The sequence below is a fragment of the Scleropages formosus genome, chromosome 17 (genome assembly GCF_900964775.1).
Source record: "Scleropages formosus chromosome 17, fSclFor1.1, whole genome shotgun sequence".
In the NCBI taxonomy this organism is placed as follows: Eukaryota; Metazoa; Chordata; class Actinopteri; order Osteoglossiformes; family Osteoglossidae; genus Scleropages; species Scleropages formosus.
Window position 1 is genome coordinate 24,350,530 of NC_041822.1, and position 69,980 is coordinate 24,420,509.

The following is a 69,980-nucleotide window of genomic DNA, read 5'->3' on the forward strand; positions in this document are numbered from 1 at the left end:
AAGAAATTAATGAAAAAAACTTACATAAAGCAGTGTATGTCCTCTTTGTTTTGTTGTCCTTCAGCTGAGGTACAGTTTGTGTGTTTAGTTCTCTCAATTTATGGTCAGTGAGCTGTGCCAAATGAACAGAGACTTCAGTTCTCTCAGTTCTGGTATGATGGCAGAGTAGCAGGGGTACAATGTCACCTCTACACACCAGATCCTGTATAAAAGCAGGAGGGTAGTGTATCACACACCTCAAGGCAATGCGTGAAGGTTAGGTTGAGAATGGTCTGTGATCAGACATCTGCAGACCTTTGTGCATGGGTCAGCGGTGATTAATGTCAATGTTACCGCAAACAAACAGCCGGTGGGGTCAGTGTGAGTAAGTCTGTTTTGGTGTCTGCAACATAAGGAATTGTGGGACTGGCCAAACAGTTCAGTATTTAACTTTTAACGGGTCATACTGCAATTCATCATTCACAGTGTACAAAGTTTGTTAATTTGTGCATATTTCTGTGTTCCTCTAATAGATAAATAGATTTTCCCTATTCCCAAAACAAAATACCCAGTCCCTGGTGATGAAAAGCATCCCCACAGCATGATGCTGCCACCACCATACTTCTCTGTCAGTTTTATGTATGGGAGAGCGGCACAAAAGAAGCCATATTTCAAAAAGAACCACCTTCAGGCATGTCTGGAGCCTGCATAAATCATGAGAGGGACTGACTTGCGATGTGGGAAAAGGGTTTGTGGTCAGAGGGGACAAAGACTGAGTTTTTTAGCTAAAGTTCACACCGCTGTCGAACAATCTAACACTGCCCATGCCTGAAGTGACATCAGTATTTGGAAATAAAGTATCACAGAGAACAAGATTTCAGTGCACCATTTGTGATTTAGTGAAATGAGAGAATTGGGCATTGGGGTGAATAGTTTTGCAAGGCATTGCATATATCAACAACTTCAGGTGAAAATGGTTTTAAACCTTGCTGAGGAATTTAAAATACATGGCAGCATGTCAGAACTTTCAGAAAGCACGAAACAAAATAAAAGAAAAATCTACATATGGGCAATAAAAGTGAGGCAGACCGCTGTTTTCAGTTCTTAGTATAAATGTTTCAAGACTCTGGAGATGCAGATATACAGGGATTTTAGAGCAGAACTTGTACTCTGCTCTTAAACTAGCTTGAATGCCCAAATGATGGGAGGGCATGTGAGGCACTGAAGCGAGAGTGCTCCAGGTCTTCTCTATGCTTGAACACAGACATCTGTTTCTACATCTCCTGCAGGACAGAGACAGCTCATCTCGCTTGCTTGCCCACGTCATACCCCGCCCCCCCCCCCAACTCCCTCCAAGTGGCAGTCATTGGCTCTTCGTCCCTACCCATTCAGTACCCCTTCTAAAACCTGCATTCAGAGCTCCCTGCCTGGGGGTACCAACTTATCATCACCTCATCTTCCTCAGTCAGTCATTCGTTCCCTCAGCACTTCCCCACCTCCCACCTGGACTCCCATTCACATGCACGCCAGCCTTCCATTCCCGCACATCCCTCTCCATCTCCCTGGAGCACTGGAGTAATAATTCATGTTAAACAGACCTCCCTTGCATCCCTCCCCCACCCCCTCCGAATTGCTTGCTTCGTTGAGCGCTGGAATTCAGCACAGGACGTCTCGGCTCCAGGGTAAAAGCTGTCCCATTTATTTGCCAGAAAATAAATAAAAAAAACAAGAACAACAACCTGAAATATTACATGTATGCATAATAAAGAGCAAAAAAGGGCATGCAATCCTCCTTGACATGAAGAGGGAAGGCAGGCCCACCAGTTACCCCCCACCCCCATCTCCCTCTCCCCTGGTGTGTGCAGATTATGTCGCGAGCGCTTTTCATTTTATGGACATTCGCTTCATGCTGTCGGTCCGCCCACCCACATACCCTTTGGCATCTGTGAGCCAAAATAGACTATAAAACACATTATGTTATTCTGTAGCTATTTATAATGGCAACTTGCGTAAAATTGTATTCTGTAATTTAAAACAATTCTTGGTTTGTCTCCCCAGCTGGAAAAGTGGAATTGACAATGGATGAACGAACCCATGGATGGATAGATAAATATTTTGTATACGAGGTATTATTTAGGAAAGCAATTTTTTGACTAACAGTCTTTGAGAGATTACCGAACAGGTTTATGTTCTCAGGTCCACAAAAATACATTTTGTCATTCCTGAAAAAATTTTGTGTGCTGGGGTGAGGATGGGATGGGGGGGGGCAAATGTCGTGAGACATATTATTAACGTACAGTATGTACAGCGGGTGTTACGCATTTTTTCCTTCTTATCCAAAATTGTTTCTGTTCCGAAAGTGATGGTTTGAGTTACGACACAAAAATGAACAACACAACCACATTTCAAAATTGAATATGCCACATGTTCATACTAAAGGGATAAAAATAATATTGCTCTAAGTCCAACTTTGACAGCTGCAAAAATTTATTAGAACATCAGGGCAGCAAAACATTTTGTTCAAATGGAAACAGCAGTTTTTCACTTTCAAGCCTTTGCTGAAGACTGAGATTCACTGAAAGAGAACTGTTATGGCCGAGGTGAGAAAGATCCAGGACGGCCAAGGAATATGTCTGCAGCCTCCGTGGGCAGCTTGGGTCCACATTGTCCTGGACGTAGACTCTGCCTCTATTCCCCATCAGGAAAATTATGGCCATTTCAGGAACATCGTTGGGTTTCTATAACTCTCAGCATCAGTGTCTGGGTGGTTTCATACAAAACTCCCACTCCAACTAACTTGAAGCCAGTGCTTTCGTGTTGAGTGAAATTTGTGCAGCAAGAGTTGAAATTGAAAAGAACCAACAAGACTGCATCGCCAAGAGGGCATCAACAAGACAGCATCAGCACGATGCCATCGACAAGCTGCATCACCCAGACAACATCAACAAGAGGGTGTCAACAAAAGAGTATCAGCATGAAGGCATCAGAAAAAGGGCGGCAACATGTGGGCATCAGCAAACTAAATGACCAAGACAGCATCAACAAGAGATTGTCAACAAGAGGTCATTGATAAAACAGCATCAGAATGACAGCATCACCGAAAGGGCATCAGTAAGAGGGCATCAACATGACAGTATCAGCAGAAGAGCATCAGTATGAGGGCTCTGAGAAACTGCTGCAGCAAGACAGCACCAACGAGAAATTGTCAACAAGAGGGCATCAACAAGACAGGATCATCATGATGGCATCAACAAGAAGGCATCAACAAAATGGAATCAACAAGATGTCATGTTGGGGAGCAGCTGGGGTAGTTATCCAGGCAAACATAAAAAGAGGGCTTTCATTCTGTGGTCTCCATCATTCTTCAGTGAGGAAGGGATTTTGGCTGCTGTACACAGTATCAAGGGAGGGGGAATGTAGAATATTTTCATTTTACACTCCAAAGTCCAAACCATAGTGCGTAAATGGGACTGTGGTACGATACAGGGTTGTGCTCTTCTGTGATTTGGAACATGTTCTAATGAGCAGACCTTCCCAGTGGACCCATCGCACATGACATTCATGTATTCATGGGGATGGATGACACAGCAAGGAAAACGTGGTCTGTAGAGGCACGGAGGTACTAAAAGTGAAGGGTGCATCATGGGAAACCATGGATGGAGCTGAAACAAACAAAAGTCTGGATGCTGAGGTGAGAACACTGTGTTTCTTGGGCAGTTTGTTGTCATAGCAGCAAAGATGATGGAATAACAACCATGTGAGCTGGTGAATTCATAGCAAGAGAAATGCAGACCAAAGTGAAACTACGCCACGAGAGCAGCAGGTGGCGTAGCGGTTAGAGCTCGAATCACCCAGGTTGAAATCCCACATCCTGGGTTAGTACCCCTGAGCGTGGTACTTACTCTGAACTAACACAGTAAAAATGATCCAGCCCCAGCTGTATTAATGGGTGAATAACTAGAAGCAGCTGTGTGTACTAAGGCAATGTTCTGAGCCACTTTGGAGAAAGACTGGGCTGAATAAACGCTGGTAATGATAACTAAGGAATGGAAACGACACTTTAATTTCTGTCAATTAATCAATATATGTTTCAGCTTCTTGCTTGCAAACCTGCCGGTGGTGGGAATCCAGCTGAAATCTCTTACTTGTAATGTGATTTTCTGGATTTTCCTGTCTAACTCATTGTGTTCCCACCACCATGCTGTTCTGATCGCTTTGTACCTGTCTCTGTGCCGCACAATTCGTGAACCTCTACCTCTACGTCTGACTCACAGCAGCAAGTTAGGAAAAGTATTACGGTCGTTGTTTCTAAATGTGACCGTTCATGTGTCGGGCGACACAGCACCTGGGTGGTGCGAGAAGATGTGGGTTCGATCCCCGCTCGGTCTGCTTGGAGTTTGCATGTTCTTGCCGTGTCTGTGTGGGTATCCTTGGGTGCTCTGGTTTCCTCCCACAGTCCAAAGACATGCTGTTCAGGTCCCCCATAGTGTGTGAGTGATAGAGACAGTGTGTTCCACTGATGTATGGATGAGTGACCCAGTGTAAGTAGTGTATCTAGCAGTGTGAGTCACCGTGGTGAATAAGGTATGTGGGCTCATAACACTACATAGAGTTCAATGGAAGTCGATTCGAAGAAAAGCGTCTCATAAATAAATGTAACATAAATGTGTCCCTGAGAGAAAGATGTCCTGTCAAGACTGCCTGGTTGACACACGGTGTCTTGGCTGAGTAGAAGCTGGGCTTTTATTTAAGTGTAAGGACACTGGCTGCTCATGTTAAAAATGGCTGAGTTGCACATTTTGAAAATGTGAACATCACACACACACATTGTCTGAAACCGCTTGTCCCAAGTGGGGTTGTGGCAAGCCGGAGCCTAACCCAGAAAAACAGGGCACAGGGCTGGAGGGGACACACCCAGGACGGGACACCAGGCCATCGCAAGGCACCCCAAGCAGGACTCGAACCCCAGACCCACCGTAGAGCAGGACCCGGCCAAACCCGCTGCACCACCACACCCCCCAGATGTGAACGTTTCCCAGTTTATTTATTTTCAACTGGATTTTCTTTGCTTGTCTGTTGTGTTAAAATTCTGCCCATAGCGAAGTGAACGCAACATGTGTTTACCCATCCATCCACCCAGGCAGAACAGGAGCGTGGTACCGCCGCAGTTCAACTCACTTCCACAGTATTTACAGCTGGTGTCTGGGATTGGTGAGCGGTAACTAGATCTGGAGCTTTGCAGATGTTCATGAGAAAAATCGCTCCATAAACAGGACTGAGCAGGAGTTTGTTGAGAGAACATAATTTTATTTTAATGACTTTAAATTCTATAGTTTTAATTTTCAAAGTTAAGAAAAAGTTTAAATGTAATTTTATTAGGGGGCGCGGGGGCGCGGGGGCGCAGTGGGTTGGACCGGGTCCTGCTCTTCAGTGGGTCTGCGGTTCGAGTCCCGCTCAGGGTGCCTTGCGACGGACTGGCGTCCCGTCCTGGGTGTGTCCCCTCTCCCTCCGGCCTTACGCCCTGTGTTACCGGCTAGGCTCCGTGACCCCGTATGGGACAAGCGGTTCTGAAAATGTGTGTGTGTAATTTTATTATAGCTATAGCTAGTGTTTTTTACAGAGCTTAAAAATGTTTGTTTTCAAATACACTGAGGGATGTTAAGCTATTAATATTTTTTTTTCCAGAAGCTCAAAGTGAAATTTAATGTGATTTTCTTGAAGTTCAGAGTTATTATTCATAGGTATTATTATATACAAGGTTTTTATTAACCTTTTATTGATTGTGACTTAGTCCTAAAATCAGCTTTGGGTCACAAACAAAGATTTGGTCTTTATATATATATTTATGTGACTCCTGTCTCAGCCACTTCATCGTCGGTCAACATTGTTCAGCGTGCGTTCTTAAGGTCCGTCATCTCCTCTCGCCCCCTGCGGGCCGCGAACCCTGGCTTCGTTTCCCACACATGGGCGTTACACACGTCTTTTGCCGTACGCACCCCAAAACCCCGCGTCCGGGCCCTTTCGGAGCCTCCCTTTCCGACGCTCCTCTCGACTGAGTCAGCAAGGTGAGCGTTCGTCGCTGTTGATCTTCCGCCTTCGCTTCCCGTCTCCGCGCATCGCCCCGTGCGCGTTTGTTTACTCACGCAAGCCGCTACACGAGAAGCTGCGGAGAAAATAACCGAGGCCTCCGTCATCAGGCCAGCTAAAGACGTCGTGCTCGGAAAAGGGGGGTTCGATCCAGAGGGAGCTTCGACACCGAACCGGCGGTGGAAAATGGTAAAGGGGGGGAGGCAGCGACAAGGTGACGCAAAGGGGGCACAATAAATCGCTGCTATTTATAGACACAAAGACCTTTGTCTGTGACTCCTTCCTCATTCACCTCCCTCCGGTTCACCTCTCTGCCGCACCGGTGATCAAGCAAAATCGTCATTGCCGCAAGGCCCCTGCCCCCCGCTGTCCCCCACCGCTGTCAAATCTCAGCAGAGTACATCAAGATAGGGCCGTTGGGGTGGAGGCCAAGCAGAGGGGTGAAAAGGGTCGAGCTTGACTTCGACCCCCGTGAAAAGCACCTCTCGATCTCTGCGACCTCGCGTGACCGGGTGGACGCGTGTCCGACCCTCCGGGAATCGAGGTGCTCGCACCTCTCCTCACGTCGGCCCCCCGTCGATAGGCTCTGCTGTCGGTGATGTCAACGCCGTTCCCTCCGAGCCTTCAAATCCCAAGAGATTTTTTTTAGCGTTTCTTAGCACGTAATCCATTTTCCTCATAATTACTTTGAAGAGAACTTTAAATGATGTGATTTCGTCTCCCCTTGTCATTCATCGCACTCGCCAAGTACAGCCTTTCACGTTACATTACATTACATTTATTTATTTAGCAGACACTTTTCTCCAAAGCGACTTTCAACAAACTCTATGTAGTGTCATGTGCCCACACACCTTATTCACCGCGGTGAATTACACTGCTAGATACACTACTTACACTGTGTCACTCATCCATACATCAGTGGAACACACTCTCTCCGACATTGCCTTACCTTGCTGTGGTGTACAACCAGGCGGCTGTAAAAATACCTGTCCCATAGGATGTTGGCCAGGAAGTGCATTTAGCGAACAGCAGCAGAGAAGAGCGGAAAAAACGAAACGGTGTAAAACGGTGTAAAATCAATTTAAAAAAATTAACATTTTGGACAAACGGGTTGTGTCGTGGTGCTGCTGGGATTCGAAAGTATTCTACTGAGAAATGACCATCTGAGCTTTACCTGTGTGACAGGTAGCAGATCTGCATGGAGGAGCGATGGCTGTTTGGCCGAGAGGAAGATGGGTTTCAACGGTCCCTCTCACGCCGGAATGGTTTCACGTGGAGATTCGGACGGGTCTTTCCATGGGATCAGAAGTATACTGGAGGTACACAGAAGAAACACGCTCGGCACGTGGCCTTCGAAGAATCTGTGTGATGCCTCACACTGACTGCTTGGAGAGGGGTTCGAAGAGGCTTCTTCAAAGGTCTAGAAGCATCGGTATGTAAAACTCGTTTAGACCTACAAGTCCATGAAAGCAAGAATTAATTCTGGAACAGTGGATCTGAGGGTTAGAGCCACTGGTCTGTAACTCTGTGGTTTAGAAACACTAATCTGCGGACCTGAGGTTTAGAACCAATCTGAGGTTTGGAACCAATGATTAATGGAGCTGAGGCTTAGATTCGCTGGTCTGTGGCTCGTCATCCTTCCGAATCCACGCTATGGTCTATCTACCCTTCCGAACCAGAGAAAAGGCACCGCTCTCCCGTCCCAGCAGGAAAGAAGTGCTGCATCATGGGATACGTGCTGGCCAGAGAAGTTCTGATTTCAACTGCTTGGGGTTCAGGAGCAGATGTGTTTCCCCCAGAGTCGGTCCGGCGGGTTCGAATCCCCCTCCTGCTGTAGTACCCTTGATCGAGACACATACCCGGCATCGGTACAGTAAAAACGAACGAGCCATGTAAGTGAGAAATCAGCGTACTCTATGCGGAGCGCCGATGTGAGTGAAGATGCAGTACTTCCGCAGCGCGGCACAGATCGTGGCGTACGCACGTGCGGCGCACGCCGTCATTAGCCGTAATGCCTTAATTACACAGAGATCTTAATGAGGAGCTAATTGCCCCCGTGCTCCTGCCACCACTGTCACAGGCTGCCAAAAGGGCTCTGTGACGCACAGCACCCCCCCACCCCCCCCCCCGGGCTGGTACGTCACGATCATTGTTCTGGGGAGACGATTCCAACACGCCATCATTCTGCCCTGTTCCTCATCATACCTAGCAGGCATGACACACTGTCTCGGTGTCGCCTTGGCGGAACCTCAGAGCTCCTCCGTCGTCGGGGGGAGGGGGGGACTCAGCCACAGCGTCTGTGAAACATCTGACAAGAACAAGCTCTGGACATATATTCCAGAACATATGTCTCAGTAGTGGAAACCAGATTTCGTTTAGCTCCATGGAATTTTGAGATAAACCCTCCATCCATCCATCCGTCTGTCCTTCCTGATAGTATCTGAAAGTTGTATAAAGTGCTTTCAGATAAAAGCCACAATACCTGACTGTACATTTTACTCTCTAGCCCCCTGTTTTTACACCACCATCTGACAGGTTAAGTCCTTAATTTTATTATATCAGGAGTGTCGGGTTTGACAGTTTTTTTTTCCAAATATCTTTTTCCACTTAATATCTGCTCACACACGAAGCTGTACCTCTGGCTCACTTTCCAGGGATTCTCTTTTAAAGCAGCCTTTATGGTGTGGATATTAAACGGGACACGTGGTAAAGGGCCCACAGCGAACACACTTAAATGCTGATGGCTAAATGCTCTTAAGGATAAAACCGATATTTTCTCGTTAAGCAACATCCAGTTATTGTTATCCAGCCTGGAGGTCGAAGCCTTTCTGGACTCAATATCTCCTTTCCTGAATGTTCACAGACCGACTGGCATGTAGACCTTTTTCGTTTGAGATCCTTTTATGTATGTGAACTGATGTCCATTATTCAGAATATTTAGAGCACGTCACATTATTCTGTGTCTGAGCTCTTTGTGTGTAACACAGAGGTTCCCCTGAACGGCAGCCCAACGAGTCCGTCGGTGCTGTGGCGTGACATGACCCTGCCCCCTGTTGACCGCAGGTTGCCATTACACGCTCACTTCTCACTTCTCCGCTGTGGCGAGTGATCCGGGGTCATGATCCCCTCTGGAGCCACCCCACTCCGAAGGGTTCTTTAGACACCGGCCTGAGAGCAGCCGACGTGCACGTTTCTCTACCGAGCTTCCGTTTATTCAGTGAGCTACAAAAAGCTACTTGCTGTGTTGTTACAATGATTTACTCATTCATAAAGCCTGGTCATTTTTACTACGCCAACCCAGGGTAAGCACCTTAGTCTAGGGTACTACAACAGGAGGTGGGACTCAGACCTGGGTCTTTCAAGTGGCAAGCAGCAGCATAACCATTGCGCCCCCTGCTGGCCCTGCAGTTACATCTTCCCACTTGACTGCAATTATACACACACACACACACACACACTTTCAGAACCACTTGTCCCTTACGGGGTCACGGGGAACCGGAGCCTACCCGGCAACACAGGGCGTAAGGCCAGAGGGGGAAGGGGACACACCCAGGACGGGACGCCAGTCCACCGTAAGGCACCCCAAGCAGGACTTGAACCCCAGACCCAGGGGAGAGCAGGACTGCGGTCCAACCCACTGCACCACTGCACCCCCTATACTCAAACAGACAATAACAAAAGGAGCAAAAGGCAAGAAAAATAGAGCGAGTTTGTTTTCGCTGGAACACGGTGTCTCACTGAGGCCTTTCATCAGCTTGTTACCTTGGAAAATGCAAGTAATTCATGCCCCGTATTGACCTGTCCATTCCTGTTGGACAAAGGCGTCAGATAGATACACAGACAGATATATATTTATTGAATATTACCATTAATAACGACAATAACAATAATAAAAATATTATTATTAATAATAGGAATACTAATCCCTATCTCAAGCTCTATGCTTGCAGACTGGCTCTTGACCACAATGACCCTGCACTGGACAAGCAGCTATTGGTTATCAAGGAATAGATGAGTGACACACACACACACACACACACACACACACATTTTCTGAACCGCTTGTCCCATACGGGGTCGCGGGGAACCGGAGCCTAACCCGGCAACACAGGGCGTAAGGCTGGAGGGGGAGGGGACACACCCAGGACGGGACACCAGTCCGCTGCAAGGCACCCCCAGCAGGACTCGAACCCCAGACCCACTGGAGAGCAGGACCCGGTCAAACCCACTGCGCCACCGCACCCCCCATAGATGAGTGACACAACGCAACAAAATTTTTCAAAGTTCTTAGTTATATTGATTTTTGCATCAATCATTATTAAAGTTTACTGATTACACAGATACTCTTAGTTCAGATACTTAGCTCGGTACTTCACAGCCACTGGAATATTCTAGAAAGCATAACGTCTTAAAAGGTACTGGAATATTAGGTGCTTGAAATTAGCAAATGTTGGCGAATTTTGGCACCGGGTTGTCAAATATTATTCCAGAAACTCACAAATAGTATGAACTAACACTTCAAACAAGTAAATTTGAAAGAAAAATGTAAAAAAAATGTGCATAATAAAATTTCAGTTACATTGTGTAATAATGATAATAATAATAATAATAATAATAATAATAATAATAATAGTGTCTGTGACTCAACAGCAGAGTTAGGGAAGTGACCACCGAGCCGGCTGGAAACACACGACTGTCACGCTGCAATTTCGGCGCGGGGACAAGAGGCGGCGGAAAGGCCTGTTTCACCGCTGCATTCTGGGTGTGAGCGGTGACCTGAAGCCGGAAGAACGCGCGTCGTTGGACAGTGCGGGATGAGCCCTCGGGCTCAAAGTTCTGAACGGACGGATAGACGGACGGACGGACAAACGAAAACTCGAAAGCTCACATAATAAAGGGAACAAACAAGGTCCACTGCAGCCATTAGTGTAACAGGTCAACTGTTACGCAAGAACCCCTCACAACGTGAACATTTACTCCAAAATATAATGAATAATGCATTGCCGTGGTAAAAAAGGAAATAATATACGTATGTAAATATTTTATATATATTTTGTTTAATAAATACATATTTTATTTAATAATTTTATACATGTACATTTATATATATATATGAGGGGGACGCAGTGGGTTGGACCGTGTCCTGCTCTCCAGTGGGTCTGGGGTTTGAGTCCTGCTGGGGGTGCCTTGTGGTGGACTGGTGTCCCGTCCTGGGTGTGCTCCCTCCCCCTCCAGCCCTACGCCCTGTGTTTCCAGGTTAGGCTCCAGCTCCCCGTGACCCTGTATTGGACAAGTGGTTCAGACAATGTATGTGAGACATTTTATATATGTATATACATTTTGTTTTTTTTAATGCAGGCCAAAAACTAGTGTGATGTAACCCTTTCTTTCATGTAACTCCATAAATGTTTATGATCCTACAAAAAGGCAGGGCAACGAAGACCCAGCCACTGCATTACTGGCTGCCAGCTGCTGCTGTTTACTCTATATCTCTGAGATTAAAACGCATCATAATTCCTTATTTTAGATTCTGCTCAACCATCTCATTGATATCCCTCAACAAAAATATTTCCTTAAGTGCCTGTGACCCCCAGCACTTGACAAGAGCACTGGATTTTCGGTACTGACTCCCATTGCAAAGGCTCACTTAGTTCAGCAGTGTGACGCATACTGTACTTCTTTACTGCACATAATGTTGTTTGTATTTTCGGAGCTCAATTGTCGTTCTCATCCAAGAAAGCGTTCGGTTTCCTTGCCAGTGTTGGAAGCTATGATGAGGAACGCTTTTACTCAAAGATTCAAATTGCAGCAGGCGAATGTCCGCAACCCACCGCATACAGTATTTATACTTACGTTCATTTAAACGTTGTCAGATGCTGTCCTCCAAACGCTGCTTACAGTCAATTACTCCTTCATGGAGCAGGGTCATTTTTACTCGATGGATTGAGGGTAAGTACCTTAATCAAGGGTACAACAGCAGGAGGTGGGATTCACAGCCGCGCTCTTACAGTCCAAAGGCAGCAACTCTTAACTCGGGCTCAAGTCGCTGGAAGCGGTTCAGCTCTTGGCTCTTTCAGCGCACTGCTCGAGGTTTGGGGATTGTGTGATGACCTCGGCTATGGAAGTGGTGACAGGAGCTGGGACTGGACTGGGACAATTTTGGGAACCACTGCAGTCATGCTCACAAAAGGGGCTCATCTACCCCCAGTGTTTACATTTATTGATTTATCAGACACTTTTCTCCAAAGCGACTTCCAATGAACTCTATGTAGTGTTATGAGCCCACAGACCTTATTCACCGCAGTGACTTACACTGGGTCACTCATCCATACACCAGTGGAACGAACACACACACAATGGGTGAACCTGAACGTGTCTTTGGACTGTGGGAGGAAACCAGAGCACCCGGAGGAAACCCACGCAGACATGGGGAGAACATGCAAACTCCACACAGACAGGGCAGAGACCAAACCCATATGCTCCAATACCACCCAGGTGCTGTGAGACAGCAGCGCTACTTGCTGTGCCACCCTGCCGCCCAAAATGTTGACAGCTGGTTACCCATGAGGCCCGTGCAGTCCTCAAGGAGGTACCTTCTTGGTGGGGCTTCCACAGTGATACAGTCTAGCCCCCCACCCTAAATCCATAATTGGGGTCTTGAAAGTTGACAACAGGCTTATTGCCCAGTTCATCCCTCCATCATCAAGAACTTCTTGGCCAGTGCAGGGTCCTGGTGGTCCAGAGCCTATCCTGGAAACATGGTGATAGGCAGGATACACCATGGATGGGGGTTTCACTCCTTCACAGGGCTGTCACACAAATTACACACTGCAGTCTATTTAGGGTCATCAATTCACCTGAAACACATTTGGACTGTGACAGGAAACCAGAGCACCCAGAGGACCCACAGAAAACACAGGGAGAACATGCAAACTCTACACTGACAGAGCTGGAGGGTGAAGGAAGAAAAAAAAAAAAAAAAAAAAAAAAAAAGAATCTTGTCCCAAGAAAAGAGAAGAATTTAACATCGCAAAGCCGGAAGAAAGTTTAAACAGTTAAAGGAAACGTCCCCGACAAGCTGTAATTTTCACGCAAGCTATTAATAAGACTTCCTCTGCATTACTTATTAACTCATGTTCAAAGGGCCCGTCGGGAAACGCAGTTACGTAAGTGTTTCCACTCAGCGAAGTCGTGCAGATTTTAAAAAATGAACACAGATGACCGCGGACAGGGCCGCAAAGCAGCAAAGGACGGAAGGCGTCCCGGTTTTCCCTGGATGCCAAACCTCTCGTTAACACTTGGGTTATTGTTCGGATAACTTCAGCCACGGCTGTTCAGACACCGATTTATGCTGCATGTGGCATGGAGAAGTTTTTGGAAGTCATCATGGAAACGATAAAATCTGGTCATGAGAACATTTATGAACTATGTAAAAATTGAAATAAATCTGCAGGATCGAGCTGAACAATAATTGAAAAGGCAAAACCATGACAGTTAACGGAAGCTTTAATCTGTTTGATTAACATAAACCAGGATGCATTTGTGCTTCAAACAAAACCGAGCGGATGAGCGCGGCCACCGGAAGCTTAGCTGACGGTGTTTTTTAAACTCTCGTCCACTCATTACCCCCTTAAGACCACAGAAAGGGTTGTGTGTCTGGAAAACACACTGTACAAATCCACGGGGGAGTCTGTGCTCAGTAGCGCCACCCGGTGGTCCGGTCCACTCTCAGCGCCACTTGAACTTCCGTCGCGCTCCATCCTGCGCCGAGTGCAATAGGGAGGCCGGCCGTGACCTTCGCGTTGCCGACGGCGACATCGGCGAAGCGCCACCTGCATCGACGCCGAGTCCTTGGCCACACAGCCTTTTCGACCGCTTTGCTGTCCAGTGCAAGAAGCTAGAACCTTGGAAAGAGGAATGTCACGCCGAAACTGGAATGAGGCCGAAAGTATCACATAACAACCGGAACACTGCTTGAAACTGCAAATTTTTTTTTTTTTTTTTTTTTTAAACAAAACGTGTAAATACACCAAGGTGTGTACATCCACGAATCGATAGCCAGAACGTCATCTAGAAAGAAGGACGAACACACAGAACAGGAAGGAGAGAGCCGGGAAAATCGCCGCCGCCGAAAGCAGCCTGTACAAAAGCGTTGTGTATTAAACTACAAACAGTAAGAAACCGGTTCCTGATGTGTCCCCCCCCCCCAGCTACCCAGCGTTACACTTGTACCAACAAGCTGGACCTTATTGAAACCACCTCTTCTGCTCACGCCCTTTACTCTTCCCTGGTAAATCGAGGACTAGAAAGGTAAAAAGAGGACTTCTGTGCTCCTTCAGAGGTGCAGCCGTGTGCGTGTAAAAAGGTCGCTCTGAGTTTGGGCTCTGGGGAGGAGGAGGGTGTCGCTGGCATGTCTGTGCTTTCTGCGGCTCCGGGTGCGAGCGCAGGGGGTGGATGCTGAGGAGCGGGTGCTGAGCGAGGTGGTGCGGCCTGTAAACATTAAAACTGCATGTCGGACACAGTCTGTCTGGACAAACTGGGTCCCACAGCGCAGACGTTACTGGGACTGGAGATATACAGTATGTACAGGGGGTGGTGCTGGAAATTACAAAAAAGTGAAACTTTCATTTTTTCAAATCTCCCTCTCCCTCTCTCCCTCCTTCTCTCCCTCTCCCTCTTCCTCAGCGCCCGGGCGTGAAGATGTAATCGAGGGCTTGTCTTTCGGCCGCCGCCACATTCGGATGCCAGAGGTCCACCATGAAGACCACCCGAGGGCCATCCTCCACGCTGCCTGAAAAGAAAGACACCGTGGGGTCAGAGAGACATCGCGTCTCTTTCTCCTGCAGCTGCGATAGCGAAGACACACAGGGCTTCGCAGAAGTACAGTCATGCGCCGCTCATAAATCTCATGTTTACCATGTCTCTTGACTGCATCGAGGCTATACCATCTAGGTTTGCATAAGTACACTCTGTGATCGAGGCTATACCATCTAGGTTTGTATAAGTACACTGTATGATGTTCGCACAACGAGGAAATTGCCTAATGACGGATTTCTCAGAATGTATCCGTCGTTAAGAGATACATGTCTGTATTCAGTGCTTCCTAAAGTGTTCTAATGCGGCCGGATTGCAGATGAAACGGTCTTTGCAATGGATTCGATTGAAAGAGAAATTGTTCAGCCAAAATCATTTATGTCAGTTAATGCAAATAAAAGTACTGAGTCGCTGTGCACTGCTGGTTCAGAGAGGACAGGTGAGGGACGTTTCTCTTAGGAGCAAAAGTGGATGATCAATAATTATCAATAATCAATTAATTATAATCAATCATATGGAATTACCCTCGCTGTCACTCACTGTTGATCACCCTTTGTCCAGTTCAGGGATGATGTGGAGCGGAGCCTATCCCAGAAGGGTGGGGTGGTCCATTAGGCACGGTAAATCGGGATGAGATTCCACTCACTGACAGGGAAGCCACACACGCAGTCTGAAACCGCTGGTCCCAAGCGGGGTCGCGGCAAACCAGAGCCTAACCTGGCAACATAGGGCGCAGGGCTGGAGGGAGGGGTCTGCCGCAAGGCATCCCAAGCAGGACTCGAACCACTGACCTGCCACAAAGTGGGACCTGGCCAAACCCGCTGTGCCACTGCGCCCCATGCATTAATTTGATATAATAAAAAAAAAAAAAAAAAAAAAAAATTACAACCCACTTTGTTTTTTATACAATTCAAGCCTCATTACATGAAAAACAGTATTAAATTTAAACTGACGTTCGTTCTGCGGAGTTCACTTCCCGTCCATGAATGAACGAGGTTGTCAGTCAAGACAGTGTGAAACTCAGCACTAAACTCAAACTGCTTTCACTGCAGCTCAACTGGAGGTACTGATAATAGCTCGTACTAAAAACGATTCGATTCAACAATAACGTAGGTGCAAAACAATACTGAAGTGTGCCAATTTCCCAGTAAGCACTGCTTGCTCAATAATCAAGGAATGAAGTGCATCAAACCACCCCAACCCTACTGAGACACCAGGAGTGTGAAAGAACTGCAGAGTTCAGTGACAGAGAGCAGAGCAAAGACACATCGGGGATCTGTACCAGGGCCTCGGAATAATGTTGAAGAAGCCCTTAGTTGGGAATCGTCCCAAAGCCAGTCTGGATTATTCCAGAGAGTGGCAAAGTGACCCAACTAAGATGTGGAAAAAGGGACCGACACTTGAGAATATTGGCAATAATGTAAAGTGTTTTTGCAGTGCAAAAGTGACGCTGCCCACGTCTCAAAAGACACCACACATTCAATGGAGTTGGGGCAGCTGATAGCGTAGCGGTTACAACTGCTGCTTTTGGACCCAAAGGTCGCAGGGTCAAATCCCACCTCCAAGCTGTTGTGCCCTTGAGCAAGGTACCTGCCCTAAATTACTCCAGTAAAACTACCCAGTTGTATAAATGGGTAAAACACTGAAATTCACTTTGGAGAAGAGCAATAGGTAAATGAATCAATATGTATAAATCTAAATATGGTGGTGGCAGCATCAAGCTGTGGGGCTGATTCTCATCACCAGGGACTGGTGATTGTATGAGAATTGAAGGAATGATGGATAGCACAAAGTAGTGGGAAATACTACAAGGGGACTTTCTTCAGTCTGCAAAAAGCATAATGTTTGGCACAAAATCAATCGCTCAGCAAGACAATGATCACAAGCTCAGAGTCAAAGTAACCTTGGAGTGCCTTGGAAATAAAAAGATGAAATTCCTACAGTGCCCTCAGTCGAGGTCTTGACCTCAAACCCACTGAGAATCTGTGGAATGCTTTCAAAACTGCAGTCTGCAAGTGCTGTCGGAGGAACTCAGCTGAACCGGAGCGGATCTGTCAAGAGCAGAGGGCAGACATCACTTCTAACCAGTGTGACACCTGCACAAAAAGACCAAAAGCTGTTACTGTGGTAAAAGGTGGCTCCACCAAACATTAATTCGTCAGCTCTGAATATTTATGCAAACAGCATATTTCAAGTTTGCCTTTGTTGTCCTTCTTGTCTGCAAATAAATAAATAAATAAACAAATAGGCTTTACATATTTACTGTTTGCGGACGTGACTTTGCAGTTAAAATAGTCGCTCCGCAACTTACAAAGACAATGGGGACACAAAGTCTGCTACTTGTTTATTCATAAACCAGTAAGCGGCCGTCAATAAGTGCTTCATAGTACAGATGTCCCTGAATTTATTTACATTCTCTAAAAATCTTAACGCTGCCATAACAAATACATTATTAAAATGAAGGCCCGAGTGTTGATATTACAGCCGACCCTTGAACGACGCGGGGGTTAAGGGCGCCTACCTCCAGGGCAGTCAAAAATCTGCGTATAAATTCTGGGGGGGTGAAAAGTTAACTACCAATAGCCTACTGTTGACCGAAAGCCTTACCGATAACACAAACAGTCGATTAACACATATTTTGTATATGTATTATATACTGTACTCTTACAATAAAGTAAGCTAAAGAAAAGAAACTGTTACGAAATCATAAGGAAGAGACAATACATTGACAGTACTGTACTGTATTTATCGATACTGCAAGTTTACGTTGTCTGTTTACAAGATGAATCGTCTGCCTCTCAGTACCTATATCAATAGTCTTATATGATACAAACACTGTAGATGTTATACGTATTACGTGTATATTTTATGGTAGTAAATGATAAAATAGTATCTATGTGTATTTCATGCATTCATGACATGCCTAACTTTTCATTTTTTCGATATTTCTAGGCTACCCGGTTCGTCTGTGAGTTTTTCCAAATTGTCGCAAATCCCCCAAAAAATTTTCCGATATATTTATTGAAAAAATCCACGTATAAGTGGGCCCGTGCAGTTCAAACCCGTTAAACTACAAAATTTAAAAATAAAAATGTCTCCACAAACTATCACTCAGTCCTGATCGTTGGACGATTTGTCCCACAAATACGTGCAATGCTCCTCTTGTTGTTATGTATCAATAACCCTCAGGAACACCAGTCCTGAGCTCTGAACATCATGGAAGTGAATTAAGGTGGTGCCCCAGTCCTACCCTGGTTGGATGCTCTTTACTGCCATCTATTGTACTGGAGGATAAAGACGGCGACACAGACGCGCATTTCAGATGACACACCGAGTTAGGAAAACAGAGCTGAGAATAAAGAAACTGGAAAACGTTCCTCCTTTTAAAAATCTGTAACTGGACCTTCGTAAAAAGAGAGGTCAGCGTGGATCGAAAAGCTGTGGTTGCAGCATTTGCAACCCAGCAACAGCTCAAAACATCTGCAGGGTCTGAATACTTTTGCAATGCACGATTAATAGAAAACCCACTGTTGCTCCACCCTGATTTTTCTTCTCCCAACGCTTGATCGCTGTGTGAGCCAAAATTTTGTGCCTAAAGCAGAGCTCCACAAACGTACATAACGAACTTCAACGCTCGCCTCCAAATATCACAGCAAAGGTATACACCCCCCCATACCATTCCATTCCATTCCCATGCCTGCTTAGCCCCATTCCTCTTCCTACGTACCCCAAACTTTTCACACCCCCTGGAACCCCCAACCCGTCAGATTCTCCCTCACCCTCATGGAGGGCGGTGTGCAGGAAGGAGTCGTCGAACAGGAGGCAGCTGCCCTCGGACCAGCACTGCGGCTCCCCGCCGACAACGAGCTCACAGCCAGGGGGCACTCTCAGACCTGCAGGGGGGCGGCAGTGAGAGAGGGAGTTACCAAGAAGCCCGCAACCAGAGGACCGTTACCATACTTGGAGTATCTTAGCCGTGGTGTCGGATGAAAGAGACTCGGACTCCTGCCACGAAACGCACGGGACAACAAAAACGGAGGGGGAAAAAAGCGCAACTAAGTTCCCACTGCGGCGCAAAGGAGGGAAAATTAACATGCACATGATCACACACGCTGTCAAACAGCAGCACACAAGCGCACATACACACACTCTCGCAGACTAATGCTCCTCTTCTCTCACGCTCCCGTAGCCACTGCATTGCAGTGCCGAGCCTTCCTCCGGAATCAATATTTGAAAAAGAACCACGTTTCAACGAGCAAGGTCACTCCGAGGTCATGCAGGTACGACTCCCCCCTTGGTACACGCCTTCCTTCGTGTCCCCTTCAGCCAAGAAGATAAAAGGGGCAAAAGCTACATGATTTCACCTTGTTATGAATTCTCTGGGTGTGCACATATTTATCAAAAAAATTTTTTTTTTTTTTTTTTTTTTTTTAAAAAAAAGGAGGGACTGGTGGAGGTTCTGCTATGTGGTTACCATAGCAACGGAACGGCTGGCCTTTATACCACAAGGTTGCAGGTTCCAAGCACAGGCCAGACCCAGCTGCAGTACTGCAGGGGAGGAATTTCAACTGGTCTGTTACCATGCGGCGTTATATAAACGTACGAACGCTTAGCTGCAGAGGCATCCGTGGGCTCGGGATCCGCGGTAACGTGACGGGACTGTCCCTGAAAGCGCAAACGCGTCCCTGACAGCGCATGGAGACGAACCGGCGGGCGCCCGCCTCACCCAGGTGGCAGCGCAGCCTGACGTTCGTGGGTCCGTAGTGCTCGGCGACCATCGCCCCAGGACTCAGCACGGAGAAGCAGGCGTTGCCGAACACGTTGTTGGCGATGAAGGTGCGCAGCTGGCCCAGCACCCTCCAGGCCCGCGGGCACCTCCTGGCATTGAGGGCCAGCGCCGTGCCCTGGTTCACCAGGTAGAAGGTCCACCACTGGCCGTGGGGCGTGCCGTTGGCCTTCCAGCCAGGCGGCAGCGGCGAGCCGGCGCGGGCGGGCGGCTGGTGGTACACGCTCTCGAACTCAGCCAGCAGCGCCGGGAAGCTGCGCTCCAGCAGCTCCACGTCGTGCTTCTGCGCCTCGCGCGAGAAGAACGGCGCCGAGGGCAGGTCGGGCAGGAAGAATACCTCGGGCTTCTGGATCGAGGGCCGACTGGACAGGTAGCGGCCCTGGTCGCGCACGCCCTTGTGCACGCGGCCCATGCCGGCCCAGGTGTAGCGTTTGGCGTAGTCCTGGAGGCTGTGATACAGCCGCTGGTTGAGGCCCTCGCCCCCGTGGCCACATCGGAAGCACTCGGGGGACTGGCAGTAGGCAAAGCCGTTCTGCTCCTCCGCCCCGGCTGCCGGTCTTCCCTTGGACGCGCCCCTCATCTGGGGGCCGCTCAGCGCTGCCCGGGTGCCGGCGCCGCGCCCCGCCTCGGCGCCGTAGGCTCCGCGCAGCGCCGGGGGGGTGCTGTGCTCGCGGCCCACGCGGTAGCAGTACCAGACGAAGAGCAGCAGGAGGCAGAGGCCTGTGCCGAGCGCGCTGGATTCGCACTCCCGCATCGACTGCATGCCACCCGCCACCAACTCCCGCACGCCCTCCAGGGACCACTCCATGGCTCGCTCCCGCAGCCTCTCGGAGACGCCTCGTCGAATTTACCACCGGATTCGCCTGGCACCTGAAAGAGATGCAAGCATGTGTGAGCGAACACGCGCGTCCCCTGCCCGCCGCGTCCATCCGGACTCTCCTGACCATATGCTGCGGGGGCGTGGTGGACTGACCCCGTTTAAGTTGTCATGATAGCCAGCACTCGGAGAGAAAGCACGGCGCCGGACGCAGCCTGGATGTGCGGTGTCTGATCTGATCGGTCCCCGTGGTCTTTGATGAGACGTAAGCAGACGGAGGAGCCTGGGCCACCTGGTTCCTGCTCTGGAGAAAGAGGAGAGGGAGAGGATGAGAGAAAGGGCATCACAGGCGTGTGCACAGTGGGGGTGGGGGTGTGAGAGAGAGAGAGAGAGACAGAGAGAGGGAACGAGAGCGTAAGAGACAGACAGAGGGGGACTGAGAAAGTGAGAGAGAGAGAGACATGGAGATGGAGAGAGAGAGCATAAGAGACAGAGGGGGAGACTGAAAAAGTGAGAGAGAGAAAGAGAGAGACATGGAGATGGAGAGCATAAGAGACAGACAGAGGGGGAGACTGAGAGAGAGAGAGAGAGAGAGAGAGAGAGAGAGAGAGAGAGAGAGAGAGAGAGAGAGAGACATGGTGGAGAGAGATGGAGAGAGGGAGAGAAGGCCGGACGCCATTGTCTGAGTGATAATATGCATGATACACAACTTATCCACATATCAACTGTTTCACTCTGGAGGAATAATTTCATAGACCCCCCACCCCACTCTGCCCACTCCCGCCAACACCCCCACACACACACACCCAGCGGCACAATCTGCACCACAGATACACACACACACACACACACCACTTCAAATTCGGTTCAGCACACACCTCCGCAGCGCAACGCACAAAGACATGAGTCATGCCTACAGCGCACGCGAACACACACACACAGCAACACACACCTAGACACGTACACACACATTCTGGTCCAACAAACAATGATGATGATGCTGAGGAGGAGGAGGACGAGTAGCGACACAACGAAGCACAAGTATATTTAAAAATCTCTCGCCCGTGCTCGTCTTCCAGACGCATGTACTCGTTCTCCATAATATACGCAAACGCAGAGAGACCGGGCGGGAGATGCGAACCCACATCCTCGTGATCACTGATGTGTCAAACAGGTTTTTCCCGCATAAATCCACGCGGCAGAGTAAGAAGAAGAGCAGCAACAACAACAGAGCGGGGAAATGACGGACGGACGGATGGACGGACTCCCCCACCGCACCCCTTCCCCAGCCCCGATCAGCCACAGCGGGAGCCCCGATCAGCCACAGCGGGAGCCCCCACCACCCCCACCGCTCGCCTCGCACCGTCCGCCGACCCCCCGGGACCTTCTCCTTCGACTAATGAGGGATGTCGAGGGAAGCGCGGACCCCGTGGCTCCTCTTCCTCCGCATCCCGCTCGGCCGCGCTCCCGCTCCAGCTCCCACTCACTCACTCACTCTCACACACACACACACACACACACACACACACACCGTTCAGCACAGCATGCGCGATGTGGCTCCTGCCGTCGAAAAATGGTTACAGTGAGTAACGGCAACGAAAGTGCAACAAGGTAACAATAAATGTAACACTGTACGACAGCTCGTATTCTTACGATCATCTGTACACCAACACCACCACCGCACCCCCCGCCGTGCGCGCGGCGGCGGCGGCGGCGGCGGCACACACACACACACTTACCGAGTGGAATCGCGTCGCAGTGAACGCATCCGCGAGACGTTAGGCCGGCTGCCTCTCGCGCACCCGGCGCCGCTCGCGCTGCATCACTCACAGCTGTCAGTCAGAGGCCGCCTACCTGCGCGCGCGCGCCCGCGCCCGCGCCCGCCCGCGACAACACACAGCGCGAGCTGTTGGTACGTGCGTGAGCGCGCCACCCCGCAAAGTGAAACGCGCTTTACTGAGAGCGCAGAGCTGCTGCTCAATCATCCATATGCTGTACTTAAGTACAGTACAGTTATTAATTCAGAAGGGTACTACTGCTGGTCTGGAGACGGAATGACACACAGAGACGATATCATAAATTTCGTCGTTGCAAAGACTTCCACAGGCGGATACTGAGAATATTTCAAAATCGCTTCCTCGCGGATTGAGCAAAACGGCGACCTGCCACGCACGTACACTTTAAACGAAGTAACAGGTGACTCGAAACCTTAAACTCGTCGTTCTTGAAGGATGAACTACCATTCCCAGAATGCATATGGTAACGTCCGATGTAGACATTTCCGGCCTTCTTGCGCAAAGCATTGTGGTAGAAGGTGCGCCCGGTGTGCGCGTGGCGCCCTTACAGGCCCGCGTCCGTTGAAATGAAGCTGCAAGGCTAGTGGTGCCTTGTCGTTGTACTCAGAGACCTTTTTTATTGTTTTTATTTATTTTTTTTTAAAACTTTGTTTACTCCCCGTTAATAATAAAATCATCAACAAGTGTTGTGCAATGTTTGGTTGAATCTTTTGCTTGGCCTTAAAAACTCTTAGCAGAAGATTCCTAAGTGTCAATGGAAAATGAAACGTACAGTTACTTTAGTACTTAGATACTAACTTACTATCGTCACTTTGCTAATAATACGTTTTTCTTTAACTCGCGAGTGTCTGGAATATCCTTGATTTTTCCTAGAAATTACTAAATTGGTCTGCTAAAGCCTTAAGACTGAAGTAGATGTCACCCCACTCAAACTCAGAAGGCTGAAGAGACAGAACGGAAACACAATGTGAGACATGAGACAGGATGTGAGACGCAAAACATGGCTGGAGACAGAACGGAGACACGATGTGAGACACAACACTTGGCTGGAGACAGAACAGAGACACAACCTGAGACAGGATGTGAGACACAAAACACATGGCTGGAGACAGAACGGAGACACAATGTGAGACACAACACTTGGCTGGAGACAGAACAGAAACACAATATGAGACATGAGACAGGATGTGAGACCCAAAACATGGCTGGAGACAGAACGGAGACACGATGTGAGACACAACACTTGGCTGGAGACAGAACAGAGACACAACATGAGACAACACTTGGCTGGAGACAGAACGGAGACACGATGTGAGACACAACACTTGGCTGGAGACAGAACGGAGACACGATGTGAGACACAACACTTGGCTGGAGACAGAACGGAGACACAATGTGAGACGCAAGACACGATGTGAGACACTTGGCTGGAGACAGAACGGAGACACAACACTTGGCTGGAGACACAATGGAGACACAATGTGAGACAACACTTGGCTGGAGACAGAACGGAGACACGATGTGAGACAGAACACTTGGCTGGAGACAGAACGGAGGCGTGATGTGAGACGCAAGATACGATGTGAGACACTTGGCTGGAGACAGAACGGAGACACGATGTGAGACGCAAGACACGATGTGAGACACTTGGCTGGAGACAGAACGGAGACACGATGTGAGACACAGCACTTGGCTGGAGACAGAATGGAGACACGATGTGAGACGCAAGACACGATGTGAGACACTTGGCTGGAGACAGAACGGAGACACGATGTGAGACACTTGGCTGGAGACAGAACGGAGACATGATGTGAGACACAGCACTTGGCTGGAGACAGAACGGAGACACGATGTGAGACACAACACTTGGCTGGAGACAGAACGGAGACACGATGTGAGACGCAAGACACGATGTGAGACACTTGGCTGGAGACAGAACGGAGACATGATGTGAGACACAGCACTTGGCTGGAGACAGAACGGAGCTCTCTGTTTTAGAGCCTTAACATCTAACGAGATGTTTGCTCTCAGAAGAGCCCGCAGAAGATGTTCTGCAGACATCATGTGCTTCACCCTAATCCGTCGGTTGTGTCCAGGCATGAGCTCGATTCTGGACCAAAAAAGGTAATAGAACCAAAAATGCTCCTGGGTCTCTCCAGACCTCCAGCTACAGAAGTGGTCACAACCTTGTGTTTATAGCGCACAGTTTTTTTTTTGGAAAAGAACACTTCTTGGGTTCTTCCAAAATGAGTTTGCACATTCTTTCATTCATTTTTTACATTGCCCTCCATTGGTTGTGGACATTACGGTTACATTCCCAGATGGTGCGCAAAGTATATAGTATGTTTACACAGACAAACGCTGCATGATGTCAGACAGCAGTGAGCTCTGCAGCGTTAGGATGTGTGTGAAGAGGCTGTCTTAGAAGGAAACACATTCTTGCACTGCTGTGCCGTGTAAACATTAGCCAGGCTTGGGGGGTGACGCCGCAGGCAGGACCGCACTTCCAAAGAAATGCAGGATCCATATAGACCGGATGCCAAGTTGGACCGAGCCAAATATCTCACCAGTGGTCATGAAGAACAACCTGCAAACAAGAACAAACAGCAAGATGTTCATGGTTTATGGAACTGAAAACAACAGCTGCCTGCCTTCTGTTTTACTTCCAGTTTCTGTAGGTTTTATTTTATTGGCTGGCAGTCTTGTCTGAATTGTATTGTCGGACCGGTTCAGCAACCTGTGTGAGTGACAGAGAGAGTGTGTGTGTGTGTGTTGCTGTGATGTATGGATGAGTGACCCATTGTAAGTAGTGTATCTAGCAGTGTAAGTCACCACGGTGAATAAGGTGTGTGGGCTAATAACACTACATAGAGTTCATTGGAAGTCGCCTTGGAGAAAAGTGTCTGCTAAATGAATACATGTAAAACGAAACTCTTTGTACTTTATTTATTGTAAGTTCCTTCAAAATATGAGGCAAATTTTTTGTGTGAATTGACCTCATTAGTGGAATGCCTGTTCTGAGGTGATCACACACACACACACACACATTTTCAGAACCGCTTGTCCCTTACGGGGTCACGGGGAACCGGAGCCTACCCGGCAACACAGGGCGTAAGGCCGGAGGGGGAAGGGGACACACCCAGGACGGGACGCCAGGCCGCCACAAGGCACCCCAAGCGGGACTCGAACCCCAGACCCACCGGAGAGCAGGACTGCGGTCCAACCCACTGCACCACCGCACCCCCCTGAGGTGATCAAATTACTGTTATTTTTTATGGAAAAAAATTGGTTCTGGGACAGAAAATATATTAAAAAGTATTTGTATGCATGACATGTCATATGTTTTTTTTATATCTTGTTAAAACAAAAATTATTTCTACCTTGTCTTTTAGTTCCTTTCTTATTTAGAACCTCTTGTCCAAAGCAGGGTTGCACAGATTTCATGATATTTTAAATATGGTTTGAATGCCAGTCGAAGAAACAACTACTGACCTTTTTCTTTGATGGGGAAAACCCAGTAACAGCAATGGAGGAAAGCAGTGCCCTTACTTTTTTATTTTTTAATATCTTGCTTAGATCTTCCTATAATTTGAAGACAGTTGTCGTTTTAACCTATTCCTGGACGGCTTGTGTTTCAAACTGTGCAGTTCTCATTGAAAAAGTGCTTCACTGATGAGTGCCCTGTTTGCTACTGTGCTTAATCATAACCCTGGTGTATTAAGAAGGTGTTTATTTTCATGAGTGGCTTTTTGTTGCATGGAACCCCAATTATACGAGGGCTCAGTGTACTTCTCTGAAAGACAAATTAATTGTCCAATAATGCGCCAGTTTCATTAACCCAAACAACCCAAAAACAGAATGAACTCTTAATGAACACCTGTCCAAATGCATTTGCTACCCGAAGGCTTTCCTGCACCTGAAAACATAACCAGAGGAGAATATTCACTCCAGCACACAACGTGTATTCATTTTCAATAACAAATAAGGATTTCATAACAAGAAATTACCTTCTGATATCAGATAACAGAAAAAAATGCTCCCTGTATAATTTCACTGTCAACATCCTGCTTTAACTTCCAGCAATTAGATGAAGCCCTAAATCAAGATGGAAAAAATACGAAACAAGAAAGTTATTGAAGAGCACAAAATGCAAACGAAAATAAAGTCAGTTAAAAGTTGTTTGCATAATAAATGTAAGAAGAAGTATGAGCTTAATGAGATTTTTTACCGTCAATCACTAATGGTAAACAGTCCACGTTTCGACATGTGCAGCAGCAGAGGAAGAAAACCACAAATTGGGGGAAAAACCTTGAACAGGTGCAGATAAAAGGTTTTTCCCTTTCTGCTGTAAACAAGGCCGGTTGGAAAGGGCACATTTCTCCAGAATGTGTCATCGGACACCCGACTGCAGTCCATGGCTTCGCTGAGATATGAGTAAATTGTGTCCGTTTCCTGGGTTTGTACATCTTCACTGGTCACCTTGTTTAGAGGCGTTGCAACACCCCAGAAGACACAAGCAAAGTAAGCGAGGCATTTCCTTGACAGCATCCTGCAGCGTAGGAGGCCTCAATGAGCTTTTCAAGGAACTGTGACATACACTAAGCTTCTGACCCCCCCCCCTCCCCCACCACCACCACCTTGTACAACTATTAAAAATGGCTCATATGGAACTCAGCAGAAGGAGGCTGGGGTGTGATCACACCTTTAATACTCGTCAGATAGATGTAATACCTTACTGGTTCTAAGCTTCGTAACCTAAAGTACAGCTTTATGGCTGACTAACATTCTAAGGATTATTTCATAAGTATTTTAAGAAAATGTCCAGATAAATTATTTACTTTGCAGTGATTTAGCTCATGATTTTCATTCAGATTAAGTGAGAATTTCACCCATTTGCAGAGCTGTCAGTCGCACCAGGGTAATTCAGGTCAAGTACCTTGAAAATACATTGTAATGATGTAGATACAAACATACTGGAAAAGCTTTGAGAGATTTATGTATATTTCTGTTTATAGTGCATGTATTGTGTGTCACAGTGCCGGCGCCACCCTCACTTTGGCACCCCCTCTGGACCCTGATGTTCCTTGTTCCAGGAGTGGAAGCCACTTGTAGAGGGAACTTATTTTGAGCCTTTGCAACCTCTTCCCTCGGTGCCCTTCATGTCCTCCACAACCTCCAACCTGCAGGGCACTGAATGCAACATGCCAACCATCTCTTCTGAAACCCTGAGAAAGTGCAAGGTACCATGGTAATACTGGTCACGATCCAGGGCACCAGTCTCCGCAGCAGAGCTTCTCACTCAGAGCCCTGTGGGTGTTTTTCCATCCCAAAATTACAGCTGCTAATTTCGCTGTGGTAGTTACCGTCCTTGGCTCACAAGGTGAGCACTTTAGTTAAATTAGACAGAGTTGATCACAGCTGGAGCGAAAACCCGCAGGACCTGCACCCACAGGAGTTGTGAATGAGCGCTGCCACTTCTGCAGCGTAACAGAGCCTTGAAGCTCCATGCAGCTCCTACATGGACGAACCCTGACGTCTCGAACCCTTTGCAGCATCAGAACGTTCAGAAACACTTTTACACGCTGAGTGGTTCGCTGGGATACGGCACTGCTATCATAGCAGATGGCGTTGGACTCATTTATGGAGCTGTCAGGAGAGAAGTGGCTCTGAAAGAGATGAGTTCGAGACCCTCCTTTAATTCTGGGCAGGATTCAGCAAATTCAGGTTTAATGAGAAAAAGGGTTACATTCTGTAAGCAAAATTACTTTTAATAACTTTTGACAAAGAGCGCTGGTGGGAAAATGTGTCTCCGAACAGCAGCATGGAGACCATGGTCCTGCAGAACCGTTGACGGTTTGCCGTCTTCCCCTGGTATCTCAACAGACTTTGAAAAAGAGCAAATATTCGGTCTCCAAAGTGCAGGTGCATTAGTCACAGAAACTGCAGAATCTTTTAACCCTGCAAGAGGAATGGAGATGGAAATCATGACAGGACACAAAATGAAGGGAAGCTACAAAAGAAAAGGGCAACAGAGGTGACAGGAAGCTCTCTGACACAGCCCTAAGGACACTTCCAAGGATATCTGGTAAAAAGAGCAAAATGACGATGGAATCAACACCAAGGAGGGTCTCGACCCCTTTTCTTCCAGACCCACTTTCCTCCTGATCTCCTCAAAGCTCCATAAATGAGTCCAACACCATCTACTATGATTATTATCTACGTGTTTGCTATTTGAATGTCACTTCTTTAGGCAGCTCCTCAAGGGATGTGAACCAGCAACATGGTGGTGTTAGACACACAAGCTGTGTGTCCACACTCCCACGCACATGTGTGTGAAGCTCTTACAGTGGAGTTGCAGATGCAGGGAACCTGGATTTCCATGCTAATGCGCTGGGAATTTTTTACACGTCTTCCCCACACAGAAATAGCTTTTCATGAAAAATATGTCCCTTTAGAGCAAGGCGGGTCGCGACTGCAGCTGGTCTTGTGCGACATCACCGATGCGATACACTGAACTGGTAGCGGACAGCCACAAGGTGTCGTTGGAGTTCTGGTACCGCTCGGCCCGATCCCGTCTGCTTACTTCAGTAGCACGCTTGTGGGAGTACAGGGTGTCTCAGAAGTCCGGAATCACGGTGAAAAACAACAAGCCCGGTTTTCTTATTTTTCCAGACCTGTGTTATCTCTAAGGAAGGAAGGAAGTCCAGACAATTGTGCTTCTGGGGAAATGGAGTGAGGGGGACGTTGCTCTGTCACATATGGTGCAAACATGGAGATGGGAGTGTGTGGGGGCAGCTGGTAGTCCAGTGATTAGAACTTCTGCCCTCCTTTCTGAAGGTTGCTGGTTCCATCCTCACTTCCTGCTGTAGTACCCTTGAGCAAGGTACTTAACCCTAAATTCCCCCCATTATTGCTTCCAGGGTAATTTTACTGGAGCAATTGAGAGTAAGTACATTGCTCAAGGGTGCTACAGCTGGAGGTGGGATTCAAACCTACAACCCTTGAGTCCAAAGGCCTCAGCTCCAACCCCTACACTCCCAGCTGTCCCTGCTGAACGGGAGCATTCGTATTGCTACCTCGTTATTTTCCCCACGATTCCACAATTATGGGACAGCCACTATATTCATTTCAACAAGATGTCTATTGATCATGTTCTTCCACAGGTTTGTAGACTTCCTCCCTCGTTCGGTCGCGTCCTCATCTGACCGCAGGCCGCGCAAGTCCAGCCAGAAGGAGGCCAAGGTGTTTTCGCTTGCAGGGCTCAGCTGCAGAGTTCAAGCCCGTTTCCATATCCGGCAAAACCTCACTGGTTTGTCTTCACAATTCAACGCTATTTGTTTCTACAAACACACCTTATTCGGGAGTCCAATGGCTGGAGTGTCACAGGGCATCTACCCCCCCCACTCCAATGCACCCCCCAACCCAAGCCGGTATGACTAGAATAACTTCCCCATGAGCAAAGCAGACATCGAAACAAACAAACTCCTCACGGACTTGAGGAAGTAAAGAGGAGAAACGTGTCGTGATCCGAATCGACGAGATCGCGGTGAGTCAGGAGTCCATGTGACCGAGACTCTCGACGCCTTTCGCCTGGAAAAGGCCCAGCAGCACCTCTGTTTCCTGGGGTCCAGACAAAACCCTCTCTTTTGAAACACAAAGTAGGACAAAACCTTCTTAATATATAAAAAAAAAAGACAAAAGCCCCTGTTTTTTTCTGTTTTTTTGCACTTTAATGCTATTTAATACCATTATAATTGGAAGAAAAAATATAAATTAAGTAATTTAATACTGAAGCAATCCTAAAAAATATTACAATCTTTCTCTGTGTTGGTTCATTTCTGAATGGCGTAGGACACATCATCAGGCGGTAGTAATGAAGTTTAAATAAACCTTGACACTCGATGTTTTTAATATCGCTTTTTTATTTTTCAAAGATATGGTATAATGTTCTTTTAATTATGCTTTTTTTTTATGATGGTACAAATAATTTTCTGTTGGAAAACAGTGAGCTCTACATTTCTAATGCAAGTATGAATGTATGCCACAATACAATAGTTACAATACCTTCCTCATCGCAGTCTCACTAGCGTTATTTAATAAATGTAGCATTTTAAAATTCAGGGGATGGTTCATAAACTGCAAATAATCAGAAGAATAAACATTTCGTTAATTATTTGTCCCGAGGGGGTTTCGTCCTCTGGGTGAATTCGTCACGCCTTCTCGGCTTCTCTTCTTTTCTTTCCGGCTCACAAGAGCGCTCGCGTCCCAGCCTGGTAGGACGTTTGCTCTCGACCCCAAGGCCCTTCAGCGAGATCTAAAGATAGTCCAGTTTGTCAGTGAAACCACAGCGAAGCAGCAATACGGAACATTACACACGCAATGCATCCGGAGCGGGAAGAAAACGCCATCTTATTCCACCTCTCTTCACCTCTTCCACTCTGTCACATTTAGGGACAGTTTGTTGTCAACCTTTATATATCTTACATATAACGGCACACAATATGAACATATAATATGTATTCAAAGCTTCCGGAGGGCGAATTTGGGTACCGGAGCGGGTAGCGCCGCTGCCGCACACTGTCTGGGCTGTTTGTGCGTAGACTTGAATCCAGCTCAGTCTGTTCTCCCCCTATGCTCCTCCTGAAGGTGCTCTGGTTTCCTCCCACGGTCCAAAGACATGTATTTCAGGTGGACTTGTAACTAATATGCCCCTGATTCATGTGTGTGTGGCTGCCCTGTGCTGGACTGGTGTCCCATCTAGGATGTACCCTTAATGACCAGAGATTCTGGGATTGGCTCCAGACCCCCAGGACCCAGACAAGGACAAGCAGTTACTGAAAGTGAATGAATATTTTTTTCAGTTATTTTACTGCTTCCCTGAGTTATTATTGCATGTAATGTGGGACAGCTGGTAGTGTAGTGGTTAGCGTTGCCGCTTTTGACCCGAAGTTTGCAGGTTTGACCCCACCTCCAGCTGTTGTACCCTTGAGCAAGGTACTTACCCTGAATTGCTCCAGTAAAAATTACCCAGCTGTATAAATGGGTAAATAACTAAGTACCTCGACATCGTAAGTCGCTTTCGAGGAAAGTGTCTGTCAGAATACATAGAAAATCTTCCCTCATTGCAGCAATGCCAGGAAGATACCCAAAGGTAAGCATGTGACACATGGACATGATGCCACGCCCACACCTTCGGACCAACACGGAACACCTGTGACCCAACGCAGACCGCAGCATAAAAGGCTGCGTCGGACAACCAGCTGATGCGGAACCTTGATCTGCCTCCTCGTTAGCGGCCTTCTCCAGCCATTTCCTGTTCCCGAACGCCTTCCCCGAACCCGTCCCTTGTTCCCCCGATCTACTGCCTCCTTCGGATTATCGACCTCTTGCCTGCACACTGACCTCGCCTTTTGGACCCTCCCTGTTACGACATTCGCACCTCGAAGACCCTTTGCCCGTCCTCTGACCTCCTCTCTTGGATTTCCCCGAAGACACCACGATTACCGCTCCGCACTTGGGTCCGCCGCTTCCCTCTGACGCGACCATGACACATGAATTATGAGAGTAAAATCATGTGACGAGCGCAAAGGGATCTTAGCCCAACACATATATAATAACCTGAGGCAGCGGGAGTGTTATTTCCTGAAAAATGCTGCTGCGGAAACTGCCTGATTTGACAGTTGATCGTAGGAGGATCTGACTGAGAAGAAGCAACATGTTCCACGTTCCTGTGAAGCGATATTATCGGAGCAGGAAACCCTTATCTAGCCATTAAAGGGATTCCAGACGGTTCGCCAGGTCTACGGTACGTTGGAGGATCACAGTCGGACAGCGACGGGGCGAAGCGGAAGCTCTGAACAGTTTGAGAACAACATGGAAGAAAGTGACGGCGGCTCTTCGCTGGAGGCCACGAGGAGCCACTTTGCAGGATCGTACAAGACGCATCTGAGCTCCTAGGAGGCGTGCAGGTCCGAACCCATCCATATACCGCAGCTCTAGATGCTGCTTTTTGGCTTTTTTGTTCCTGCCCAACGTGGGCACCTTAGGCTTAGGGGTTAGAACTTCTCCCTTTCACTTAGAGGACTCGGGTTCCAGTCCAACCCCCATCTTGACCAGGGTCCCTGCCCCGATCCGGTACAGGAAAAATTACCACGCTGCACACAGACTGACAGACGGGTAAATGATGTGACTTTACTATGTTTACTCATCCTGATAGAGCTCAGAAATATCCCGCAATGTATTGACCCAAAATAAACTTTTCCTCACATCACGTTGAAGCTGCACTTAAAAAAAGAGAAAGAGAGTGAAAAAACAAACAAACTGGAGCACAAAGGCTCGTTTACCCCACTCGTGCCCTCGGGAGGAGGACGGAGGGAGGAGTGAGGAGTGAGCATCTCCACCCCGCGCGCTCTCCGTCCTCGCGATCGCCACCGCACTCGAACCCCGGGCTCTCAGGTTCCCGCTGCCCGCAGGACCGACTCTCTGTCCCCGCGGAACCATGGCCTCGTGCAGGCGGACGCTGTGCGCGTGCGGCTGCGCGGCGCTGCTCTGCGCGCTCCTGCTCGCGCTGGCGCTGTCGCTCGCGCTCCGCCACGCGCTGCGCTGCTCCGACGGGACCTTCGCGCACGGCGCGGTCTCCGCGGACTCGGGCACCTGCTCCAAAATCGGCAGGTACGTTTTCCCGCCGGGGGGGGGCATACGAAATCATAGCCAACTAGCGAAACGGGCTCAATTTAGGTAAAGAATATTTTCAGTTATTATTCTCATTTTTAAAAGGCGGAGTCTCTACTTGTTCAGGTTTGTTACCTGCGCGAATGAGCTTTTCTTCTAAGTTCATAAGTCCCCCAGGTACAGATGCAGAGCAGAAAAGTGAGGAAAAAGTACGAATTCACTTTTCTCCAAAGTTGTTTCCAATGAACTCTATGTAGTATCATCAGCCGACACACCTTATTCACCACGGTGACTTACACTGCTAGATACACTACTTACACTGGATCACTCATCCATACATCAGTGGAACACACACACACTCTCTCTCGGTCACTCACACGCTATGGGGGAACCTGAACGGCATGTCTTTGGACTGTGGGAGGAAACCAGAGCACCGGAAGGAAGCCCACTCAGACACATGGAGCGGGGATCAAACCCATGTCCTCTCGCACCACCCAGGTGCTATAAGACAGCAGCACTCCTCACTGTGCCGCCCGCCTGCAGGCACGTTACAGAAAATATTACATCTTAAGCAGCACTTTCCGAGTCCCTACACACTATTGCACAGAGCATTTACGTGTTTCTCCATTACAGAAGGAGGCAAAAAAAGGTGAAGTGGGGTGACTGGAGACATCCCAGCATGCGCTGTAAGAGCTGTCACGCTGTAAATGATGCCGCGGTGCTGAGGGAGACCCCAGAGCAGTAACGACATTGGTGTTAGGAGTGGGATTCCCGAAGTGACTTGGCTTCCCAAGTGTGGTGGTAGGAGTGGGATACTAGTGATCACTGCTGGGGGTGGCTTGTGGGTGGTCTGGCGCTTCTAGCCATACCTTTACATTCAAAGGACAGAGATGGAAGTCCCAGCTCCTGCTCTAGTACCCTATTCGAGCTACTTACCTTAAATGGATGCGGTAAAATGACCCTGCTGTATAAATGCATAAACAAGTGTTTGCTGCTTTGACAAACAACGTGAGCTAAACCAAATGACTAATCCTACAGTTTAAATTTAGCTAAGTCCAGTTCCCCTTCCTGATTCCTGGACCAGTGACCCCCAGAGCTACAGCGAGAGGTCTTGTTCTCACCTTTGCTAAAATCAGGGCTTCATTATCACCAGTAGTCGCTCCTCTGCAAAGTTCCTTCCCAACTTTACACCTAAGAAGTGTAAGAGTACCGAATTCAGAGCAATGCGCCCGCTTACCTACAAGGAGGAATAACTACACTGGTGCTTCAAGCGCCGTCATCTGGTTGAGTCTAGGAGGTTTGGAACTAGAATATTCCCGATGACACGGGGATTATGAAATGTCTTAATAAGAGTAAGTTCTGATGTCGGGAGTGTAGAGCACGAAATGTGTCGCTCATTTTTAAGACGCCCTGTTATTCCTATGCAGCACTTATCGTTCTTGGCACATTGACTGCAGTTTACTCTTCTTCTTGCTTTTTAAGTTCTTGTTTCCCGAGGATGCATCTTCAGCTCATCTCTGAAGGCTCAGCCGAGCCATCGGGAACGCGAGCGGCACGAACGTGCTCTTTGTGATGTGACATGCGACCACATATTCAAATGTCCTGACCGCTCTGTCCAAGTATAGCTGCGAGATGTAAAACACCAGCGGTGTGTTTGAGGGCACGTTCACACTCCTTTTCGCAGGGACACTGGACGGCGTTTGACGCCCCTGTGCTCTACAGCGGAAGCAGTGGCGGAAATAGGGTCTTTGAGCAATAACTACGCAGGTCCATCTACACGTTTTGAAGGACCAAACCCACCAGTCTGCAAAATCGTCTCTTTTTCTATTGGCATAATGCGGAGAAGCATTAATGTGACGCTAGAGTGCCTGAAAGCATCGGTCTCGGAGGAGAACCCGGGACCGAGACACGTGCAGATGAAGATCTGTACATGCCGGTGGTCTTTGAACAGTCGTGACAGTGTTACGATAATGTGTGTTACTGTACGCTCCACACACACATACTGCTTCTGATGCTCTTCGTGCGGCGGCACGCCATCAATCGCCACGGGCCTTAAGTCATTCAATATTAAAGCTCTAGTTCTTGTGATTATTTGTTTACAGTGAGTAGAGTGGAGGGGGGTTGGGGTGGGGGGTGGAGGCCATAATTAAAGGGGAAAGACTTATTTAATGACTTGTAACTGTAACTTTTTATCATAAATGTCCGGAGAGGAAAAAACTCGCAGCCTAATGGCGAAATGTGAGGGAGAAGAGCTCAGATCCATGTGTCGGGAGCTGTGGTTTGCGCTTTCTGGACAGACGTGCTGCACGCAGCGCTCGCGGCACCCCGGCTATAAGAGTCGCCGCTCGTCCCTCCCTCTTTGCTCTGCTGCCAAATGCCGACTTCAATAAATCTTAAAACGCCTTTCGCCTCCCGTGCACAACCAGGAAGCTTATTCTCAACCCTTCATCCGCCCTCAGCGCGAATAAACGTTTTCTTCTCTGGATTTACACTGGTTCTTGCTCCGATGTGAGGCCTCGTGTTGTTCTGCGCTCCTCGTGCCCTCCGTGGTTTACAGGTGGCCTCAGGTCGTGCAGGTGAAGGGTTTGCATCAGCGTTTGCGTGCGTTGCTGGAATAGCTCATTTAATCTAAAATGTGCATGAGGGAATCAGTCATGTTAGTAAATATATATATGGGAGACATATATGGGCAAGGAGCCCTGCTGCCGGGAGGCGGAGGGGGAGTGGGGTCCCTGCACTTACGACCCCCTGATTCGACTGGTTTATTCTGGTGCTCCGGCTGTGGTTTTTTTTTTTTCCCCGACACGCCACAAGTAGGGAACTCTGCCCACATCTGCTCGACCCTATCGCGCCTCTCGGGATGCGTGAGTGTTTTACTGGCACCACGCCAGAGCCCGTCGGGGCTGTTAGAAAAGATGCAAATGAATCGGAACGGACTGGAGACGCACCGGTGGCCTCCCCGAACGTGAGAACGGTGGTGTTCGCATGGTGTTCGCTCGCATCACGTAAGAGCTGCGCGTTCCAGTCGCTGTCTCCCACATGCGGCTCCTGGGATACGAACCGGCAACGTTCAGGGTGCAAGTGTTCTTTAACCACCCGTTTTCCCGGACTCCTCATTCCTGGTATTTCTTTGGACGGGCTGCCTGCTGATTTGGGGGGTGTGGCTCAACGATTATGGCCCCCTGCAGCTTCCGTTTCCCTAGTAACAGCCAAAAAAGCTCCCCCTGCAGGCCCATTTTTCTGACCTCTTTTGCTCCGTTCCTGGCAGCATTCCGCATCTCGAGCGCTTTGACAAACATGCGTCCACCTTCTCGCTCCTTAATCCGGCTTTCCTCAACAAAGCTGCTCTTCTTGGGGACGTTGCGCTGCGGCCAACGGTCTCTACGGCCCCTGCTGGCCCCGCGCTTTTCGTCTCTTGTGCTCCTCAGGATTAGTCCGTCCGTCTCCCTTCGTGTTGAGAAGGGACTCGGGAGTCGGAAAGGAGATTACAGAATGAATGTAGAGCGCGAGCCAGCAGTGGGATTAAGGGAAAAGAGGTTCACTCTTGACTTCGCAAAACCTCCTTTTGAAGTCACCCCTGGGTTTCTGTGCATTTGTTCTAGGCGTCATGGTGAGGTGTTTTTGCGCTGTGTGTGTGTACCACCTTGTCGACCTGCCGAGCCCACACTCTGTTTTCTTTCATCGTTTGGACAGTGATCAGTTGTGTTCCTGTGATTGTATTACCATGGGAGGTGAAGTGAATAAAAACCATAGCTCTGGCCATCGCTGCTTCACATCTGACTACATCCTGTGGGAATGGAGCCCTGGTTGTACTGAGGCTCTGTGACAATGGGGCCATGAAGGGAATGAGGTCCTGTGGGAATGAAGCCCTAGCAGAATGAAGCCCTAGGGGAATGAGGTCATGTGGGAATGGAACCCTGGTGGTAATGAGGCTCTGTGGCAATGGGGCCATGAAGGGAATGAGGTCATGTGGGAATGGAGCCCTGGTTGTAATGAGGCTCTACGGCAACGGGGCCCTGAATATAATGAGGTCGTGTGGGAATGGAGTCCTGTAGGGAATGAAGCCCTAGCAGAATGAAGCCCTAGGGGAATGAGGTCGTGTGGGAATGGAGCCCTGTAGGGAATGAAGCCCTAGCAGAATGAAGCCCTAGGGGAATGAGGTCCTGTGGGAATGGAACCCTGGTGGTAATGAGGCTCTGTGGCAATGGGGCCATGAAGGGAATGAGGTCATGTGGGAATGGAGCCCTGTAGGAAAAGAAGCTGTAGCAGAATGGAGCCTTCTAGGGAATTGAGCCCTAGGAGAATGGAGCCCTGTGGGGAATGGAGGCCTGGGAGAAAGGGGTCCTATAGGGAATGAGGCCCTGAGGCTGCATTCACACCCTGTGACCTACAAGAGATGATGAACAAGAAACCAGCTCTTCACCATTCTGGAAATATTAATTTGTCATTAATTTTTTTCACTAACAGAAGTCCGCATTTACCTCTGAACGTTCAGCATCTCTGTCGAATATCGGAACTGCGATCTTCATGACGTCTTTGAGTTTGAATGACACCAAAAAAAAAATGACATTTTGGAGGAAATATCCCCCAAAAATAATAGCAAAACCATACTATTAGACAGCACCCGCTGTCACAAAAATGGATGTGCAAATGCAAAACTTTCAGCATGTGAGCGTTTTGTGAGATTTTTCAGTTGCCTTAGGATGGAGTTAATTAGTAAGCAAGTCATTTGCATGTATTTCATTAGCGAGTCTGTGTGTGTGTGTGTGTGTGTGTGTGTGTGTGAGAGAGAGAGAGAGAGACAGCACGCATTAAAGGACCACAATGCAATGCGTCGTCTAAGGCGTTTCCTTCCCTACCCTTTTAGGGACATCCTGCAGCAGGGTGGCTCGGCAGTAGATGGCGCCATTGCGGCGCTGTTGTGCACTTCCCTGCTGAACCCCCAGAGCATGGGCCTTGGCGGGGGCTCCATCTTCACCGTGCGGGAAAAGAGCGGTAAGCGCCGGCCCCCTTCGAACCCGCGGCCCCCCGATCCCCCTGCGGCCTCTAGCAGCCCGAGATGGACAATTTACCCGGCGAGTGTATTTGTTTACTAAAACGTGGGCACATTCTTGGATGACTGGCGCATGCAAGGACTGGACGACGTGAAGAAGTCGCTCCGAGGGCGAGAAATCGACAAGAGTACAAAGTCATCGTGTGTTTTTGAGGTTCTCCGCGATGGAGTTTGAACTCATGTCTTTCACTAAAGTGAGAGTGGCAGGAAAAAACTGCATGTGCGTGTGCGTGTGTGCGTGCGTGGGCGCGTGTGTGTGTGTCGCTTCCCCCCGTCCGACTAACTGAACTCAACGAGCCACGTGATTCCAGAAAGGCCATGTCTCTTCCCCATTACCTGCGATCGCTCCCAAATTGCCCACATTACGTGGGAACAGCAGCGGCGTCTGAATCGCCTTAAATGGAGGGATTTTTCGATGCATAAAGAAGGGTATTACTCCACGCAGACCCCATTACCATCCATTTCACTGCAAATTATATCAATTAATGGAGAGTGAGTGACACCGGGGCAGGATTAAAATCCCGGGCTGTGCCTGGCGAACAGCGCGAACCAGTTAACGGGGAGCCACATATCGCCATATCGCCTCCTGCGAAATGACCAAAAGTCCTCTCCAAAAGTCAGGGCACCTGAAATTGTAAAAACGTCTCCGGCATAAACACACATTGTCAGAAACCGCTTGTCCCGAGCGGGGTCGTGGCGAGCCGGAGCCTAACCCGGCAACACAGTGCGCAAAGCTGGAGGGGGAGTTGACGAACCCAGGATGGGATGCCAGTCTATCGCAAGGTACCCCAAGCAGGACTCGAACCCCAGACCCACCAGAGAACAGGACCTGGCCAAACCCACCGTGCCCCCTGCACCCCCGTCCGGTATTAACAAGAAACACTAAAGCGGGGCGTGCTTATGAAGGGCACCGGAATGTCGCCCAAATAAAGTTTTATGGGAGTGCAAAACGTCCCCTAGAACAACGGTGATGTTTTCACGAATAGAACGACCTCGAGCTTCACAGCTCCAACCGACAGATGTTTCGCCGTTGGTTTTCCTGCTGCTTTGTCGTCTCTTCACCTACAGACAGCAGTTATGGACATTCCCTGTGAAGGATTGCTCATAATTAATAATGTAGCACGCTGCGCTCTGGGTTCAGATAAGGCGAAAAAGGATGCGCAGACAGCATTCGTTACAAATGTTTATCGGAACACCAGCACAGGAGAAAATAATGCTCCTGGTCCAAGAACCCCTTTTTCTCAAGGATCTGCATCTAAAACCAGCTTTCCCAGCCTGCTTAGCACCACTCAGGCTTTTTTCTCTCACCACTGGCAAACATAATGATCCCCTTATATTCCCCGTAGGTCCCTACAACGGTTAAACACAATCCCATTTTACCCATAATTCAACTATTTACAATAAGCACATTTTCCCGCTCAAACTCACGGTAGCACGGGTCGTTACAATAATAAAGCAATATTATTTCTATAGGGGTGGTTTATTAACAGTTTATTCAATAATTGTGTGTAATGAACCTTTTTTTTCCTTTTCAAGGAAAGGTCACAGTAATTAATTCGAGGGAGACAGTCCCTAAGGTGTTCAAAGCAGACCTGCTGAAAGACTGCCCTGTGGACTTCCAGATGGGGTCAGGTAGGGTTCACATCCCCTGGCCTGGGGGAAGTCCTCGTCCCGTCCCCCCCGACCCCTCTCACCTGACCTCCTGACTCTGACTCACCGAAGTTGTTTTGACCGTGACCGAGGCCTCAGTGGGGAGTGCCGCCACAATCCCATGTAGAGGTTTCCCTCATTAAAGAACATAATTCCATTTGTGAAAGCAGCCCTGGGGGGGCGTTGTTATGGGACGGTTAAAGTAGCAATTTCTTACAGGAAAAAATCAGCGAAACATTCAAATAAAGAACACACTATAAACACAGCAATAAAATGACCGCATATCATACTTAATCATATTTGTGACAATAATCGTTAATCGACGGCACACAAAGTGCACACTGTTTTATTCGCGGTGACGCAGTGTGAACCGTGTTTTAAAAACGTTTAAAAGCAGGCTGTCCAAAAATGGTGTTGGCAAGTTGTGGAACATCTCCAACGCCACAAATTAACCTCAAATAAATGAGAACTTTTTCTTCTTTAAAAAAAGTAATCAAATATACTGCAGAGCCAATATAATGTGTCTTGATGTAACATAGACTGGCCTTCAATTTGATCAAATATCTTGGAGTCCTGGGTCCAAATCATGTGTCCTCAGTGTATGGATGGAAAAATCTTTAATACATGAATATACATTATACATGTCATGAATTATGTAAAGAACATATATATTGCAATATATATAAAATATATCATATATAACATATGTACATATATAACAATATGTGATATTGTATTGTGTAATATCCAGTATATATATATTGGCGCTGCTCCCTTTGGATCCAAAGGTCACAGGTTTGAATCCCACTCATAGCTGTACTACTCTTGAGTAATTTACTTACCCTAAATTGCTCCAGTAAAAATGACCCAGCTGTATACATGGGTAAATAATTGTAAATAGCTGAACACTGTAAGTCGCTTTGGAGGAAAGAGTCACCAAGATGAATAAATGTAATGGAAGCTGAAACGCTGAAGGATGTGACCTTACTGTGGTTAAAATGGGCATGGTGAAACGCTGTATTTGCGCTTCACAGCCAATATGCAGGGTATTACTTTCCACTTCAGCCACTATCTGAGTCACATTTGGATTATTGGCGCCCAAAGTCATGGAGTTAGAGGTGCGTTCCGTGAGTCGCGGGACGCAGATTTGCACATTACCGCCGCGCTGAGGCCCGTGTGAGGGCACGTCCAGCACCTGTCATCTGAGGCTCTTCCAACACTCTCGGGCCCTTTGGGCTCCTTTCGCTTTATCCAGCGTGACGCGCACCGGAGATGTGTTTTACGAAGCTGTCTGAGGAAGGATCTGCGAAGCCTTTGCTTTGCCTGCTCTTATTTGTATCTGTATTTCTCCTCGTCCCGCATCAGTCCCCCGAAAGGTCAAAGGGAATCAGCTCCAGTTAAACCTCCCAACTCTGACAGCAGTGAGGTGTTGAAACCCTAAGACACACCTTTCATGTGTGCAAACACCAGAGATGCTCACACATCACTGGAACTTTACAATTTACATTTATTTATTTAGCAGACGCTTTTCTCCAAAGCAACTTCCAGTGAACTCTCTGTAGTGTTACCAGCCCACACACCTTATTCACCACGGCGATTAACACTGCTAGATACACTACTTACACTGACTCACTCATCCATACATCAGTGGAACACACACACTCTCTCTGTCACTCACACACTATGGGTGAACCTGAACAGCAAGTCTTTGGAGTGTGGGAGGAAACCAGAGCACCCGGAGGAAACCCACACAGACAGAGGAAGAACCATCAAACTCCACACAGACTACTCGCTGTGCCACTGTGCTACCCGTAAAACATGAGGCTTCTGGGCGGAAGGGAAAGCCATTAGTGCGAAGCCTGGCGAGACCCACTTTTTAATTAAGATACAAGCGCAATATGACATGTCTTCATTAAGACGTATGCGGCCGCGTCTTTCAGCAGCGCGAGAATTTCTGTCAGATCAACAGATGTAATTCCCAGGAATTTTACACCTACAGCAGGGCTGTGGAGTCGGGACACAAAACCTCCGACTCCGCCTCCAGCAACCCAACAATTGCTTCCGACTCCGACTCCACAGCACTGCACCCCCATCCCCCCCGCTTCCCTCGCACGCTGACCATGCTTCTGGACAAAGTGTCCGAGTGCGGCCCTCTGACACGGGGCTCTTGCGATTGTCCCCAAAGGCAGCCGGTGGATCGGAGTGCCGGGGGAGATCCGCGGTTACGAGCGAGCCCACTCGCTGTTCGGGCGGCTGCCGTGGGCCACCCTCTTCCAGCCCATCATCAAGCTCGCTCGGGAGGGCATCGCCTTGCCGACCGTCCTGAACCGCTACCTCTTGCTGCTCAGGAAACTCGGAGAGACATCCCCCCTGCGGTACAGTAGATCAAATCGACCGGTCCTATTTGCGGTCACATGACCAGCGGCCAGAAACGTAGGTATCCCTTGCAGAGCGAGTACGATTCTTCCCTGAAATTTGCGCGCAAGGTGAATTCCTGTGAACCAAACTCTTAATTAGCATCAGTATAAAGTGAGAAAACAATGTGCTCGCGGACCACTAAAGGTTTATTCATTTTTTCAGCAAATTTACGAAACTCTCATATGGTCTTTAAAACACAGAGAAAATCGAACTCAAACAACCAGGTCCAGAGTACTGGAACCGCCCTGGTCATCATTAGGTCCAGGTACTAAGAACCACATGGTAAAAACCACTCGTACATACAGTAAATCCTTAATTTCACTAATTTCAGTTTGAACAGACCAAATTCTGCGCTTTGCATGTCACTTACTTCCCATGGGTCAGCACTTGGGTGCGTACCCATACACAGTTGAACTGGTAGTCGGTATCTGTGTTTTTCACGTGTGTTTTGCTTTTCCTTTCCAGGAAGCTGTTCAGCAACGAGAACGGCACCCTGCTGAAGGAGGGCGACATGCTCAGGTTCAAGCAGCTGGCAGATACTCTGGAGGTCATCGCCAACCAAGGGCCCGACGCCTTCTACAGAGGGAAGATAGCGAGGGACCTGATCCAGGACGTCCAGGATGCAGGTGTCGTAACGGACCCCAAACCTCCAACCTCAAGTCTGCTCACCTCCATCACCCCTTTTCTGCAGGGAGTTGGAGAAGAGAAATCGTCATTATGATCTTCACCTGATTAGAAACCCGTTCAAGTTTACAGTGTGGTGACAAGCGCCAACCTAACCCAACCCCAACCCTAAACCCAACCATAACGTTAACCTTAACCCTAAACCCACCCCTAACCCTAAACCCAACCATAGCCCTAACCCTAACTCTAATCCTAACCCTAAACTCAACCATAGCCCTAACCCTAACCCTTAACCCAACCATAACCCTAGCCCTAACCATTAATCCTAATCCTAACCCTAAACCCACCTGTAACCGTAACCCTTAATCCGAATCCTAACCCTAAACCTACCCTAACCCTTAATCCTAACCCTAAACCCTACCATAACCCTAAACCTAATCCTAAACCCTGAACCCAACCATAACCCTAATCCTAAACTTAAACCCAAGTATAATCTTAACCCTAACCCTAAACCCAACCCTAAGGCTAACTCTTACAGCACGTGGAAAGAAGTAGAGAACTCTTTACGTTCATCAGTGTTTTTGTATTCGTGTGGTTTGATCAGTGATGATTTTCTGGATTCCAATTAACCCCCTGCAAATCAGGGGCTGGTATCCCCACTGACAGAAATGATTGTCCCCCCGCTGCGCTTTAGGTGGAACATTATCTTTGGAGGATCTGGAATCGTACAAAGTGAAAGTGATGGACGCCTGGCCTGTTACGCTCGGAGACTACGATATGTATGTCCCTCCACCACCAGCAGGGGGCGCTGTTCTCAGCTTCGTCCTGAACATCATGAAAGGTAAGTGCTCCGCTTCACCTCCTCAACACTTAATCCTCCTCACGCTTTGGATACCTTCACATGCAGTTTTTGTTCTCTAATAATGTGCACTACTTTTCTACACAGATTGATTTAATTAGCAGGATTATTGAAGAGAAAATATCCACCTCCTGCACCAGGGTAGGGCTGCTTCAGCTAGAAGGTCTTCAGGATTCACTCAGCTGTGTAGATCAGTGTCAAGCTCATGTGTCCCATGAATCTCTGCAGCCAAGCAACCAGCTACGCGACTCATGAGATGTCGTGTTTACCTGCACAATGCTTTGATGAGCAGATATCCAGCAAGTGTTCTGTTCTCTCCACCTCGTTGACAGGGTACGACCTGGATCCATCTTCAGTCGTTGGTGAGCAGAAGACCTTGATGTATCACCGCTACGTGGAGGCCTGCAAGTTCGCCAACAGTCGAAAACGGAGCATCCGAGACCCTGCCTTCTCCTCTGACACGGTGAGTCTCTCTGGAAACCGAACAAGTTCATGAGAAACAACACAACGGTGTTGATGTTGACTCCATATATGTGGAGCTCTTCCACAAAGTTCTCTACTCTACGAAGTTTTAAAGGGCTTGCGTCCATTGTCGCTGTGATTGAGCCCATCCATCCGATTGCTGCTCGTTGTCTTCTTCCTCCTCCGTCTTTTTCATCATCACCGTCTTTCCAAGAGAATCCGATCTTCTCATGATGTGTCCGAAGTGCCGTCACACCAGTCTCACTATTTGAGAGCCCTGCCTTGATTTCATCCCATATTCATTCATGTTCCATTTTTTTGTTATCCACTCGGCCTACGAAGTGGATCTCTCAGAACTCGGTTGTGGCCTTCAGACGGTTTTTTTCCCATCACAGAGGAGCCTTGCGGTGTCATCGCCACCGTGCTGCCGCTCATGCGCTACCGCCGTTGTGCGGTGAAGCTCAGGGGGCTGAACAAACTGCAGGACCCCTCCACTCTCACACACTCAGATGCTGACTGTCCTCCCACTTGTTGACGGATGAGTCTCAACACGCCAAAGAGGCGTTTTTCGCTTGTTGCTGTCCTGCGCAACACGAGTCGCCGCGTGGAGAACAACAAGCCCGGCGGCGGCGGCAGCGGCCCTTCAGCCTGAATTAATTCAGCTGGAGACGTACCCCAGCGCTCTCTGGGGCTCTGCTCTTGAATATTCACACGCTCTTTCTTCTCTCCACACCTACGGATCGGTGCCTTCCGCAGTTGAGTCCGCGGGCAGAGTTCTCCTGCTGGTCCTTCGGGCCTCGACTCGGGTACGAGAGCCGCGCCGCAGAGGGAGGTGATCGGTGTCGTTCTGCTCAGGTCCGGGAGCGCGTTCGCGTATCTAAGGGTCGAGCACGAACGACCACATCTCAGCTGGCCCTGGGGGGGGTTTCAGCATTTAAAATATGTGACAGCATTGATGTGAATGCAGTTGCCTTTATTTAGAGCTTTTGAAATATGGCACGAAAGGTTTTTATTAAGGGTGTGAGAGAGTGGATCGGTTCTTGTTCCTCTGCGCCGTTTCGTTCCCAACCAAACGTACCGTTTTTCCCGAGCGACGCTGTGACCGTTTTGCTTATTGTAACGTATTTCAAAGAAACGCGTCAATATACACTAACTACTTGTATGACAAACAGTCAAGATATGACTCTTTAAACGTACAAACACTTTCCAGTTTATTGTAGCTGCATTTTCTTCTCTCTGTTGTCTCAAGTTTGTTGTAGAGTAAAAGCTGTTTCCCCTCCAAGCTGGTAGATGGCAGTAAAGAGCACCCAAACAGAATGGGGTGGTGGGAACGTCTTAATTCAACTCACTTCCACATTGTTTGCAAAGATGAGAAATGACATGCGGATGCTCCTCGACTAACGATGGGGTTAAGTTCTGATACTTCCTTCGTAAGTGGAAAAAGACTACAGCACCGCACCTACCGAACATCATAGCCTACTGTACCTTAAACGTGCTCAGAACACTTACCGTAGCCTATAGCTGGGCCAATTTAAGCAGGAGACACACATGGATGTTCAGTAGACATGATGGCATGCGAAAACAAAATAAAAAAATGCTTTCAGCACGGTATCGGTTGTTTAAACTTGTAGTTGTTTACTGTCGTTGGGATGATCGCTAGAGACACTGCGAGCGTGGCTGAGCGGATGCTGCGGCTTGTTGCCATCGCCAAGATCGGGAGAGAGTATCGCACCGCAGGAACAGATCGAAATTCAAAATTCCAAGTACGGATTCTACCGAATGCGTATTGTTCTTGTACCACCGCAACTTCGAAAAATCACGAATCGAACCATCGTAAGTAGAGGAGCATCTGTACATGTTCATGGGATGAATTGGTACAATTCATACAACAATAAGGACCGAATAGTGTGTTGAGGGGGGTGCGGTGGCGCAGTGGGTTGGACCGGGTCCTGCTCTCCGGTGGGTCTGGGGTTCGAGTTCCGCTTAGGGTGCCTTCCGGCAGACTGGCATTCTATCCTGGGTGTGTCCCCTCCCCCTCCGGCCTTACGCCCTGTGTTGCTGGGTTAGGCTCCGGTTCCCCGTGACCCCCTATGGGACAAGCGGTTCAGAAAGTGTGTGTGTGTATTTATTTCCAGTCATCTTAAATTAATATTGAAGTTAATAAAAATATTAAAGGCTATAATAAAGTATTATTTATTATAGCGATATCCAAGATTTTAGCAGAATGTAACCCATAAATAAATGGAGGGATGTCGGTATTGTTATGTGTTTATGGATTATGATTTAGTGATAAAAGTGAATTTGGAGTTACAAAGAAACGCAGCACACAGCTGCCAGTGTAGTTGTTAGAGCTGTTGCTTCCTTTGGTCCCTTGAGCAAGGTACTTACCCTGAATTGCTGCAGTAAAAATTACCCAGATGTGCGAATGGGTAAATAATTGTAGACAGAGCAACATCGTATCCTCAGCTGCTTTAGAGAGAAGTGTCAGCTAAATGAATAAATGTAAATCAAGTTACAAAGAAACCCCCAGCACTGCTTGTGTTTGTAAACTGAGGAACCAGAGTACAGATTACACCGTTTTACAGTAACCCAGTAAAATAACCGATTACTTTGCGAACAGAGCGTTAATATTAGTTTCTGTTTCCCGAGTTTTCCGGCATTATTCCTCACCTGTGCGATGCGGATCAGGCCAGCCTCCGGTCCCCCGTCAAGGGCTTTAAATTCGCACAGCCCCTTTTCAGGCAGCCGTTTGGTGCGTAACTACAGGAAGTGCGCAAAGAGACGAAAATGGCCTGACGGCCGAACGCGGCTTTCACACATCCCACCTGCAGCTCACGGAGAGACTGCAAGCGAAGCGCCGCGAAACAGCGCTGCTGCGTTATCACACCTTGCTCATATCCCTGTTATTTCTTTCATCGGTTTCCTTCGTCGGAAGTAAAAATCCTAAAGTGTGTGTAACTGGTCTGAGTTTTACTGTCTTCATATAATGTCATAAATAGTAATATTACATAGGCGCGATAAGAGCTGTGTTCAGATGTTAAAGTCGTACACCCAACGCCATGGAGGAGCCCCGTGTCTCATTAAATCGGTGAAGTCTTTTTGTGACAGAGGCTTTTTTCCGTCCCGGTTCGGCAGGAGGCGTTCCGGATGACAAAGGACGAGTTGGCAGACAGCGTCCGAGGGAAGATCAGCAGTAACAAAACCCACAACTCCTCCCATTACAGTGCCGGGCCTTCCTGGGACCACATGGGAACCACTCATGTCTCCGTCTTGGCTGAAGACGGCACTGCTGTGTCAGCCACCAGCACCATCAACCACATGTGAGAGCATGTGCATGTAAAACTTTCACAGTATCATCCCAGGCCCCATCAACCACGTGTGAGACCGTGGAACATTCATAACATCATTCGCCACTCCAACAGACACAGGACCTTCATGACGTCCTACACTCCGTCGGTCGCATGCGAGGTACAAGCTTGCAGGACCTTCAGAAATCATCCTTCTCTCCATCCCTAACCCTAACCCATTCTTCATTCTAACCCAATCCACAATGCAATCTTCATTCCATTCCTAACCCTAACTTTAACCTATGAGCTTGCAGAACCTTCATGACATCATCCTACACTCCATCAGTCGTATATAAGCTTTGAGCCCATGGAAGCTTCATAATATAATCCTTCATTCCATCCCTTGCTCTAACCCTAACACATTCTTCATTCTAACCCTAGCCAAAATGCAATCTTCAATTTATTCCTAACCCTAACCCCAACACATGTAACCTGTGAGCTTGCAGAACCTTCATGACATCATCCTACACTCCATCAGTCGTATATAAGCTCTGATCCCATGGAAGCTTCATAACATCATCCTTCATTCCATCCCTGGCCCTAACCCTATTACATTCTTCATTCTAACCCTAGCCAAAATCCAATCTTCAATCCGTTCCTCACCCTAACACATGTAACCTGTGAGCTTGCAGAACCTTCATGACATCATCTCACACTCCATCAGTTGTACATGAGCCTTGAGCCCATGGAACCTTCACGACACACACGAGTTGCGAACCGATGGAACGCGGATGACCCCACTCCACTCCTCTTCAGTGACGGAAACGGCACACTTTGCTGAGGAGAACGTGGTCGCCTTTTTACATCCAAACTTTTGATGAGTTCTTGTCTTAGATTGCCGTGAGTCATGCCTGCGCTACTGTGTAATGAGAATAAGACTCTAGTGACGCATTCCTTAGTCACATTATGTCACATTCCGGTGTGTGCCTTCAAAGACCCCCTCACACAGGTCTGCTTCGGTGCATCGCTTGTTACTCTGGTTCTGCTGCCTCTCTCCACAGCTTCGGCTCCAAGGTCTACTCCCCGAAGACCGGGGTCATACTGAACAACCAGCTGTTGGACTTCTGCGGCCTGGCAGATCGTATCTTGGCTGGTAATTACATGAAGCCCATCCACACAAATGGGTCGAGCGACATCAGGCCCATTTGTGTGGATGGGCTTCACTTGATCTCCTTTCTGCTGTTATTATTATTATTATTATTATCATCATCTTCTGATCTTCTCCGGCTATGTTTAACATCGCTCAACTTCAGGAGAGCAGCCTCCTTCCTCCATGGCTCCTGTTATTCTGCACTCCGCCACCAGACAGAAGACCCTGGTGATCGGGGCATCTGGGGGCAGCATGATCACCACAGGGGTGGCTTCGGTGAGTGAGGATCTCGGTTATACCCAAGCTCTCGTCAAGCACAGCATTAAGATTAAAATTTAAAAAAAATTCTATGGGGGTGCGGTGGCGCAGTGGGTTGACCCAGGTCCTGCTCTCCAGTGGGTCTGGGGTTCGAGTACTGTTTGGGGTGCCTTGCGATGGACTGGCGTCCTGTCCTGGGTGTGTCCCCTCCCCCTCCGGCCTTACGCCCTGTGTTGCTGGGTGGGCTCCGGTTCCCTGTGACCCTGTATGGGACAAGCAGTTCAGAAAAAAAAAATAAATAAAATTCTGTGTTTGAACAACTGCGGTGTCCCACACAAAGTAAGAGAATGTAGACTCACTCATCATTATTTCTGTTCGCAGAATGGCCCCTGTTCTGTATATAGAAATAGTTTGTACATATTTTATCTATCGATCTATCTATATACACACATGCTAAGAGAAATCATATGAATATATTATAGTCATTTAAATATTATATAGTGCAATTTATTTTCTAGGAATCTTTTCCTCATGCAGAAATGATTAGAACATTTCACTTAATTTTATACATCGTAATTCTGGAGGAATCTGCAACCAATCAAAAGCCATTCCCAATTAATTAGAATAAGCCGGCCCATAAACGTTCCCACCAGCATTCATGGCCCTTGTTAATACCGTGATCCTCGCCTTGTCCCGGTGATGTGCTCACCGTGTATCTGCACCTCTCTTCTCTTGATCTGCTGGGGGGCTCATGCATATTCAAATGGTCCTCCCACCCTTGCCTCATCCCACCCCCTCCCTTCTCTGTAGGCCATCATGAACCACCTATGGTTTGGGAAGGACCTGAAGGAGGCCATCTCAGCTCCTGTGGTCTTTGTGGACTCCAAAAACGCTCTGAAGTTTGAGCCCGACTTTGACCAGGTGAAGAGACAACATGCGGACCGCACACCTGCCACAGCCGCTGCGCCACCTGCTGCCCGACTGCTCTAAAGGCTTTGAGTGAAAACAGCCGGTCTGAGCGGCGAAAGGCTGGGGGAGCGTTTGGAGAAGTCCATCTCGGCCGTAAGTACGCTGTTCCTGGAGTGCGTGCGGTGATTTTATCACTGTCCATCTCATCTCCAGGACGTGGTGGAGGCACTGAAGGCCCTGGGTCACCGAGTGGAGAAGACCAAATACTTCTACAACGTTGTGAACGCCGTCACCGCGCGAGGGGGCTGCGTGGGTGCCGTGTCCGACGCCCGGAAGCTGGGAGAGGCGGCGGGGTACTGACACGAACGCGCGGCCGAACCTGTCGGCAGATGACCACGCCCGCTCCGACCGTGACGTGTACCCAGACAGGAAGTGGTGTGGAACCTCAGGAGGATGTCAGCCTGCGGCTGAATGCCTGATGCACGGGACCAGAGTTGACACGCGAATCACACACGGTGATCGTGAGCTGTCCTTAATGACCAGCAGAGCGTTCGCACTGTGCTGGGGAGAGCAGCTGAGCCCCAGACCTGAGCTCACTGGTGTCCATCCGCATACCATAGTGAACATGAAGTAGAGCATAGTAAACACTGAACTGTACATATCTGATCACCAGATACTCTCTCCTCTTTATTTGACCACTCGTGAATTATGACTCGAGGAATAAATGAATTTGTTAAGAAATTTACTGAATGAGTATGTGTGTCTCTCTCTCATATGGCCTCTATTGGCTACAGATGAATATTTACATTTACTTCACTTTTTTCAAGCGCCTGATGTTTTTGTCCAAAGGAACGTGCAATGTTAAACTTTTTACACTTATTTACCCATTTATGCAGCAGGGTAATTGTTACTGCGCTACTTCAGGGGTAAGTATGCTACCTTAAGGGTACTGCACAATTGATGGACTTGAAACTTGTATCCTTTGATTGCAAACTGAAGGCTTTGACCATGATGCCACCCGCTGCTCAACATCAATTGTTTCGTTTTCATTGTTAGAGTTATGAACATGTTATTATTAACCATTATTTTGCTGACACCCTTGTTCCGAGCAAATCACAGTAACTTCATCCACTAAGATAACCTTCTTGAAGCAAATTATGACTTTGCACTCTAAACAAATCCCACCTCCTGCTATGGTACCCTGGATCCAGGTACTTACCTTGAAATGAAACAGTAACAGCTCTCTGTAAGTAGCTCAATGTTGTAAGTATCTCTGGATATAAGTGTACGCTGAATATAAAGTGCCAAAGCTCTGTTGAAAGAAGAGACGCCTGCATACAGTGACCTTTCACCTCTTGGTCAAGATGCAATAACTTACTTTTATTTACATTACATTTATTTAACTGATGCTTTTCTCCAAAGTGGCTTGCGGTATTAAGCTACTGACAATAATAGAGCTGCATAATTTCTAGTGGAGCCATTTAGGGTGAGTACCTTACTCAAGAGTACTGTAGCAGATGATGGGATTCAAGCCTGCAACCTTTGGATCCAAGGGCTGTAACCACTCCTTTAATGCAACTATAGCCCCACAATCAATCTTTGGACCATATTGCTATGAGAACGCACTGTAAAGTACACTGGACACAGACATATTTATCATGACACGACACTGGATTAGTGCGTTTGCTGCCCGTGAGGTTCTGACCCGGCCAAATCTGGGGCACATCTTCTGGTGCGGTTGAAGTCGGCTGAGATCAAGAGCCTATTTCCTGCTGTCTGGGAGCCGCGGAGTTCAGCTGACACTTTCTGCGAGGCAGAATAATAGGATTAGAAAGTGATTTGTAGCGAAGCCAAATCCCTGCGCGGGCCGAGTTTCCGCCCACAGTGACACGTGTGTGTGTTTTTTTAAGCGTGTTGTGCGTGTGTCGGCTTTTCGGTCTTAAACCTTTACGTGTTTTCAGATGTTGGGAAGATACAAAGAATAAACCCCTAGGATGCTGGACATTTTCATTTCGGATGCGTTGACATATCTAGCCCATTGTTGCCATTGTCCTGCTGAGTTCTCTGGAATTCTGTTGTTTTTAATTATGACCACTCGTCCTGCGAAGAACCCGTCTTTTATTGACAGTTATGTTTCCATCCTGTAACAATATGCCGTTCAGCTCACTGGACATTGGTGTAGCCTCACAGGTCTGAGCAATAGGTGTAACTCAGCACCAGGAAGTGGCAGAGTAGTTAGCACTGCTATTCTCTGCACAAAGGTCCTGGGTTCAAGTCCCACCTCCTGCTACAGTACCCTGACCGAGAGACTTACCCTAAAATGATACCGTAAAAATAATCGGGTGGTACAATTCGGAAAGCCGGTTAATGCGGGAAGTTTCTTTGGACGAAAGCCTTGGCTAAATGATGAAATATAAGGGAGTTACCATGAGGTGATGATATTCATTTAACAGATGCTTTTCTCCAAATAGACTTTCAATGAACTCTATATAGTGTTACTATCAGCCCACCCACCTTATTCACCGTGGTGACTTACACTGCTAGATACACTGCTTACACTGGGTCACTCATCCAAACGTCAGTGGAACATACACGCTCTCTGACACTCACACCCATGTTAATCAATATTTATATCACATTCTATCATCAGCTTGGACACAACCGGAAATATGAAGATACCGTTCAAAACGTAAGGGATCGTGAGAAAATTCCATTACAGGGGTTCCGCTGTAGCACTGGCAACTCCGGGATGCTGGGATGATGTGTTCGCACGTGTTGTGCGTTAACTGCTCCGCCTCGGTACAGAAGGAGTGGCGTTTTACTCCGCATCACTTCCGCGGACGTGCGATAAACTCGAAAAAGGCCAAACAGCTTAAGCCGAACATGTGGAGAGCGGAATGGAACTGGGTCCCGAGGCCTTTAAAACACACGGGTCCTTCATATTTAAATAAGCTGTACTCTCAAAGCTTCTCAGCTCCGTTCTACTCCCATGAATTATTACTGAGTGTAATGAGAACGCTGTATAAAATATTTAATTGCTTTTCGGAGAGCAATAGAAGGAACATATTAAATTAACATAAAATTAACATATTAAAAAAATAACCTCTTGAGAAGCTGTCAGTCATTCCGGCTGGTGTCTAAGGTGAAGGCAACCAGAGAGCAGGACACAGCACCGACTTCTACATAACAGAACCAAAACCAACAGGTCACACGTATCCTTGGCCATGGAGGAATAAACAAGATACATTACAATACTGTGCAATGCCAGGAAAGTTCTGGAAAGAACTCCAGTATGAAACTTTTGTGTGATGTTAATATCAAGTCACCAAATCTCACGTGAACTGAGATTTTAGAAACAACAAAAGAAGAACCAATTAAAATAACACCAATTTGTTCAAAAATGTTTAATAACAAGCATGGCGGGAGAACAATGTATGGTTTAAAAAAAAAAAAAAAAAAAATACACGAAGTGCCTTCTTGTAAAATATAATGTACATTTACTTCTTCGGTCTTACTTGATATTAAACATTAACAAACTACTTCATGTGTGTCTGTTTTCACACAGCATCATAAAATAATTATTTTAAAAAAATTAAGAAAAAAATTGCTTTTTCCCAGAAGAGGACACAAACGGGAGGAGAATGCCAGTGTAAACGGTTCCTTCGTTCCTTAAAACCACAGCTCAGCCCAAAACCTGTAATCGTCCCAAACTGCAATTTTCACGGTTCAAGATTAGAGTTCAGAGATGGAGTTCAGTTAGAGCTGAAGGGGGTGTCACAGGTTCCCAAATAAGAGTCTCTCCTGTCTTTGGTTTAGGGTTAGAAAAAAAAGGAAGAATAAAAAAAAAAATCCCTGTAAATGATGCCCATTCATCGCAGCGGTACTCCCTGAGAAGGAAGGTGCGGAGCCCTGTGCTATCCAGCCATGCTAAACACACTGCGCTAAAAATGCAGTGGACAAACGGGAGGCCCCGTGGTTGGACCCGAGACACCCCAGGAGACGCTATGAGTGTGTACCGGGAGAAGTGGCACGTAGATGACCTACTGCATGCATGCGCAGTCCCATACAGTGGGACGACCCTGAATGTGGACGCTTCCCCCAGGCCCCTCTCTTCTTTCAATACGTCTTCTATTTGGAAAAGAAAAAATGAAGCCAAAAGCACCTTAACGTTCGAAGATCCTTGACAAAGTGTTCTGCCACGGCTTTTCTTTACTTTGCGCTTGTTGAAGTCGGGCATCCGCATCATCTCTAACCGGATGGAGAGCAGGTCGGGGACGCCCGGTGGTATGCTTGATGTGACGATGCTTTCGAGATACTTTCTAGAGGACGTGCGTCCGTGGTGCTCGAGATCGCATGGTACTCGTTTTAAAAAAAAAAAAAAAAAAAAAACGCCACTCGTAGGTCTGCAATCTCAGCTGCTCTCAAACACAAGGTTAAAATACAAAGCGCCCGTGACAGACAGTAAGCGCCGCTTCAGTGCGCAGTTGGAGGAGATGGAGGTATTGAAACAGACCAAGTGGTTGACCCCAGAGGGGTGCTTGAGCGAGCGAACGTTCGACTCTTGCCGAGGAGGCTGCGAGGGGTCTCTCGCAGGGGGTAGTCGTTGACAAGAGAGGATGTGGTCCCGGTTCTGTTCCGGATGCCATCTGAGGAGCGGAGAGGGAAAGATGGGGGAGGGATCTCACCCGATCGTCCCGTGCTCAGTACCCGGCTGGGTACCCACCCTTTCGGGGGTCCGACTCGGCGCAGAGCCGGTTCCCTTGGCGCATGACGGCCTGAACCACCGCCCCTGGGGTCCGCAGCAGCTCCGTCACGTGATTCTTCTGAGCCAGGCCATCCAACACGCTCTGTCGACACACAAAGGCACACACAGAGGCTGACTCGTACCGCGCTGGAGGTCCTGGCAGGGCGGCTTTTCGGAGGGACTCACCTTCTCGAACTTCTCTTCCACAACAGTCTTGTTGGGGTTCAGCTGGTTGTGGACCCGGGGCTCCGACACGGCTTTTTTCAGGTCGTAGTTAAAGAACAACGAATTGAGAATCACCTGCCGGTGGAAGAGGAAAGCCAGCCAGTGTGTAGGCAGGAACAGCGCGTTGGCGTGTGGAGAAGTGTGTGGGCAGAGCGTCAGATCTTTAAGTGCGCATCCCTCACCAGGGCCGTCGCCGTCGTGATCTTTGTCCCTCCGGAAGCTCCCACCACCATTTTCACTTTGTTGTCTTTGTCAAAGATGATGGTTGGGCACATGGAGGAGAGGGGCCTCTTCCCTGGGAAGAGAAAGAGCCCACATTTCAGGGTTCCACGTCTTAGAACAAATACAAGACGCAAGCGTCTGTCGATTCTACGTGGGACTAGTTCAGGCTCGACTATTTCAGGTCGGAAACGATTCCAGAGGGAAGTGCCTGTCTCACTCTGCGTTCGCTTCCCTTTGGCTCTGTGTTTTGCTGGGACCAAGGTCCAGGAGCAGGTCTGCACACCTGGCTGGATGAAGTTGTTCGGGGAGGGTGGAATCCCAAAGCCGTTCGTGATGTAAGGGGAGCTGAAGTCGTCCATCTCGTCGTTGAAGATGATGCCGGTGGAACGGGAGATCACTTTGGAGCCAAAGCTGGGGAGCCCAGAAGGGCCGAGAACAAAGGTCAGATATCCGAGACGCCGAACAACATCTAACACATTTACGGCAGAGGTAGGTGTGTTTTCCAGACCAACCCAAATATGTATCATACACTGCACTGTCCAAGCCACTGGCAAATTTGATGCAAGCAATTAAATTTTATTCGGTGTAATAGACTTAAATTTACTTTTATTTATGTGGCATCTTTCTTAAAAGTGACTTACAATGTTAAGCCACTTACCCTCATTTACCATTTATACAACAGGGTAATTTTTGCTGTCTTAATTCAAGGTAAGGCCCTTGATCCAGGGCACTACAACAGGTTGTGGGATTCTAACTTTGGGCCTTAGAGTTCAGGGGGAGAGCTCTAAGCACCACAACACCTCTGTCCCATATTCAAACATCCCCAAAGCGCTGCACTGTTGAGCTCTTTCAGCAGCTCTGTGCGGTTAAGGAATCCTGGATGCCCTTACTATAAGTTGATGGTGCTGGTTGCTGCCACTGCGCTCCCGTCCTCTGCAATGATGGAGAGGTGGGCTGTCCCCTGGCTGTCGGGCACAAAGTACTCTGGCTCGTAGTAGCTGTCCGGGTGGGTGGTGTCATCCGTGATTTTGCTCCGGATCCCGTCAGCAAAGTAATCAGATGTCATGTTGTGGAGGAGCTGGGGAACAAAGGAACGAGGAACGGGATGCTGCTTTTCCTATACGACCCAACGTTATGGCAAGTGACTCACAAATCTAAACTCTGGCAACAGACTGCTGCATGAGAACCATGGTTGCAGGAACTTGATGATGTCACACGGGACAAACAGGAGACCCAAACACAACAGCCACACGAGACCTCCTCCTCAGCCAGAGGCCCGCTCCACAAGCTCACATCGGTGATGTTGAGATAGCGGGGGTCCCCCAGTCGGCTCCTCTTTGCGAAGGCGAAGCGGAAGGCTTCCACGATTCGGTGGTACGTGAGGGTCCTGCTCTCCGACGTGGAAACGCTGAGGCCCGAGAAGTTGTAGCCTGAAGACAGGAAGGCGATACGTGGGAGCTGCTGTCAATTATTTGAAAGGAACCCTGATTAGTGAAGATTCCCATCACATCTGCACATTTTAGATGTTTTCCAATGTGGCCAGGTGTGTCACTCGGTGAACCCATCAGGTAGAGGCAGCTCGTATTGGCACAGCCAAGTGAGTGCTACATGTGACATTTAACAGATATCCAGTTTTGAAATTCTCATGTGTAGGACCACCAGAAGAACCTGTAAATGAGTCTGCATGTAGGAACCACTCTCTGCATCCTACATTCACACACGCACACTGATTAAAACAGCTTCTCCCAAGCAGGGTTGCAGCGAACCGAAGCCAAATCCGGCAATGCAGGGCGCAAGGCTGGAGAGGGAGGGGATGCACTCAGGGTGGGATGCCAGTCCGTCACAAGGCACCCCAAGCGGGACTCAAACCCCAGACCCACCAGCAAGCAGGTCCTGGCCAAACCCGCTGCGCCGCTGCGCCACTACGCCCCCCCAGCCTAGATTCCTTACAGCAAAATATCAGCCTTTCTGCCATTGCGGTTTTTCTGTTCTGCTCCTAGGAAGTATTGTAGTGTAAAGTGGAAATTCGACAGGCTCACGCACCATCCAGGATGTTGAGGATGAGCGCCAGTACCGGACCACTGGAGGGGGCATCGGGCACATAGATGGTGTACCCCCCCACATGTAGATGCAGTGGGTTTTCGTTCAGCAAGGGTTCGTAAGTCAAAAGGTCCTCCAAGGTCACAATCCCACCTGGAGAACAAAGACACAACCACAGTGGAGCAATGACGTTGCCTCTGGATCCCGCCTCGGTCACAAGACATTTAGCTATGTGGGCCAGTCGATAGCACAGCGGTTGAAGCTGTGGCCTACCACTCAGGACTCAGGTTTGAATCTCACCTTCTGCAGTAGTACCCTTGATAAAGATACTTGCCCTAAACTGAGACAGTCACCCAGCTAGCTGAAATGAATGAACCATTTTAAGCAGCACCAAAACCCAACAGTGTAAGTGGTCTTAGATAAAGGCATCAGTTAATAAATACTGAAAGCTATTTAGATACAACAAACTAGAGCTAATTCAGCCTGGTTTTCGACCGGAGTTATCACTGCCCACTGATACTGGATTCTGCCATAATAATTCTTTGACATCTTACAATTTCCTCCGATTCTCTCATAGATCACACTTTTTTCCTAGATAAGCTGGAGTCCTGTCTAAGTGCTTTGGCTGTTATATAGACAATCGCTTTCTGTGTGTGTCAATTCCTGATACCGCCGCACCGCTGTGTCTCTAGTTAAATAAGGAGTTCTGCAAGGCTCAGCACTCGGAACAGCGCTATTTTCTTTTTATTCGCTACCTCTAGCCAGGCTCAAAGAATGGCACAAAGCTTATCGCTCATGTAAATTGCCAGGGCAAATATCTCTTTTGAATTTGAATTTACAGTCATGTCAAAGGATGCTGTATACTATAAAAACAGAACTGAACCGTACCGAATAAAGCAATTTAATAGAAAACGTGACTTTTTATATCTGGATATTTGAGGACAATGACTCAAGGGTACAAAAGCAGGGTCCCTTCCGAGAATCCTTTTCAGTCAGAGGTCCATTGTCCTTAACCACAGCGTTACCCTGCTGTCCATTAGTGCCCATTAGTGCCACTGTCATTGTTAAACACATCCTTCTTGCACTGGTGCTCAGCTTACTTTGGACAGCTGCAATGGGTTATTTATTCAATGTTTCCAGAAGCCAAAAACAAACTACCGTATTTCTGTCTCGATCCTGTTCTCATTACCAGCATGGCACCTTGAATTATATCCGTGACACGCAGTGACGGATCAGGACGACGAATGACCTGCCATCTGGATGTCCTCGACGATACGTTGAGCCATCGTTCCGTTGTAAAACACGTCGGGGCCCTCTTCCGCAATTCGCTGGTACGTTTCAGCCAGTCTGGGGAATTTAATAATATCGTTTTCCTTCAGAATGTTTCCCTGTGAGTCACAAAACACTTCGCTGAAATGAAGAAGAAAAAAAAAACAAGAACAGAGAAAATGCCATAAGGACCTTTGCACTTTATGCTTTTGTCAGGGGAAAAAGAATGAAATAAACTCTGGCTTCACCTACAGTTACCTTGTTCCCCTTCAAAATACACACTTCACGGCTAAGGTGAGACCTCCACAAAAACAGTTTTGTTTATTACAAATAACACAGATTGTGAGCCTGGGGAGCAGGAAAACACAGATTTTGTTTTGCTTTGTATCGGAAGCATAATGTCCATAAAAACCAAGTCATTTGCACAGCAGCAGTCTCAGCGGAGAAGTGATGATTGTTTCATAATTTTGTTGCTGAGCACAATAATGATGTACATGCTGCATGAAACAATGAACAAATTTCAGGCCTTTTAAGAGGAGCGTTACGGGCTTGTACAAATAATAAATGAAACGTGCTTTCTGAACTTCATTTGGTTCATTTGAGCACTTAAGGCAAAAGCACAAATTAGTATCCGACTTAATTAGAGCTATTCGGCGATTCGCAGACGTAATCGTTTAAGGACTAACAAGCAATGTTGCGAGTTAAATATTTCATTGATCATAATTATGCTCGGCTCCTAATTATTATTCAAGGGACAAATATGATTTATACCATTTAGATTAATTGAAAAAAGATTTAAAAGGTTATTCAGAGATGAAGGTCAGCTAAGACCAGTATTTAATCCACAAGTGATAATTAATTAGGAGGCTCCCCGGAACAAAGATGAACATATAATGTCTGAGCGCAAAACCACAGCTCCATACCACCGGCTGACTAGATGCTTCTAACCAGAACAGCTAACATAGCTCAGCATTTTACTCGTTCATACAGCTGGCTCAGTCAAAGTTAATATTCCACTGGCTCACTTAGGGTTAAAAGCTTTCTCCAAGGTTTATCTGCAGAGTCCCAGGGATTTGAACTCGGAGCCTCGATGATGATGAGTCAAGGTCCGTAACCATCGTGCTACTGACCGCTTCGCGCAGCTAGGCCTACGAAGATATGAGAGAGGTCTTCAGACGGCTGCGGTGCAGACCTTACCGCAACGCCACATCTCCCTGGATGGACTCCTTGTTCTTGGCGATGGCGCTGGCCAGCGCTTTGCCTACGGGGAAGCCGTGGCGAGCCAGCTCGATGCTGGGTTCGAACAGCTCTCGCCAGGCGAGCCGGCCGTGCCGTCGGTGCGCCATCTCGTAGCCGCGAATCTCCCCGGGGATGGCGATGGACAGGCCCCCTGCGAATGAGCAACTGCTGTCACCCGGGTCCCACGTGCCCTAACTGGGGTTCAAACCCACATTCTCAGCTTTTGTTGGGTTCAGGTGAAGAGATCTACTGACAGACCCAGTGCGTTATGCCTAAAAGTACAGTCATACTCCGAGATCCATCCATTCAGGTTACAGGAATGTGATTTTTTTTTTTTTTTTCCATTTAATACCCTTACCTGGGCTTATGAAACATTTCTGCACGTTTATGACGACCGAATTTGGATTTCTCACACCTCCCAACACCTGAGTGGTGTGAGAGAGGAACCACCATGTGGTCTTAGTTATAGTCTGTTACAGCTTGGATCCTGCTGAGTTAGGCTCTCAACCTCCAGTTCGCTCTTGTTTGCAATTTTGGGGATTATTTTATAATCATCCGTTCGTAACGTTTGTTTGTTTGTTTTTCCATTTCAAGATTCAATTAATACATTAACGCTGAGTGTCATACGTGTATGCGTGTTCTGTTTTTGAGCGTTTATTAGCGAGCGGTACGTCATAACTACAACGGAGCAGAAGCAGACACCCGTACAGTGTGAGTAATTAATGAGGGAAACGGCCTTTTTATGCTGCGCTATAAAAACCAGTTCAAACCATTAAAGTAATTGTGTCAATTTCAATTAGTGATTTAATGTTATTTTAGTATAAATCTGGGTCAGCTCTGGAGGTCAGGAATAGCCAAAAATGTTTACCGTCAAAACACATGGGGATTACGTCTTGGATTTATGAAAGTCACCTTACGAAGGGTTTTTTAGGGACAAATTATCGTGGTGAAGTGCGAGAAGACAAAGGAAGTGGATTAAGACCAAGTAAACTGACTGCTTGCTCAAGGTGTGGTGAAGGACTACAGGGGTACACCGCCTTCCCGCGGTCATTGGACCAGTTCACACTGTGACCCTCCACCTCTCCTGGTCTCTTGGACATCGTGGGTTTTCACCGTACGCGTCATACGCTACGTTGACTTTAAGGCAAGGTCGAGCGGTCGCTTCGTCAGGGTTCACCCAGCATTCCACAAGCCCTGTAGCGGTACCTTTCCGGGACAACTGGGTGTTGTTGCCAAACATGTCCTCGGTGGCGTTGAGGGGTGCCGTCTCCCTGGCATCGATCGTCTCTACCTTCCCTGAGGGAAAAAGGCAGGGAATGACTGTTTCCTCTACAAAATCTGTTATCCAAAGCAAAACAAATCTGCATGTATATCATTAATCTTGATATTTTTCTACAACATAGCGCTGCCTGCTGCTTTATGCCCCTACCGGGTGCGCAGAAAGGCCACATAAATGAAATCGCCGCGAACGTCTTGGCAGGGAACGTACCGGTGGTGGCGTTGTAGATGGTGAAGAAGAGGCCTCCCCCAATACCCATGCTGTGGGCGTTCATGAGCCCCACGCAGAGCAGGGCGGCGATAGAGGCGTCCACCGCTGTGCCGTTCCTCTTCAGCACGTCTCTGGAGAAGAGAGTCGCGCAGCTGAAGAAGCTGCCAACACCTTCGTGTGCTGATGAACCCTGGCGAACACCACACGTCCTGTACCCTGCTGTCCAGGCCTTGTTCCATCTGAGCTTCTCCACCTTTTACTTCATTACTAATTCATTGCGTTTCGACCTGGAAATCACTTCCTAAGCGAGCTCTATGCCTGCAGACACATCTATGGTTTCTGTAGTTTCTTGCTGTATTTTTGCTGATAATTCTTAAAGTTGCTTATTATTATTATTAGTTCATTTAGCTGACACTTTTCTGCAAAGCGGCTTTCAGGGTAAGGTTAATATAACCATTTGCACTTCACGGTCGTTTTCACTGTATCGTAAGTACATTTTCAAGGTACTACGGCAGCACTTGGGTTTAAGACCAAGTCCATCAGTTGCAAGGCAATGGCTCATATATCTAATATGGTATATATCTACTCTCATATCTACTATATCTATACTATAGATCGGGCCGGTGCCACAAATTACCTTTTTGTGATCTACATTTTAATACCTATGTTATCGATTTATTTGCAAATGTCTTATGTCATGGTGTTGATTAATGTAGGTTAATTAGCCATTTGTGTTTACCAAAATGCTTTTTATTCAAATTTTTATGAGGACAGCCGTAGACCAGAGGTAGCAGCGTTAGCTAATACGCTACACCACCTTTTGGTTTTACAATGTTGGATAGATTTCTTTACGCTTCCTACAATCATTCATCCATTTCCACAGCAGACCAAACACACACACACACACAGGTAATTTAGAGTGCCCAGTTTACTTGAAACATGTCTGTGGGATGTGGGAGGAAATGAGAGCATCTGGAGGAAACCCACAAAACTCGGAAAGAACACGCAAACTACGCACACACTGAACCAGGTTCAGTGCCATGTCTGAGTGCGCAGCCCAGGAACACCGGCTGGGTGTTAGTGCTTTTATTGGGTTCAGTTGGGTTGCTTGGAAGTTAATCCAAAACAGCAAAGACTGTGCTCGACTCATCTTTCAATAGCACTTTTTGTGGCTTCTGCGTTGTTTGATGCTGGAGAAATGTAAAGGGAGAGAGGTCTTTCAACTCCCATTGTGCATGAAAGCGGCAGTCCACTGCTCTACTCACTACAGCGTCAGGCCCAGCTGGGGATGTGGTCTGTGCTTTGGCAAACCACCGAGGTGTGACAAACGGCATGCTTGGCCACTCGCTAACTCCATCTGCTATCATTTTCTGAGCCACGCTGCACTTCATGCCAATTTATAAAGTTATAAAGGAGTCATGCTGAAAAAGTTTGGCTGTAACGGGTTTAAGCAATCGTGTGTAATGCACTATGAATTCCACTACTGCCCCACTACAGCATTCTTAGCTGACTTTCAATTACATACATACATACACACACACACACACACACACACACACACACACACACACACACACACACACACACACACACACCATCTGAAACCACTTGTCCCAGGCCAGGTCCTGGGGAGCCAGAGCCTAACCTGGCAACACAGGGCGTAAGGCCGGAGGGGGAGGGGACACACCCAGGACGGGATGCCAGTCCGTCACAAGGCACCCCAAGTGGGACTCGAACCCCAGACCCACCAGAGAACAGAACCCAGTCAAACCCGCTGCGCCACCGTACCCCCCGACTTTCAGTTACATAAATTATAATTAAACTTACATTAAGCAGAAAAGATTTATTTCCCAAAATGCCACACAACCTATAGTGAAAGTCTATGATTTAAATAAAGTGTTTTTTTTTTCCCTCCCAAGGAAATTATATTCTGCTTCCAAGACTCAGAAATAATTAAAATTCATCTGATTCCCATGTGTGTCTTGCCTGTGGCACAGTTTTAATTTACCTGGAAAAGGCTTTAAAAAGCTCCTCAGCGTTCATGGACGGGATAAAACCCTGGGGACCACTCCGTGCTGGAGTAAACACGAGTTCACTCCCTACCACCTGCTTTGAAGTTTGAGATCTAAGGCGATGGTGCCAACATCCGCATGACATTTGCGTTTCTGCTCGAGTGTGTACCGCAGGACACTGCCGAGTCACCCGGGGGGTACCCCTTCCCGCGGTTGCCGAACCCCTTACCTTCCGATCTCGGAGCACCTCCCCGCATCCGTAGCCACGGCAGCCTTGGGGTAGAAGTTGTCCGATGGGAGGGAGGCAGTTTGTTCCTTGGTGCCGCCCCAGAAGAAAGAGCTCAAGAAGATGCAAACCGCAGCCACCAGCAGAACCACCAGACTGGCGACGACTGACTTCTTGACCATGTTCCTGCCCGGAGGAACCCCACAGTTATGTTTCACCCCTGGATAACTTCTGTGAAACAGGTCAATCCTATCCCACAAAGCCTTTACATAAACAGTAAAAAGGTATTTTTATCTTCATGTCACGTTCATCACGTTTACCACTGGTTATCATTGGTTGTTCCGAGCAGCATAATTCTGTAAAAAGCTTTTACCTTTTCCCTATTAGAATATGAACCCTCATCTGCATATTACAGGAGCAAAAAAAAAAAAAAAAAAAAAAAAAAAAAAAACAGATACAAAACAATTTTAATAGTTTTTTTCTTCAGGTGTTTATTAAACTGCATAGCAGACATAATCCAAAAATCTGGAACATGGAACTAAGCAAGGAAAAACAGATAATGAACCTTTCCATACCAACGATCAAGCTCTATATCTCAGGATGTGAACGATCTTGTCGCAGCCCGAGGTCCACCTGAAATCCATATAATTAAGCCAGCGCACCTACTGTCAATTAACCTCATCAGTTTGCAGCCCTATAAAGGGGTTGAAATCATATCACTCATTTGTGGCTTTTCCATCAGTGACTATTGGTTGCTGATTTGAAGCTTGTGTTTGTGGGCCAGTCCCTGAGCCTCTGTTCTGTCTTTACTAGTCTATTATGACCCTGTCCAGGTACTGTGTATCACCCTGTGTCTTTGTGTCAGCTCTGTTCACTTAACACTGTTTCACTTATTCTATGGCACCGTATGTGTCTTGTTCCATGCCCATCATACCTCTCGTGCACTTTAATTCCTGGTTAGTACTGTATAGTTGTACTTATTCTATGCTTGGGATCATTGTGCTTCATGCGAGTGTCTGTAAAACACACTTGTGTTTGTTTTATGTCCAGATGTTACAGACCTCAGTGAATGAGTAAGAGGATTTACACAAGCAAACTCCTAAAAATATGGAAATTTAAGGATATGAAACACACTGGCTCCTTGTCTTACAGACTTGGATTACAAACTTTTCCAATTTATTTTCAGATATAAATTTTGCCTTTCTCTTTTCCAAAATTCCTCTGGGGAACAAGAGCCACCTGTGTTTCCACATCCAGCTTTTTGCTGGCAGTACTTCATGTTTAGCGGTATGATCAGGAGTGAAAGGTATGGTCAGTTGGTTCAGCGGTTGGCGCTTTGGGAGCAGGGAAGCGGGCGATAAGATCAAAACTTGTGGCAAATTGAATTTTTAAATCAGGCAAAAGCTCTGATTGGAGACCTTTACTATGATACTGTACTGTGTTCTGTCCTCTAAAATAATATCACAATAAGAAAGCAGCATTTTGTTCGTGATGGCGAAAAGTAGCAGGTAGCACTTGTATTGGCATTCACAGCCTGTGAGGAAAGCTGTGTAGCATCTTGCAGTTATGGAAGCAGGCAGATTCCAGATTATCTACATGCAGCCTGGAGCAGCTTTGTGAACCAACGTTTCCTTCGGTGATGTCAGTCATGTTCTCATCCCGCAGGGGACCCAGGTTGTGAACAGTAGAAATGTCTCCTCATTAAAGGTAAACTAAATGTCCATAGTTGTAGATTGTTTCTAAGACTGTTTGGTTACTGGTTCAACTCCTCCAACCCCAGAGCACATCAATTCCCTGGCATTAAGCCACTGTGTGACCCGTGCTGCTCGAAGGTTTTTTTGGACACCATGGGCAGTGAGGGAAAACAAACAGATGGATGGTGGATCAAATCAAATCTGAACTCTCACTGGGAGCACAAATGGTGAGAGCGAGGTTGTCATACCTTGGACGTGTCATGCGAAGACTGGATTCTCCTGAAAAGATGGTGATAGGTGGAAAAGCTGGAGGAGAAAGAAGAGGCCGAGCAACAACCCCATGGATAGTCTCCATCACAATGACATTTGACACAGCCCTTTCAACAGTGAGGACAGAACGTTCTGGAGGAAGTCCGTCGGTGTTCAGTAGGAGTCAGCTTGAACTTAACAAGGATAGCAAACTGGTGTGGTAGGACCATGGGCAGGACATTCTAGAAGAACCAGTATCAACCCAGCTTCTCTGACTGACAGTTCCCAATAGCGGTGTCTGCAAGTGTATTGGAACACAGAGCAGAACACAGCTGGCAACGAGGGACATGTTGAACACAAAATAAATATACGTACAAATTTACATATGCATTTGTACGTGAAAACAGATGGGTGCCTCAGTTTGGCAATAGATACCCTCCACATCCCCCTTAGTTACAGCTGTTGGGTTACCATAGACCAGCAGCACACCGTACTGAAAAAGTAATTCTAGTTTTTATTAAACTGTCATTTTTAATCCTTACTGGCATCATTTTATCTAATAATATCCTGTCTTTTTCCCTGTGAGTGTGTCATTGCATTCAGAGGCACAAACACAAGTGAAACCTTACCCCAAAAGCCATATGGCAAACTACAAAACCTTCCTAGCAAGATATTGCAGGAATGGTTCTAATTTCCCTTATTTGACCACAATTAATCTTTCCTTCTGTGTGCAGACCTCAACCGCCTTTAATATTCAAATGCTGAATCGGGTGAATATTCATGACGAGAAATGTCTAATCCTATTGGACCCTTGAGTCACACTGGGACACCCAGGTGTTCGCAGTCTCTCCTGGCTGGTCTTCCCTCCCTTGAGCAGCATAACCCAAAAGGTGAAGGACAGGTCACGGTGCCTCTCGCACCCCGATGCTCGGCACAGCCAACCTGGGTTACCTGCAGCTCCGCCACACGACTGTACAGGACAGACCAGGTTTTCACACGAAATGGATTCAAACAGACGACCTCCCGTCGGACACATCGAGGAAGAGCGAGAGGCATGCGTGTTGGAAGCTCCACCTCCCGCTGAACCACGACATTGGACGCATCCTGACTGCAAAACACAATGACCAGCTTGGGCCAAGCCAACTGGTAATTTTGAAAGCAATCATAATTTAAAAAAAAAAAAAAACATACAAGCTGATTTGCCGTGAGCTTTGAAGGTGAGCCTTTGCACAGTCCGAAGGCAGCAGGAAGAAATTAACAGTCCTTTTTGACAAATGGACTAATTACCCTGCTGTTGGAAGGGACCCACGCAGGCCTCTTAGATGCATTAGGCTCCGGAGGCCAAACTTACAAGAAAACACAAGAAAAAATGCCCACATTTTCCAGACTGCTGCAGGAAAAAAAAGCAATTTGGTCGCAAGGAGCAAATTACAACAGACAGATTTCATATGCGTTTGATGTTGGAAAGCGTCTAATAAGGAAACGGCAGCAGCAGTTTGTTGCCTCCACTTGTTTACTGGACACTAGCGAGGATATTATGCTGTGTATGTGAATATATTTTACATATACTACTGTTTATTTCCGCCAGTGGCTCAGTCGCCTGGATGGATAGCTGTCGGCTCAGACACCCGCTCATCGTGCACATCTGGGCACATGTGTCAGAGCGTAGCCTGCGAGTGTAAACAAACACGAGAACATCCGAAAGCAGTCAATATATTCACCCCGGTCTCAGTGCTCTCTGAAATCTTGCTACATTTACATTTCATTCAGACATATTCATTTAGCAGACCCCTTTCCTAAAGGAAAGTACAACTTGGAGTAAACAAAAGTGCATCGACAACACACAAGGAGCTTTAGACACATATACGAGATTATGGACACCGCTTGTGTGTCTGACACCACCATGTTGCTGGTTCACGTCCCTCCAGTAGCTCCTACAGAAGTGACATTCAAATAGCAAAATACATAGATAATCGTAGCAGATGGTGTTGGACTCATTTATGGAGCTGTCAGGAGTCCAGGAGAGAAAAGTGGCTCTCAAAGAGATGGGTTTGAGAACCTTCTTGAACGTGGGAGGAGGGATTCAGCAGTTCTGAGGGACACGGGGAGCTCATTCCAACTGAGGAATTTTGATTTTGGACCCTTTGCGAATGCAACGACCAAGTATCCAGAAGTGGGGGACTGCTGTACACGTACTGGTACTGGTGCAGTGAGTGATCAGGTCCTGCAGGTACTGGACTAAAGATCCTTTGACCATCCTGAACCCCATGCCCAGGGTGTTGAACTTGATACAAGCAGCTGCAGGAAGCCAGTAAGAGAGAGGAGGAGGTGACATACCTGGGAGCTCTTTGACATAACTTACAGGGTGGTGTTTTGCACCTTTGGTGGGATGAGGCTGAAAGACAAGGCAAGAAGTTTCCAGTGGTCCAGGCTTGATGTCACTATGGCCTCGACTAGGAACTTCTAACTTTATAACTTACAGTGAGAAATGAGTGAGGAATCTGTTATCCTGGTTTAGAGGAGACGAGAGACTCTTAACTTTTCTTCATGCCCCAAATACTCAAGTCATACTATCATGATTGCCTCCTAGCTGCCAAACTCAACTTGCCCATGTACCATAATTACTTGAGACAAATTGCCCGCATAGAATTTTCAAGAAAAAATAAAGCACCGCAAGAACCGTTGCTGTAGTTGAATGCCGTTGACTCAGTGTTCCTCCAGGAAGTTCTGCCCACCACTCGTGTCCTCAATGCTGAAGTACGCCATGTTCATTACTGTTCGTATCCAATCCATTGTCACCGTGACTGAATCCATCCCTCCAGTTGGTGTTCATCCTCTTCTTCTTTTTCCTGTGTGACCCGGTAGGCGTCCAACCCTGGACGGGAGGGACCATTGAGGTGGACAACTCCCAAGGAGCCTCCCCTGCACTAAATGAATGATGCAGACCAGCTGCTCCCACTTAAGGGCCATAAGACGGATTATTAAAGCAGCTGGCCTGAAGACTTTGGGAGATATATTGGGTGAAGGACTGTCTGGAAGGGTGGCCCTAGAGAAGATTGGGTTTTGGGTCAATGGTGTTGTTGCCGCCATTTGTTCGGAAGGACCTATCTTGGTTCTTTCTGGTTTAGAATAAAAGCCCATTTTTGACTGAAATGCCATGCTGTCTCATGCCTGGGTTCTGCCCTGGGTTCGCCTCGGCCCCACAACTGGCCACACCTGCTACATTACCAGTTTTTTGAGTGAATCCAGTCTTCTCGTGACATGCCCAAAGTATGATGGCTCGAAGCTAACACTTCTTACTTTTTTATTTGATGCTGCTTATCTTTTGTTTAGTGCAAACGCTTCCCGTTAAAGTCTCATAACTTGTCCGTAGCCCGTAACTCCACTATTACCGAAGTCAGCGAGCATCCGAGGCTCCGGCAGCCTTTGCGAGTTTAGATTTAGCGTGAAATATCACAGATGCCCTTGAAGATCCCCTGCTGAGAACAAAGCATAGATTCCTTTGTTTTCAGAACAACTGTCAGCCAGCACAGTTTCTTATGTACAGTATATACCTCATGTTGACAGATATAATAGATGCTGGCATTGTGGTGTCGCTCTTATTTAGCAGGACATCCTGTTTACAGTCCAAACTCCCGCAATATTCTTGCATTCTCATACTCCCTTCAGAGCGCCCAGTGCGTATTCTCCTCCGCCACAGGATGGGGAATGGGAGATACACACTGACTCAGCTCACGGGAGCTCATATCCGTTTTACCGAAATGCATTAAAGCTCATTTTACATCCATTACATCCCTCCGAATCGCCGCACACTCATTACGAAATACCACGTCCATTTGTACCGTTACTAAATGGAAAAAAAAGTCTTAATTGGTGCCTCACAGGTGGAGACGCAAGAAGTGTGTGTGTGTGTGTGTGTGTGTGTGTGTGTGTGTGTGTGTGTGTGTGTGAGACAGAGAGGGAAAAGGAAACTCCGAAGTGTTCCCCAAAATCTCGCCTGGGTGCCGGCTAATTTTGGTACAAACAGAGTAAAATAATGAGATGCCATGCTCTTCCTGCGAATCCTTCCATCTCCTAATTAACATTCATCCAGAGGCAAAGGCTCGCTGCTCCCTGGGAACCTGCACACACACACACACACACACACACACACACACACACACACACCACCAAATCCCCATCATGTGAACCAGAGCAAATCCCATCAGCTTTTACAGCGGAGACGAGAAAGAGATGAGAAAATTCAAGTACTTTAAATTTCGCTCCAGATCAGCAGTCACCGCTTTTAGAGACAAGACAGACGGGCTTCTCGAACCCTCCCCTCACATTCCTCTGGTCTCCGGTTACAAGCTGTTGGTGTTTTTCTTAAATTCCCCACATACACACACCAGCTCCTTTCCCATCAAAAAACAGTACATTTACTTTTTTAGCAAAGGGAGGGGGTTTATACACAGCACAGGAGTTATGAAGCCTCATGATGACGAGTCACTTTCATTCCACAGCCAAAAAAGAACTTTAATTGGCCTTAATAAAGGCCTTGTGCGGAGTTGTCCTCGGAGTGAAGACCACGCTCAGACCACGCTGACCTCGGCACAGTGACCCTTAGAGGCTCTTCACGAGCCCCAGTGAAGCCCCTATTGCATGACGGACATAACGTGGGTCGAGGGAAGTGGTTTCGATCCAGTCCCGTTCACAGTTTCTTTCTGTTTGAGCTCCTCAACTACACGTTCAGTCAGTTTGCGATGAGCCGCACTGCTGGGGGTCGCTGCCCGCTTCCTCTCGTGCGCTTCCCCTGCTTTGCGGCCGCGTCCCGAGGGATCCGCTCCGCATTCCCTTCCCGTATTTTCAGCCCTCGCGTGGTGGGGGGAGAGGGGAGGGGGGGTAGGGGTCGTGACTCGTACATTGTGCTCCTTGTACGGGAACAATCAGTCTCGACGCAACGCACACGCTC

The 69,980-nt window shown here is 47.7% G+C and overlaps 3 protein-coding genes across 9 annotated transcripts; 1 reads left to right on the plus strand and 2 right to left on the minus strand.

The window, feature by feature from the left end:
- Nucleotides 1–13,556: 13,556 nt before the first annotated feature.
- asphd2 (aspartate beta-hydroxylase domain containing 2) lies at nt 13,557–22,928 on the minus strand. 7 transcript variants are annotated; one of them, XM_029259652.1, is made up of 6 exons: nt 22,223–22,355; nt 22,015–22,043; nt 20,640–20,787; nt 19,607–20,536; nt 18,608–18,773; nt 13,557–14,857 (listed from the first exon to the last, which is right to left on the minus strand). In XM_029259652.1, exons 4-6 carry the CDS (start codon nt 20,472–20,474, stop codon nt 14,566–14,568), a joined length of 1,326 nt encoding a protein of 441 aa, XP_029115485.1. In that variant the 5' UTR covers nt 20,475–20,536; nt 20,640–20,787; nt 22,015–22,043; nt 22,223–22,355; the 3' UTR covers nt 13,557–14,565. The 7 variants fall into 7 exon arrangements, with proteins under 7 accessions (XP_029115485.1, XP_029115484.1, XP_029115482.1 ...); XM_029259651.1 differs by lacking the exons at nt 22,015–22,043; nt 22,223–22,355 and adding an exon at nt 22,661–22,928; XM_029259649.1 differs by lacking the exon at nt 22,015–22,043.
- Nucleotides 22,929–31,794: 8,866 nt separating this feature from the next.
- On the plus strand, nt 31,795–50,318 carry ggt5a (gamma-glutamyltransferase 5a). The gene is made up of 13 exons (XM_029259512.1): nt 31,795–32,247; nt 32,359–32,950; nt 37,818–37,945; nt 39,540–39,635; nt 41,839–42,028; nt 42,537–42,697; nt 43,390–43,536; nt 43,887–44,017; nt 47,152–47,336; nt 48,365–48,456; nt 48,617–48,729; nt 49,522–49,632; nt 49,834–50,318. The coding sequence occupies exons 2-13, from the start codon at nt 32,778–32,780 to the stop codon at nt 49,978–49,980; spliced, it is 1,674 nt and encodes a 557-aa protein (XP_029115345.1). The 5' UTR covers nt 31,795–32,247; nt 32,359–32,777; the 3' UTR covers nt 49,981–50,318.
- A 4,002-nt stretch (nt 50,319–54,320) lies between these two features.
- On the minus strand, nt 54,321–63,268 carry ggt1a (gamma-glutamyltransferase 1a). Its single transcript, XM_018731752.2, is given in 12 exon segments — nt 54,321–54,467; nt 54,551–54,763; nt 54,766–54,884; nt 55,095–55,222; nt 55,702–55,889; nt 56,105–56,241; nt 56,855–57,004; nt 58,101–58,261; nt 59,318–59,510; nt 60,566–60,655; nt 60,849–60,979; nt 63,090–63,268. Coding segments are annotated over 12 exon segments (1,836 nt in total).
- Between the last annotated feature and the right edge of the window lie 6,712 nt (nt 63,269–69,980).

Excerpts from the sequence above, each read along its gene's own strand:
- asphd2 (XM_029259651.1), bottom strand. The coding sequence starts at position 20,474 with ATGGAGTGGTCCCTGGAGGGCGTGCGGGAGTTGGTGGCGGGTGGCATG. Across the intron at positions 18,774-19,606 it reads CAGGCTGCGCTGCCACCTGG|GTCTGAGAGTGCCCCCTGGC; the intron begins GTGAGGCGGGCG and ends GCCCCCCTGCAG. Across the intron at positions 14,858-18,607 it reads GGGGGTGTGAAAAGTTTGGG|GCAGCGTGGAGGATGGCCCT; the intron begins GTACGTAGGAAG and ends CTTTCTTTTCAG.
- ggt5a (XM_029259512.1), top strand. The coding sequence starts at position 32,778 with ATGGCCTCGTGCAGGCGGACGCTGTGCGCGTGCGGCTGCGCGGCGCTG. Across the intron at positions 42,029-42,536 it reads GGAGAGACATCCCCCCTGCG|GAAGCTGTTCAGCAACGAGA; the intron begins GTACAGTAGATC and ends TTTCCTTTCCAG. Across the intron at positions 49,633-49,833 it reads TTGAGCCCGACTTTGACCAG|GACGTGGTGGAGGCACTGAA; the intron begins GTGAAGAGACAA and ends TCTCATCTCCAG.